At 56.1% G+C, this 68688-nt stretch overlaps 3 protein-coding genes across 4 annotated transcripts; 1 reads left to right on the top strand and 2 right to left on the bottom strand.

The window, feature by feature from the left end:
- Window positions 1–4739: 4739 nt before the first annotated feature.
- Window positions 4740–5518, bottom strand: LOC111149506 (cuticlin-2-like). Its single transcript, XM_022506602.1, has 2 exons — window positions 5392–5518; window positions 4740–5323 (listed from the first exon to the last, which is right to left on the bottom strand). The coding sequence occupies exons 1-2, from the start codon at window positions 5516–5518 to the stop codon at window positions 4740–4742; spliced, it is 711 nt and encodes a 236-aa protein (XP_022362310.1).
- Window positions 5425–18919, top strand: LOC111149609 (fatty acid desaturase 3). Of its 2 annotated transcripts, none has more exons than XM_022506766.1 (12): window positions 5425–5737; window positions 13384–13494; window positions 14016–14213; window positions 14563–14664; window positions 14799–14921; window positions 15193–15253; window positions 15769–15845; window positions 16228–16325; window positions 16729–16825; window positions 16933–17012; window positions 17218–17343; window positions 18629–18919. In XM_022506766.1, exons 1-12 carry the CDS (start codon window positions 5531–5533, stop codon window positions 18678–18680), a joined length of 1332 nt encoding a protein of 443 aa, XP_022362474.1. In that variant the 5' UTR covers window positions 5425–5530; the 3' UTR covers window positions 18681–18919. The 2 variants fall into 2 exon arrangements, with proteins under 2 accessions (XP_022362474.1, XP_022362475.1); XM_022506767.1 differs by having other exon boundaries at window positions 14799–14908; window positions 15168–15253.
- A 4538-nt stretch (window positions 18920–23457) lies between these two features.
- LOC111149586 (fatty acid desaturase 2) lies at window positions 23458–52828 on the bottom strand. The gene is made up of 12 exons (XM_022506706.1): window positions 52474–52828; window positions 44745–44855; window positions 42854–43051; window positions 42640–42741; window positions 39759–39884; window positions 32439–32499; window positions 31955–32031; window positions 26816–26913; window positions 26512–26608; window positions 26166–26245; window positions 25559–25684; window positions 23458–25207 (listed from the first exon to the last, which is right to left on the bottom strand). Exons 1-12 carry the CDS (start codon window positions 52678–52680, stop codon window positions 25156–25158), a joined length of 1335 nt encoding a protein of 444 aa, XP_022362414.1. The 5' UTR covers window positions 52681–52828; the 3' UTR covers window positions 23458–25155.
- Window positions 52829–68688: the final 15860 nt, after the last annotated feature.

The following is a 68688-nucleotide window of genomic DNA, read 5'->3' on the forward strand; positions in this document are numbered from 1 at the left end:
AGCCCCGTGCTCCAGGAGGCCCTGCCCCCACCACCACTGGAAGGATTAGTATATTTTTCTCCCAAAGTAAAACACAGACAGGGCCTCAGGATACCCGTGTCTGTGTTCGGCCGTGGGTGGCCATCTAGATGACGGGGGCCGCGGCCACCAAGCCCGGCACACAGGACCAGGGTAGGGTGGGCAGGACCCAGGCCCCCTTCCTCACCCCTCAAAGCCCACTGGGGATCGGGATCCAACCTGGACACATCCCTCACCACAGCTGATTTCCTCCTTTGAATGGAATGTAACACGATCTCTATTTAATAAAGAAAGGCTTTGTTGGTCGAGGCTGGGCAGCCACGCGCCTTCACTCCTGTGCCCTGGGGTTCGGGCCAAGGCTTGGGCAGCTGAAGGAATGAAACCAAATCCTTCCCCAGCCAGCCCTCGTGCTTGGGATTAGGCCCAAATCCTGCAGGGATTGCTGTGGGGAGCACCCCTCGAGGCCTTTCCGGCGGTCCTCGGGGATGTGGGTTAGCAGGGCTGAGCCTGGCTTCCTCTCCCCTGTGGAGGGGCCCACTGAGGGGGGAGCAGCAGTGCTGAGCCTGCCTCTCACACTGTTTTGGGGGCACCTTGGGCAGATCCCCTTCCGGTCTCCCTGTGTCCATCTAACGGGAGGTTGGAGTTCAGAGTCAAAACCAGGAGGCCTCCTGGCAAGTGCCGGATGGTGGCAGGATTTACTGGCGATGTCTGCCAGCGGCACGGGCAGGGACAGATGTGGTGGCTCTGGCCCGGGCCTGCTCACCAACAGATTCTTAGTAAGGGCCAGGAGTCCCGTGGTGGACCTAGGGTGGTATCTTGTGGTGCCAGATCCCTTCCCCACCTGTAGGGCTGTGGGTCAAAGCCCGTGGGGGTCTCGGGGAGGAGGGGAGCATAGCAACTTCTGAGTCAATGTGTCCTGGGGCTGGTGAGGGGGTCCCTACTGGCCTGAGGCCTCAGGCTGACTGTGGACCGGCCAGGCCTCTGTCAAGGCCACTCAACCCTATCCCTCCCTCCAGCCAGTAGCTTTTTTGCTCTTGGTCTACTGCCTCACAGATTCCCCTTCTCTTCCCCCACTGCCTCTCCTCCTCCTCCCCCTCCCCCTCCCATCCGTGACTAGAATTCCCTCCCTCTCCCGCCTCTCAGATACCCACTGGTCAGGTCTCTGACGGACGTCCACCCTCGTCCCCCGGGTGCTGTGTGGAGCACAGAAATCAGTGAGGGGGGTCAGGGGAGGACGTGTGTGGCCACATTACACAGGGTTACCCCAACATCCTCTCCTACATACCTGCCTCTTTCTGCCCTTCCCTTTGTCAGTCCTGGGTCAGCTGGGGGAGAAAGAGCATGAAGGCCTGGGCCTCGAAGCTTCCCTGCCTCTGGATGAGCCACCCCCAGGGCTGAGGAGACAGCAGGCCGTGTTTCAGGAGCCAGGACAGAACGTCCCACAGCCCAGACTTGTTCGTGCTGCCCCCGGGAAAGGATTGCTTGTCAGGCCTGTGGGGCTATGGTGGGCACACAACAGTGGAGATACTCGGGTGAGGTGTTTGTCAGGGACCCAGGGACACACGATCTGGCTTCAGGACCTCCCAAAGGTGGCTGATACCTGAGCACCGCCATTGGCCCCAGGGCCTTTAAACAAGCCATGCCCTTGAAGCGAACCAATGCACTTAAACCTCAGAGCCATTCTGTTTCCCCATTGTGCAGCTCTATGCCCCGAGGCACTGAGAGGTCACATGGGCTAGGATGGGAATGCAGGATCCCAGCTCCAGAGCCCGCATCTAGGACCCCTTCTACTGAACACCGGGCTTGGGCCTGACATGGGATTAGGCCCTTCCCTGTTTTTCAGAGATGTAGAAACGGAGTCTCAGGCGGAGGCCGAGCTGGATTTTCCTTACGTCTGTTCCCCACATTTTTACCCACTTCTATCTGCCCTCACTGCCATTCTTCAGGCTTCTGGGGGTAGCGGGCTGGGGGGGCTCTCTGGAGGGAAGGGCTCAGGGCTTTGGCTCTCGGAGTTGGGAGAGCAGGGTTAACTGACATCAGCAAGACAGGGGTTGGTCCTCTTAAGTGAATTTTCTAGATGACTAAGTGCTGCGGGCATATGTGGTCACCTCTTAAGGGCTGGCAACAACCACGGCCACGAGCCCAAGCCCTCGAGGGGGCTTTCCACTGTGCCCTGCCATGTCGTGTTTTCCCATCTGCAAAGTGCATCCTGATGGGATGTTGCTGGGACTGGGTACCTGGGCAACAGCTAGGCTCCTGACGGGGCCTCAGTTTGCCCCTCTGTGAGTTGGGAAGATTAGACCACATGCCCTTTGCAGCCCCTCCCCCACCCCTTTTCCATTTATCTTATTGGGGTAAAAAGCACAATTTAGCATCTGAACTTCCTGCCATGGTCTGTATGAGCCACGCTTTCTTTACCCACCCATCCCCTGCTGGACACGCGTGCTGCTTCCACCTGTGGCCTAGCGTGGACGATGCCACGACAGACACGGGAGTGTGGTGATTTCTTCGAGGCCCTGCTCTCAATCCCTTCGGATATTCACCGAGAGGTGGGTTTGCCGGGTGACAGGCCACCGTTCTGTCTTCAGTTTTCTGAGGAAAACTCCAGACCGTCTTCCGTGGAGGGTGTGCCATCTTACGGTCCTGCCAGCAGCGCACTCTGGTTCCTGTTTCACCACATCCTCGCCCACACGTGTCACGTGGGTGTTTCTGGATCACTGCCATCCTAATGGCCGTGGGGTGATCGCTCACCGTGGTTTCGAGGTGCATTTTTCCAATGCCTAATGCCCTCGAGCATCCTTTCATTTGCTTCTTGGCCACTTCCAAGCAGCTGCTTTGTACCAAGGGGCACTTTGGGGAGCCCTGCCACGCGCCGCAGTGATGCCTCTGGGGAGGGACTGTCGTGGCTGGTCAGGCCACCGCTCTTCTGTCATTCTGTGGCCCCGGGCCCCCTCACATGGTGAAGAGCTGTGTCCAGGGCCTAATAACCAAGCCCATCGTGTGGTGAGCTTTAACTCAAAGCCAAGTCATAAAACTCGCAGAAACCAGGCCTGGGCTTTAGGGGTGCTCCTTCTGGTAGGCCCAGAACTTTCTTCTTGCTGCACCTCTGCCTCTTGCCTGAGCCTTGCTGGCCTGCACAAGCATCACTCGGCTCCACGACCTTGGCTAGTGGCTCCATGGGGGGTGGAGACTTGAGTGGGTCCCACGAGAGGCCTGCGTGTCAGCTCACAGTCCCGGGAGAAGCTCTGGGCCAGGGGCCAGATGCGGGTTGGAGGGGCTCAACCCCAAGCAGGCACCCTCCCTGCAAAATGCTCCAGCTGCCCAGACCACCCTCTCCTGCCTTTTGGTTAGCTCTCCCCTCCCCCTGCCTAAGGCTGAAGCCTGGCGGGGACCCAATGGCAGCTCAGGAATGTCAAGTGGAGCCTCTCCCTTTCCAAGTGGTCCCAGTGCCCTGACAGGGAGGGGGCGGGGAGGGGGATAATAGAGTCTCAGGTTCTCCCAGGGCCCCTGATTTTAGGAGAGTTGCAAGGTCCACTGGGTTGAAGCCTGGAGGGGTAAAGCCACCTATGGAAGTCCTCAAGGCCTGCAGAGAAATCGTGTGAGCAGCTGTTGGTTTCACTCCAAGAAAGAGACACACAGTTCAGGCCTTACAGGAACATAACAACAGACGGCAGGAGAACTCAGCCATCGCTCTCTCCTTGCCAGGGTTGAGTGCCTGGAGGCATGGCTCTGTGGCCCCAAGCCCTGTCCTTGCTTTACCTCCTGGGGGGCCCTGTGCAGGCCTTCATCAGCTGGGGCAGGTGGAGGTTCCGACCCACTCCACTCCCCCAGCCACCTTGCACGTGGTTGAGAACCAGGTCAGGGCCCAGGAAGGTGGCAGGGGTGAGCATCTGAACACTGAGGGCTACTAAAGCTGGGGTGGAGGCCACGCCCATTGTGCAGGGGCTGGAGATTGGGGCAGGAGGTTCAGTTCCGGTAAGAGCCTACCCTCTCTATCTTTGTGCTCACCTGTGGACATGGTGGCAGCTGGGTTATCTGCAGTCACCGCCCACCTCAGCCACCAGCCACACACACCTATACTGCCTGCCTCCAACATGCTCAGGGAGGGGGTTCAAGGGCACCTCAGTGATCAGGCAGCCCAGGGCCATGGTGACAGCAAGGCCTTACCGGTTGTCCTGGCAACCGAATAGAAGTCTCTTGGTACCAAGGAGAATCCAGAGGCCACTTCAACCTTTCTTGGCACCCCAGCCCTCCTGCCCCACAAACACTGGCTTTAATGATTTCCTACAAATTGTTAAACCAAGATAAAAGGTTAGCACATCAGAGAAACATACTCAGTGTTCTCCAAGTGCATTCCCAGAACCAGCCCAGCAGCAATCTCCCCTGCGAACCTGTTCCAAGCACAGTTCTCCGCCCCCAAACCAGCCCAGCTGAATCCCACCCTGGGGGTGAGGGCAGCGCTCCTGCCTCAACAGGCTCCCCGGCCATGCTGCTGGGCTCACCTGCAGCCCCGCAGCAGAACCTTGGCCTGACTGCACTCCACATCATTTGTGAGCGCTTCGCTTCTAGGAACAGGTGTCTTTATCTCAAAACACACAAAAAGTAGTTTGGGGAGCACCTTATACTCTCAAAAGGACTTGAATTTATTTAGGTAAAAGTGGGGGAGGGTGCTGTACCAGGCAAGCCACCCAACCGGGCAGCCAGAGGACGACAGCTGCCCGCTACGGATTCCGGTGCCCCTGCTCCCCTTCCACATCCCCACCCTGCAGCCCCATCCGCTGAAAGACCACGGCCCCCCGCAGACGGCCCCGCGCCGGGCGGGTTGGAGCGGCCGGTCGCTCAGCCCCGACGGCGGCCTCGCTGCGCAGAGCTGGGGGGCCGGTCGTTTGAAAGCTGTTTACAGTCACCCCGAGGCGACGTTCCCACCTCCGAGCGCTCGGGACTGAACGTTCCAGGACGCGTGGCTGGAAGCCCCGTGTGCGCAGACTGTGGCTCCAAGCCCCGCCGGCGCAGACCTGGGCCCCGAGGGCACGGCCACACAGGTCAAGGGTGTATAAAGTCCCCGTCCCTCTCCGGTGCACCCCGCCCCGCCCGCCGGGAGCCGGGAGTCCGCCGCGGACGGCGCCCCGGGGCAGCGCCGGGCGTGGTGGCCACGGCCCCAGCGGCCGGGGTGGGCCCGCCTGGACACCGCCCTCGCCGGCCCGGAGCGCGGCGCAGCCAATGGAGGCCGAGGCGCCGCGCGGGGATTGGAGCCGGCTCGGGGCGGGCCGGCGGGGCCGGGCGAGGGGAGGAGGCGAGGCGGGCGCTGTCAGCGCGGTTATAAGGGAGGGAAAAGTTCCCTGCGCCGGGAGCCGGGCAGGCGCACGCTCGTACGGCGGCCGCAGCGGCAGGGCGGGGCCGCGGAGGAGCCGGTGGCGGCGGAGAACGCCCCCGGGGCCGCGACGCGCTCCCCTCGGGGTCTCTGGCAGACGTCGCCAAGGTACCGGGGGCCCGAGGGCATTCGCACGCAGCCATGGGCGGCGTCGGGGAGCCGGGCGAGGGGCCCGCGCCTCCGGGGGCGCCGCTGCCCACCTTCCGCTGGGAGCAGATCCGCCAGCACAACCTGCCGGGCGACAAGTGGCTGGTCATCGAGCGTCGCGTCTACGACATCAGCCGCTGGGCACAGCGGCACCCCGGGGGCAGCCGCCTCATTAGCCACCACGGTGCTGAGGATGCCACGGTAAGGAAGCCCACCGCTGGCTGGGTGGAGCCTGCCGCTCGCTAGGGCCTGGTCGTGGGCACTGGGACCCTCTCCACTTGGCGGGGTCTGGCATCCTTTCTGCTCTTCGCTGACCTTTGATCTCCCGTTCTGGGACCCAGAATTGGGATGGACAAGCGAGGGCCCGATGTGGAATAAGGAGGCCACGTCCCCGCATGTAGGACCTGCACACCGGGCCATGGAACAGGGCTGGGCTGGGTGCAGCGGGTATGTGCAGGAGTGAGGGGCTCTCAGAGGTGGGTGTGTCGTGGCCAAGGAGCCCTCCCTGGGCCCTGAGCTTCTCCTCTCGGATCTGGGTCCCCCAGGCCAGGTTCCTTTTGCTGAGTGCCAGATGTAGGGGGGGGCCCCCCCCCCCCCCCCCCCCGCCACCGGACTGCAAGGATGTGCCATCAGAGGCTGGGCACTGGGCAGCAAAGCCTGAGCAGGGCCCAGAGGTCTGTGGCTTTCCTGAGAGCCGCTGTAAACTGCTCTGAGGGGCAGTGACTCACCTCTCCTGGGCTGGCAGCTGCACGTGGGAGAACTTTGCCAGCCAGGCTGGGTGGGCCTCCTCGGGAAGCACGGTCATCCCAGGAATAGGCTGGTCCTGGGGGACCCTGACTTCCCCTTCCCAGCCCATGTCTAGACATGTCTTGCCAAGGAGGGATGTGGCCCAGTCCACTCGGACTGCCTGGCCAGAGTCCAGTGGTAGAACAGCCTGTTGTGGGGAGCCCTCTTTCTCATCAGCCCCTTCCTGGAGTCCAGCAGGCCCCATCCCGAGACGAGGAGTCGAGGCCATGATGCTCTGCCTTGACCATCTAAAATTCTAGGCTGGCCACTCAGGGTACCAGGAATCTTCCAGATATCAGGAGATGAATCCCTAACTGGCAGAACTCTTAAGCAGCAGAAGAAACTGTTCTGTTCCAGGAGGTCAGTGTCCCTGTATACCAGGGCTGCTGGTTTGGACAATCCCCATGGACTCTGTAAGGGAGAAGGTCTCTCTTCCCTATGTCCACCCCAAGAACCTGAGGGTTTAGAGTCAGAAGCCTCCTGGAAGTTGAGAACCTGACAGAAAGCCTTGTCCGTGGGCCAGGTGGTGGCCATGGCATTGAAGGTGACTGGGGGGTGACAAGTGTGTGACCACGCACGGGCCTATATGCGTGTCAGCACTGTACGTGTTTGTGTGCGTGGTCGTACGCGTGTGTGTTTCTGCCGGGGGAGGGGTTGGGATGTTGGCCCCCCCTCAAGTCCACCCCAACCTTGGAGCTGAGGGTCTGGATGGAGGCAGCTGAAAGGAAGGGTGACACAGAGCATTTCTCAATTACTTGTTCCTGCTTGGTGCCCAGGCCGGTGCTGGGGGCCTCCCTCATGGGAACCCCATCAGACAGTTAGCACTCGACCCCGAAACCTCCCTCTGACAGTTTTCGCGTTGGTTTAATCACCAGTAAGTTCCGTTTCCCATTTCCAAAAAGCAATCTCCCATCGGAGACTCAGATTGACCTTGAACCAGGTGTTACTCCTCTGAGTCTCAGTTTCTTCATCTGTAAAGTGGGGAGAGCTGGGCCAGCCAGTGAGCCAGCTGCAGGCAGGACTGTGCCTTCTCAACTTTGTGGCCCTAGGGCTGCCACGTAGTCGCTCCTGGTCGGTATGTGTGGCTGGTAAATGCGAGCACGCCTTGCAGAGCACAGGGCAGGGGACTAGCCGTGGCATAGCCGCCCCTGGGCCACTCGGCCTTGTCTGGCTCTGTCCACGCCTGCGACAGGAAGGAGTGGCATTGAGGCCATCTTAGCTTTCTCGGAGCTCCAAACACCAGGCCGGAGTTGCCAGAAATAACCTGGGCTGTTCGGGCCAAAGAGGTTCTGAGGTGCCTGGTGGGGGGGACCCCAACCTTGGTCTCTGCGGGGCCTACAGCACAGATAACAGATGTGAGCAGCCCAGTGCTGTGTGTGGTCAAGTCCAGGCCCTGGGCACCCCATTCCAGGCCCTGGAGCACAGGTAGGGGTGGGATAGCTGTCCTGCTAGGGCTGTGTTCCCCCGGCCACCTCTCAGTAGCCCCAGCCGCCCCATCAGCTGTTCTCATGTCCAGGCAACAGAAGCCTTCCTGCCAGGAAATTCCCAGAGTTCCTGTGCCATGAAGTCAGCCTGTGGCCATCCTGGGATACAAAGCTGGGTACCCTGGGGAGAGTGATCTGGGCCCCCAGCCAGGTTTGCCTAAGAGTCAGAGGCAGCTTGAGACTAGTGGAACCAGCCATGGAGGGGCAAGACCCGGCTGCTGCTGGTCAGAAGTATACCAGGGCTGGGCACCGAGTACCTACTGTGTGCTGGGCTCCAAGTTCAGCATCTGCTTTATAGATACTCTTTTAACCCTCAGGATTCCCATGTGAGGCAGGTACTCTTAGTGATTTTTCCCACTTTACAGATGGGAAAACTGAGGTTCAAAAAAGGAAAGTGACTTGACATTCAGTGGCAGTGTCTGAGATGTGAATCCGTAGCCCATCCTCTTAACTACATGCTGCCCTGTGACTTAACTGGTTTTTTCCCATTCATTCATTCTTCACTTACTGACTCATTAAACCCACCCGCAGATCCTCAGTGAGCATATCGCAGCCACCAAACTGTGCTCCAACCTCTAAAAATACAGCCACGAACGAAACATCGCAAGGATAAAGTTCCTTGGCAGAGGGTCGAGCTAGAGCAGAGGCTCAGAGGTGGGAAGGTGCTCAAGGAGATCAGCAAGGAAGTCAGCGGGGCTGGAGTGGAGCAGAGGAGAGAGGGGCAGGCAGTGAGGTCCAGAGGTGGTGGGAGCTGGCTCCTACTGGGCGTCTGTGTCCCTGAAAGCAGAACTTTGCTGTATTCTAAGGGGATCTTGGAGGCCAGAGTGGGGAAGCCAGGGCAATCTGAGATACAGTTAAAAGGATCCCTAATGGGGAGGGGAAGGCAGAGCCCTCCAGGAGAAGGGCAGCAGGCTAAGGGAAGAGATAGTGGGGACCTACCTTCTCCCAGCTGAGGTCACTCAGAAGAGGTGGCCAGTCACCTGGGCTCAGAAGGGCAGGCATGGCCAGGGCAGAAGGCAGGAGCTGCTGGGGGCCCAGGAGCACCAGAGTGGGGTGGGTGGTGTGGTATAGGAGTTAGCTTTAGGGGTGTTCGGACAACAACCCATCCAAGGCACGTATGCATGTTGACCCATTTCACGGATGAGGAGACAGGCTGGATGTGGGTGACGTGCAGGGACCTTTTTGCAACCCTCAAAGAGCAGGGCCTGGGTCCTTGGGCTTGGAGAGTGGGGCTTGTGTCTGGGTTGGAGCTGGGGGAAGGTGGGCAGAGGGGAGGCTCTGGGGGGTGGGTTTAGAGGGGGCTGGCCAGGAACGCAGAGGACCTGGCTCCAGAGCCCACACTGCTCCCACCCAGCACGCTGGCCGCCTGCGGGGACTCCGCATGAAGGGTGACCTCCCTGGTCACAGCCTTGGTCATTCTGCAGGGTCCCCACCCACTCAGGCTCCTTCCCAGGGTAGTTGCAGTGCCTGGCTCCTGCCCTGGGGGCGTGCTGGGCAGGAACACAATGCCAACGGAGCGATGCTCGATGCTCGTGGCCCCACCCGCCTGGTGGCCCTCCGCGTTTCTTCCCGAGGGCACGCAAGCATCGTGCTTTCCCATGAAGCGGCTAGGGAGAGCCAGAGCTCCCGGAGGGAGCTGAGGGGCGGTGGCTGAGAAAGGACCACATGTCAGAGGGCCTGGCCCCTTTGGGGCTCTGGGCACTTGTGAAGCCAAGGGTGCTGGGCGGAGCCCTAACGTGGGTGCTGGCCAGTCACTGGGGGCACCAGGAGTGGCTCTCTGGGAGGGTTGGTCCTTGTGCCTGGCTGGCCTGCACGGGTGGGGGTTGCACGGGCCATGTTCAGAGCTGTGTGCCCTTTGGCCTCTGTCTCTATGTGTCCTCGTCTATAAAACAGGGACCCTGGTATTACTTCCCCACTGGCCCCGATGAGGCAGGTGGGGGGGCATGGGAAGGAGCACGCAGCCTGGGCATGAGGGCCTCCTTTATGTTCCCACCAGGGAGAGGAGGGATGGAAGGATTCCTGGGGTATCCCGTCAGGCTTACCCCCCTACCCACCATTGTCATAATTCAACAGAGGCTTAAGTAGGCTGCATGGTCAGACTCAGACCTCCAGCAGCCCTGCTCCATTCCTTCCTGATCTGGAACATTCCCAACCCTTTGGGGAGTGACCAGAAATGCTTGCCTATCCCCACTATGTGTCCATGTTCTCCAGCTTCAGGCTGGCCAGGATTTGAATGTTGGGGTGCACATCACTCCCCTGCCTCACTCCCACAGGCCTGCCCTGGGAGGCCACTAAATCCCAGTGGGCTCAGGAGAAGGGCACATCGGGCCAGTGGGAGGCTTGGCCGGAGCTGGAAGCCAGGCCCTTCTCAGTGCACTTCTACCTGCCCAGATCCGTCCTCCCGGCAACCCCATGAGATGGGCACTGGTGGTTTCTGCTGTACTGTTGAGGAAATACAAAATGGGGAGGGGGGCATGTGATCTTGTTTGTGGCTTCACAGCTCATGACGGCTGGTCCCCAGCAGCCTGGCACGGAACCCCCCACTCCTGCCCGTTGGCCGACTGCTACCGGGGGCTCACGAGGAGCTGTGGGGGCAGGGCAGGAGCTCGGAGAGCATGGATATCACAGATCTACTTGGGCTGGAATCCCCACTGGGCCATGATGGACTCTGGCCTGGGCGGGGGTCCCTACCACTCTGAGCCTCTGTTCCAGTAAAATGGTTCTTATCCCTGCCTTGTGGACTCTTGTCCACTTACTCACACCTGCTATCCAACGCCTGCTCTGCCAGTGGGGGGAGGATCCTAGGATGTTTCCCCAGGGCACAGGGGTGGAGGAGGGTGCCCTGAAACTCAGGCAATACAGCCCAAGAAGCGCCAGGAGCCCCCTCCTGTGCCCCACAGTCCAGCCTCCAAGCAGCCAGGTCCTTGGCTCTGTGGGATGGTGGCCAGCTTCGTGGTGAGAGCCACTCTCCACCTCACTGCCCCGCACAGGAGACCCCTGCCTCCCCCCACCCCCACCCAGGAGTGGCCACCCTGGGGCTACTGTTGAGTGGCCCCAAGCACAGTTTTGCATTCTGATCCAATCAGAATCCAATCTCCATCAGATGGAGCTGTGTGACCTTTGTAAGTGGCTTGACCTCTCTGAGTCTTCTGCCCAGCCCCTGGGTCCTTAAGCAGTGGCCCAGAGAGGGTCTGCTCACATGGCCCCCCGCATGTGTTCCAGCAAAAGCTGTCTGCTGGTGCATCAGGCTTTGGCCCAAGGCCAGCGACCCACCTTGTTGGGACTGAGCACAAGAGCAGCTCGGGGCACCTGGGCGGCTCAGTCTGTTGGGTGTCCGACTCTTGGTTTCAGCTCAGGCTGTGATCTGATATTTGTGGGATCGAGCCCTGCATTGCGCTCCACACTGTGTGGCGTCGGCTTCAGATTCTTTCTCCTCACCCCATCTCAAATAAATAAATAAAATCTTAGGGAAAAAAAAAAAAAAAGTACAGGCTCAGTGGTGCCCACCTGCTTCCCACGGACCAGCCACCACTCTGCCCATTCTGTCCCCCGTCAGCTGGACCCTTGTCTGTGGGCTGTGGGATTTTCTCACCGGCTCTTGGGGCCTAACCAGCCCCTGTCATGCCAGGGAATAGATCAGGCTGGAAGTCCCTCTGGTGGCCCTTGCCCCCAGCGCATCCCCAAGCCTGGCCTGGGTGAATCAGGACCCAGGGACGGCATCAGGAGGGAGCTCCTATGGCTCCTCAGGAGGTCTAGGGGTCTGGTGGGCACCAGGGTGACCCCAGAACACAAGATGGGGGAGAAGAAGGGGCTGGAAGAGGAGTGAAGAAATCCTGGGGCCGCAACCATGTGCAGCCGGGGGAGTTTCAGAGGAAGCAAGAGGGACTCAGAGTCCGCGCTCATCCGCCTAGGAAAGGAAGGGAATTCCACCACCTGCTCCAACAGGGATGAAGCTGGAGGACCTGATGCTGAGTGACAGGTCAGCCACAAGAGGACAGATAAATATGTTTGATCCCTCTTATCAGAGGTCCCTCGAGTAGTCGAATTCATAGGCCGCAGAGTGGTGGCTGCCGGGGTCTGGGGGGCGGGGGGAGTCCGCGTTTCATGGGGGCGGAGATGAGAAGGTGGTGGAAGTAGACGCTGGCGATGGTGGCTCAGCTGGGTGAGTGCGCCTCATGCCACTGAAACACGCACTTAAAAAGGGTTGAAAGAGTAAATTAAGAAAACAAGTTAATGCTCTGAGTCCAGAGCCTGAAAGGCGCTGGAGTCTTGCCCTCTTTTGCCTGGTCCCCGCAGGAGGGTAGACTTGCTCAAGGTCACAGTGAGTGGGGTCAGCTGAGCCCCAGAGCTGTCTACTCCCTGCAGCTCCCCAGGAGGCCCCGGGGCCAGGCAGCTTCCTGTGGGGCCAGTCTCCCCTCTACCTCCTCCCTCCGAAGTCAAGATCATCCCGGAGAGCGGGGAGGTCTACGCTATACAGCTCTCTCCCTGCTTAGGAGCTCAGGGAAGGGCCCCAAGTCATATTCCCCAGGACCTAGGTTATTCCAGAAGCTGGACCCACCCCCATCCCCCAGAGGTCTCTAAGTTTCCCCAGGCCAGCAAGCAAGCATTCAACAGGAAAAGGGACCCTGGGGTGGATCCTGCAGGTGTGGCTTCTAAGTGGGGGCTGGAGGGGCCTGAAGTGTTTCCTCCCCGCAGGACTGTGCGCGGGATGTCCAGTAGCAAGTAGAGGGGCCCAGCCTTCCGTTTGAACGTCCCCCAGAAGCTGGAAGGCTTGTTAGCAAGAGAACAATGGGAGGCCCCGTTCTCAGCCTTCTTCAGAGCTGTTTCCTTTGGCAGCCAGCAGGCCCCTGTCCCAGGCGCCGCGGGGACAGCCCCTCACCCCCGTTGGGGCAAGCAGGTGGCGAGGGCTAGTTCCTTCAGAGATAGCCTCTGCGAGTTCAAGGGTGAAAATCTCATGAAGAGCTGGGAGCAAGGACAAGCCCGTTGTTGCACCAGGACTCGATCGGCAAGACTAAGGGAGCCCAGTTGTACAGTCTGGTTTGCTCACGTTTCAGAGGCCCCTGGGCCGGCTTCCCCACTGGTCCCAGTCCCAACGCTTTGTTGCTCTGGCCTCTGACCCTTGTTGGATTGCCTCCTGCCCCATCCCCATCCCCAGCGGTTTCAGAGAGCCATGGGAATATGTGATATTTATTTGATTTGCTTTAAAAAAAAATATTTTTTCCTTCTGCTTTTAAAATCAAATGAGCTTAACCATTTGAGTGTCTTCCTTGCAAACCTAAGAACTCAGTCTGTGTGGCCCTTGCCTGATTTTTGGTGAGCCCCCCCCCTCCCCGCCACTGCTCCCCGTGCTGGGGAAAGCAGCTACGGCCTGGCTTCCAGCGGGACACCCAGGTTCTGGGGAGGACTCGGCCAGGCCAGTGGGCAAGGCTGACCCATTTGGCCCTGTTTATGTGACCGCCAGCTGCCTCTCCATCCGCAGAGCCCTGCCTTTCCATCCTAGGTCCTCCCACCCTATGCCGCCCCCTGGGGGCCACTGCAGCCGGCTGGCTGTCCCCCTGACTGTTGGCTCTCCTTCAGGATGCCTTCCGCGCCTTCCACCAGGACCTCAATTTTGTGCGCAAGTTCCTGCAGCCCCTGTTGATTGGAGAGCTGGCCCCAGAGGAGCCCAGCCAGGATGGACCCCAGGACGTGAGCGGGGCCCTGGTGGAGGCCAAGCCGCCAACAGGGAGCTAAGGGGGTGGGGGCATTGCCAGTAGCAGCTCCGTCCACATTCCTCCCAGGGGCCCTGGGGGGGCCAAGGCTGGGTTGGTCATCCCTCCCTGGGCAGGTAGCTGGAGGTGGAGGTGGAGGGACGCCTGTAGGAGCCCGGGGTTGTGGGGCTGGCTGGGCTGTAGCATCTGCTGTGTTTCCTGCTCTGGGCCCAGTATCCCCATCTACACTGAGGGTTTGGACGCACTGGGCTTTAACGGTCTTCCCTGCTCTGGCTTTCTCTGCTTCTCATGTGCCCCACACCTTTTGTGGGGCCAGCCTTTGCCACCAGCTGCCTCCCCAGCTCAGACCCCGGGCTGGTGCTATCTCCCCTCCGTCCCTTCGGCTGCACCCCATGGGCCTGGCCCTGGGACTGGCTATGGCATGGGTCGCTGTGGGGGGACTCCCAGAGATCACTGGGGCCTCGCTTCTGTAGCCCACCAGCCCTCCCACCGTGGCAGGCCCAGCTGGTGGAGGACTTCCGCGCCCTACGCCAGGCGGCCGAGGACATGGAGCTGTTTGAGGCCAAGCCCGCCTTCTTCGCTCTCCTGCTGGGCCACATCCTGGCCATGGAGGTGCTCGCTTGGCTTGTCGTCTACCTCTTCGGCCCGGGCTGGGTGCCCAGCACCCTTGCCGCCCTTGTCCTGGCCACCTCCCAGGTGACTCCAGCGCTGTCTTGCCGCCGCCCAAGCTATCTAGTAGATACAGGGCCTGGCACCCGAGGGCACTCTGGATGTATTTGCTGAGTGAATACATGAATGAATGAGCCGCAGAGTCCCCAAGAGGCATGTATCTCTAGGTCAACCTGCGTGTTAAACGAGCTCGGTGAGAGACTTCCAAGTCCCCAGGCCTCCTGACACTCAGCTGTCCTCATCTGTCAAAAAGAGGAAGATGGCCCACAGGGTCTTAAAATGCAGCAATAACTGTGGGGGTGCCCTGGGAGCTGGGAGGGAACCCTGGGGTGTCCAATCTTGGGTCACTGGCTCCTGACCCTGCCTCGGTCCCCAGGCTCAGTGCTGGTGTCTGCAGCATGACCTGGGCCATACCTCGGTCTTCAGGAAGTCCCAGTGGAACCACGTGGCCCAGCAGTTTGTGATGGGGCAGCTGAAGGTGAGGGTGGGGGCAGGCGGTGGGGAGCCAGGGGCAGAGCTGGGGGTGTCTCCCCTGGTCTGCCCGAGTGTGTAGGCGGGGGGTGGTGCGCCCGGCCTCGCCCCGGCCCTGAGTGCTCCCCTCATCCCCTACAGGGCTTCTCGGCCCACTGGTGGAACTTCCGCCACTTCCAGCACCATGCCAAGCCCAACATCTTCCACAAAGACCCAGATGTGACCGTGGCGCCCGTCTTCCTCCTGGGGGAGTCGTCCGTTGAGGTGCATGGGGAGAATATGGACTCACCCTGCTGGCCCTGCAGCTTGGTGGTGGTGGGTGGAGGCAGAGGGACTATGGCCACTGAGTCCCTTGTTGTGTGGCCCAGGCCTGGCCCCTGACCAAGCCCCCCCCCCCAATCCAGGCTGAGCCACTGCTCAAGGGGCCCCCCCTTCCCCACTTGCCAGCCTGCCAGGGATGGGGGGATGGGCCCAATGGCTGGAACCTAGGGCTGCCTTGGCCCCAGCCAGCCCCCAGCCTGTGCTGTCTCCGCAGTACGGCAAGAAGAAGCGCCGATACCTGCCCTACCATCGCCAGCACCTGTACTTCTTCCTGAGTGAGTGGGCGTGCATTGGCCCTGAGATGGGGGCACATCAGGGCCGGGCCTGCCGACCCTTTCGACAGCTTCCGCCATCTCCCAGGGCAGGGGCCCACTTGTTAAAGCCACCCTCCTACGGCCCCTACTGGCCTCTCCTGCCCCAGTCCTCCCTCTCCCTTCAACTCCCCCATCCCCTCAACCCCCCCACCCCACCTGCAGCCAGGGCTGCCTCTCCCCCGCCAGCAGCAGCCTCGGCCTGGGTGTTCAGAGTTCCTTCCTGCACTCGCAGCACAGGGCTCCGGAGCCCTAGAGCACGGGGCAGTCGGTGGGGAGGCCCGCTTGAGGCTGGGAACCTGGCCCTGGCCTGCAGAAGACTCGTGGGTGACCTGGGGTTGGGTACCCACCTGGAGGGGACCGGCACTCGGTAGCATAGGCGTTCCCGGGGTAACAGCACCTCGCTCCCCTACTCCCTCGGCCTCTCCTGCTTGGCAGCCCAGCCCTGTTCCTCCTGACCCCCCTGTTCCCCCTTGCAGTCGGCCCACCGCTGCTCACCCTGGTGAACTTCGAGGTGGAAAATCTGGCCTACATGCTGGTGTGCATGCAGTGGACGGTGAGCGGGGGCGGTGGGGGGGCAGAGGGGGCTCGGCGCGGGTCTCCCAGGGAAGCCGGTGGTGGTGATGGAGGCGGGGCACGAGGTGTGCACATGCAAGTGTGCACAGGACGTGCTGGGGGTCTGTCCGGGTCAGGGTGCCCTACCTGGAAGCGGGGACCCCCTGGGCCGACTCTGCCAGGTCTGTGTCTCCCAGGGAGGAGTCCCCCCATGACACCTTCTCCTCCAGAGTTAGCCCCACAAGGCTGGCAGGGCCAGGACCCTGGCCCTCTACTTTGCTGGGAAAACCTTGCTGAGGCACAGCCAGCAGTAGGGGTGGGTGACCCCAGCTCCCACTCCCGGCTGCCTCAGGGCCTCTGTGCTCCTCTCCCCTCTTCTGCAGGACTTGCTGTGGGCCGCCAGCTTCTACTCCCGCTTCTTCCTGTGCTACGCCCCCTTCTACGGCCTCCCTGGGGCCCTGCTCCTCTTCGTTGCTGTCAGGTATGGCCAGACTTGGGAGGGCCGGGAGTTGGAGAGGCCACACGCAGGCGGCAGGGGACGCTGGCCACAGCCCTCCGCACTCAGAGCCTCCCTGTCCCCATCTGCAGTATGGGGACAGTATGGGGCTGCCTGCCTGGGGTGGCTGAGGAGCACGAGTGGCAGGGTCCCGGGGCGGCGGGTCTGGGGCAGTGGCCCGGCTTACAAGCGGCCCCATGGATGACCATCCTTGTGAGCTGGGCTGCTCCGGGCTCCGCCGAGCCATGGCCCCTGCTTTGCTCAACTTCCTCAGACACCGGTGGGGGAGGGGTTACAGCAGTCCCGGTGCACAGATGAGGATGCTGAGGCCTAGGCCTGATCTAAGCGGTGAGCTAGACATGGGCAGTGCCTGAGCCTCCCCTCTCAGGGTCCTGGAGAGCCACTGGTTCGTGTGGATCACACAGATGAACCACATCCCCAAGGAGATTGGCCACGAGAAGCACCGGGACTGGGCCAGCTCTCAGGTAGGCTGCAGGGGTGTGACCTGGCCGGGGCCCCCTAGCCTCTGGTGGGGATCCCAGGGCAGGGCCCTGTGCCCACCTCTCACTTGTGCCCCACCTGTTTCTGGCAGCTGGCGGCTACCTGCAACGTGGAGCCCTCGCTCTTCATTGACTGGTTCAGCGGCCACCTCAACTTCCAGATCGAGCACCAGTGAGTGGGGCCCTGGAGGCCCCACGGGGGTGGGAGTGAGTCCTGAGCCCGGGGGGCTGGCCAGGGGCCCCTGTGTCCAGTCTTTCCCTGGGGAGACCAAGACATAAGCCCTGGACTCCCTGGGGGCCTGGGAGGGGATGGGTGGGGTGGGGGGCTCTCTCTGGCACCCCCCACTTGACGTGCCAACCCACGCTCTCCCCACCAGCCTCTTCCCCACTATGCCGAGGCACAACTACCGCAGGGTGGCCCCGCTGGTCAAGGCACTGTGTGCCAAGCACGGCCTCAACTACGAGGTGAAGCCCTTCCTGACCGCCCTGGTGGACATCATTGGGTAAGGGCCCCCCATGCACGGCAGCTCCCCTGGGGCGCCTTCCTGGACACCTGGCTCTCAGAGCCCACACGGGTCCCTCTTCAAGAGCTGGCACTCGAGGCTTTTCCGATCAGCCTCTCTGTCCTCAGCCTGTGCCCTCCCTCCCTTCCCGGGGCTCTCTCACACCGCCGGGTTTAGGGGGCACCTGTCATGGGCCCAGGCCCTGTCCTGCATCCCTATCTCTGAGCAGAACAGGCTGAGATTCCCAGCCTTCCTGGAGCTGACGTCCTAGTAGGGGACACAGGAAGCAGTTAAAATAAGTAAAGTACAGAGGATGTGGGAAGAGAAGATATGCTTTGGCAAAACAAAACCATAAAACCTAAGAATGGGGATGGGTGAGGGGACGGGAGTGCCAGGTAGGACTTGCGGGTTTCTGATAGGGTGACAGGGAGGGTGGTATTGAGAAGCAGCCATGTGAGCAGGGACCGGGAGGAGGGGGGAGGGCTAGGGCTGGCCGTGGGGACACGTGTGACGGGGGAGACTATCTGGGGCAAGGGAACAGCCGTGCCAAGGCCGTGAGGCAAGAGTGAGCCGACGTGAGTGGAGGAGGGACACACGGGACTGGGGTTCTGGAGAGATGCCCTGACCGGGGCTCGATTCGAAGCAGAAAGAGCAGAGTTTCCTGTAGCTGTCCAGGCGAGGGATGGGGTAGTTGGCCCCGCAGGTCGCCTTGGCCGTGGGGAACCGTGGTCAGATTCCGCAGCCAGAGCTCTGCCACCTCTGTGCTCCGCCACACGCTGTTCCCTGGACTCCGAGGCCCTTGCTTCCATACTGGGGTTGGACCTCCTGCGGCTTCTCCTGCACGACCCTTCCCGGCTCCCCGGCTCTGAGCGCCTGCCCCGGGCACAGAGATTCCCTGCGAGTTGTTGCTGCTTCTGGCTGCTCTGGCGGCATCAGGCTCTGGGTGGGGAGGGCGGGCGGCAGGCTCCTTGCCTTACAAATGGGTCCCAGGATCGCAGGGCCCAGCAGAAGGTGACAAAAGAGAGAGTGGGGGGAACGAGGGATGGGCCCGTGCTGACTGCGGTCTGGACCTGGCCTTGGTGCCCCGTCTGCTCCCAGGCAACATCTAGATGCTGCTCCAGGGAATGAGTGGAGCTTCCTCTCCCGGTTACCTGGCTGCCCCACCCCCACCCCAGCGGCCTGTCCCAGAGGAATGGGGACAAGTCCATTCGCTCACCCTCACTGTCCTGGGGGCTGGGGGTAGTATCTTGCAGTCAACAGCACCCCCCCCATCGCTGTCTCCTAGGTCACTGAAGAAGTCTGGCGACGTCTGGCTGGAAGCCTACCTCCACCAGTGAGGGCAGCACCCCGGGCCCCGGCGGCCACCAAGCTGGCCCAGGCAGCCTTGACACGTCCGCCCCCCTCCCCACCTGGCCTAGGGGGCCCTGCCCACCCTTCTGGATCTGCTGTCCTCACCTTAGCCCCCTCACCTGTGTGCTTGGCAGCCCTAAGGCCATGGCTCTTGGCCAAACAGGACCAGGGCTAGGGGGATGGTACATAAAGCCACACAGCATGGCATGTTTTCCTAGAGCAAAAATTTAGGGAAAACTGTTATTTTTATATAAAAACAAACCCAGATACATGATGGAGTATTGACTCTATAAGGCTCTTGGGGCTGGAGTTTGCCCCAGACTTCCTAAGAGGCGTCGGGCCCTTGGACCATCGGGGTGCTGGGAGATGGCAATCTGGGGGTGCCGGTGAATGGTGGCTTTCAGAGGTCCCCTCTGCCAGGGGTTGGGGAGCTAGCTACCCCAGGCTCAGCTCTCTCTGTGGGCCTGGGCCCTCCCTTCCTGTTCTTTGCCCACTCACCAGCAACCTCTGGCAGTCACGTTGGGCTCCCCTCACTTGACTCCTCTGCACAGGGGGTCTGCACAGGGGGTCTGCACAGTGGGACCGGGGCCTGTCCAGCAGACCAGGGCTCAGGGCGGAAGGCCATGTTCAAGGCACCCCCTGAGCACAGGAAGGGGGAGCCAGCATGGCCCAGACGTGCACTGGCCTCCTCCCGCAGCCTCCTTGTTGAAGGGTCTCCTAGGACCACCCACTGGCCCCACACTTGGCATCCGGCTGGTGGGGAGCAGCCTGACTGCACTCAGTGGCCCCCAAGGGGGAACATAGGCTTTCTCGCACGCCTGCCTGGGACCAGGTGCCTGCTTGGCATCAGCAGGTTAAAGAAAATGAAATGCGAAGCTAGGATTTCTCTGAGGGCCTTTCTGGAGGGGGAGCTGGAGTCCCCCGACCCCACCCCCATCTGCCGCAGGATCGCCCCTCCATTTGTCAGAGCTGCCATTGTCCTGGGCTGGGTTCTCTTCAGGAGGTCAAGGGGCACACATCCTGGAGGTCTTAGCCAGTCCTTTCCCAGGGACACCTGCCCCCCCCCCCACCATGCGACTCCTGCCCCCACTTCTCTGATCAGGAAAACCCTGGTGGGGTGGAGGGATCCTGCCTTTGCTGGGAGTCATGGCTATATGACTTTGCGGGAAGTTATTCAACCTCTCTGAGTGGTAGTATGACCTAGGGTGATGGAAGGTAAAAGGGGATGCCGTGTGGAAGGTTCTTTGCATAGGGCTTGGCAACAGGGTTCAGAACTTTTAAAAAAATGCACGCGTGCAGTCCAGCACCCCGGGGCCCCACCTGCTCTCACCTGGGACAAGCTGGCGGCTGTCTCTGACCCAGTTTGTTTCTTGAGAGGTACTTCCTGCCTTGAAAGCAAACTCTGTATGTCTAGAGCAGACCTCACATTCAGGGTCCCTGCCCGGGCTGTTCCCTCTGCTGGGAGACCCCCTTCCTGTGGCCACCTGTGGAAACGCTGCTGACTCTGGGTGCCATGTGAGCCCTGGGTTGGCATTCCTTCCACCTCCTGAGCAGCCAGGGCGGTTCCTGCAGTTGCCCTGATTGCTCGTGCACTTAGGGGACATGTCAACACCCCGTACTTGGGGACAGCACCTCCCTGCCTTAGGGAATGCTGAGCCTGGGACGCCACCTAGGGGTGTCCGGAGTACCTGCACCGTTGTGGGGCAGGCCCTGCTCCGCGCTGCCCCTAGTGGTGGACTCGGGGAGCGCACGCTCCCTCTCCAAATCAGGGGTGGCCTAGTGACTTGCTCAGAGGACGGCTGTGGAAGCCGCCTGGCCTCAAGTAGCCAACCGATCTGGATCTCCCCTTACTGCCTAAAATCCACTGGTGGGACGTCTTGGCCCTTGTCCCACTCTGTCCCACATGCGCACAGGTCATCACCTCTGTCCCGCATGTGCATAGGTCATCACCCCTCTCCTGAGCTGAGCTCCCCTTCTCCATCAGGAGTTCTCTTCCAGAGTCCCGAAACAAAAAAATCTAGGTAGTGTGGGCCAGCTTTGTAAAAGGAGGGAAGGAAGGGCCTTGGGGGAGCCTCCAAGAAACCCGGGATCCCTTCCTGGTGGTCTTGAGCGCAGAGGAAAAGCAGAAAGGCTGCGGGCAGCCGGGACTTGCTGATTTGTTCCTTCCGTCAACCAGCACGGATGGAGTCTCCCGTGGGCATCCCGAGCAGGTGGTGGGAAAGCAGATTCACAAGAGCCAGCCCTGCCTGTAATGTTGAGTGGCTGGTCTGGGTTATGAAGGAACTCGTATGTGATCGGCCAGGTCACAGAACTTTCACAGGGCTTACACACACACACACACACACACACACACACAGCCCCAGCAGGTCTGGGAGTGCCTGGCTGCCTCTTCCGCTTGGCCCTTTCCAAGCTCTCAGGACCTGTCCCTAATTCTCCTGGACACTTGATCTTGAACCGGGTCATTTGGCTTGGGCTAGTATGAAAAGAAACGTCAAATGCAGCGAAGAGAAACCTGGAGTTCTAGACCTGGGCCATGCCTTCCCCTCGGGCCTCAGTTTCTTCCTTAGAAGTTGTAGGCACTCCCTGGGACCCACAGCTTATTGTTTCCAGGCCAGGCATCAGACCAGGGTCTCTTCGAGAAGCTGCATCCCATCCAAAGGGGCACATCTCTCCAGGGACAGAGCAGCTGGGACAGCGAAGGAGTCCTGATTGGCGTAAGGCACTGTCTCTGGAGCAGTGGTTGGCAACTTCCAAGGGCAGCGGGAGTCCAGGGCTGCCAGCCACCTCCACCCTGCCCCTCATCAAAGGCCTCCTCGCTTCTCCCAAAGGACCAAGAGGGTTCCTGAGTGTCCGACCGGATGCCTCAGCAACTTGCCAGGTCCGCTGGGGGGCTCCAGGTCCACACACAGCCCAGGCCACTCTGTTAACCCTTCCTCCAGGCCCCAGGGCCCTGCACATGCTTGGGCCACCCACCATGCTGAGCGGACTCTCAGCTCCCCAAGGCCTCCCTCCACCGTCTCCGCCCCTCTGGCCAGCTGCTGGGCCTCTTGGGAGTGGTCTGACATTTGACATGATGGTGTCAGGGGACATCTTCTTCTGGGAAACAGCCCTTCCCTTGAGGGAATGAAGGAGATGGGCTGGCGGAGTGTTGGGTGAAGAGCAGGGATCTGGCTGCCACCACCGCATGGCCTCCAGCCAGCCCTTTCCCTTCTGGTCCCAGCCTCCCCCGAGAATGGAAGCTTCGGGTCTTGTGATCACTCAGGACCTTACAAGTCAGGGACTCATGACTTTGGGGGGAGGTGCGGGGGTGGGGAAACCCATGATTCCGTGTTGGGCAAGACCCTCCATGGAGTATGTGGACAGAAGGGATTCAGCAGAGAGCAGGTACAGGTGTTCCCAGCTTCTCGCCGCTGGCGTAATAATATTTGAGTGCAAAGACGGCATGGTGGGAAAAAGCCATAGCAAAGATCCCAGTGCCCCCTGACCTGAGCCCATATTTAGCTGGTGCCTTCAGAACCACAGTGTCCATCTAGACCATCGGTCCTTCCTGCCACCCTCCCCATCCCTGGGAGCCTGTACTGTCCCATCCTGGGGGACAGAGTACCATGCCCAGCCCAGGCAGGAGGCGGAACACAGGCACAGGTAAGAAGGATGGAAGGTGTGTACCTCATGGTCTCTCAGCCTCAAAGTCCTCTCTACTGGAAGGGCCGGGCCGAGGGCTCACAGGCGGGGAGGGTGACAGCCTCACTCTAGCCTGGTACCTTTGGTGAATCAATGGCGGGACCCACCCAGAGAGCCAGGCCAGAGGACTCACCCAAGGCCACTCAGTGGGTCTCTGTCTCCTGGCTCAGGGCTTTTTCTGCAACCCTGGATCCCACTGCCGAGTCCCTGGACCCACTGGGGAACCACCTCCACCCTACCCAGGACAGCTGGCTGTCCCTGCACACAATACTGGGGTCACAGGGAAAACACGAAGACCACAAGGGTCTACTCTGGGACCCTCCGCGAACCCGCTGGGAGGAGAGGCAAGGCCGGGTGCTGGCTATGCTGAACCCTTCCCGGACACACCTAGCTTGACCTGCCGGCTGAGCCAACCTGGAGGCAGAGAAGCAGAGCAGCATTTGGGCTGCTGGTACAGCGGGAGGCTCCTGGCACAGCCCTCCGGACTTCCCAGGCTTGATGGTAGGACAGACCCAGGACTCTGTCTGCCGCTGCCTGTGAGCTGGTGGGCTGGGCTGAGAGGGCATGGGCGTCTCCCCAGGGTGTGGGGACCACAAGAGGGAAGCGTAGGTCTCCAGGGCTTTCCAAACTCCCTTCTGAGATTCCCTTTGCTCCCCAGCGCTCTGTCCACTGACCAGAAAATGGGGGAACGGGAGTCTGGCAACAGGCCAGTCAGCTGGTGAGGTTGTGAGCAGACAGCTGCTCCCAGGAGGAACTGGGGACAGAGATGCGGAATGGGGAGGTCAGGAAGGTGGCCTGGGCCAGCTCCTCCTTGCTACCCTCCAGAGACCTTCCAGGAAACCTCCTTTGGCTCCAGTGGCCACATCTGGAGTTGGGTTGGTGTGTACGCACTTCAGTGGAAGGGGAGAAAATTCTATCCTGAGGGGAGGCAGCAGGGGATGGGGATAGGGCCACCGCGGTTGGGGAAGGGACAGCGAAAAGCCTGTCTCTACCAGCATGAGTCTTCTCCCTGGTCCCCTGGCTACAAAGCCCCTTCCTCCATCCTGACAACCCGCCTAGCATTAACGTGCAGAAAGTGAAAATAAAATTACTTTTATTTCCAAAAAATGTAGGGGTGGGGGAGCGACATGGTAAAAATTAACATCAGTTCCCTATGGATCCATTCTGTGTCCCGGGAAGGACAGCTCTTGGGGCCTGTGTTCTCCCCTGGAGGGCTTCTGGGGCCCATGTCGCCATGGCAACCTGCAGGTCCGTCACACAAGATGCATCTCCCCCTGGCGGGGGAGTCAGGGGACTACAGCTCTCTCCCATAGGCGCCCCCCCTCTGAGCTTGTTCTGCTCCCCTCCCCTGAAGCTAAATATTGGTTAGTGGGTTAGATTTCCCAACGCAGCAGCCCTGAGTCCCTCCCTCCCGCTCACTCCCCATCCCCTCGGCTGCCTGGCTTCCGGCCCCAAACTCCTTGTTGCAGTTTTCACTTGATCTTCATCAGGTCTCCCTCCCAAACCCCCAGATCCTTAGAGTCACGTCCTCTGGGACTGCATCCCCCCCGGGCCCCTACTGCCTTCTCGACAGCAGTGGCCCCAGCAGCCCCCACAGTTGGGGTCCCTGTGGCCTCCGTGAGTGAGCCGGGCTCAGCCCACCACAGGGGCCTAAAGAGGCAGCTGGTAGAAGGTTGTGACAAGGCCCAGCCCTGTTGTCGCAGCTCCCCCCAACCCCATCAGAATGTCTCTATAACAAAAGGTTAAAAAACCAGGGGACAGACGAGAGCAGAAGACAGTGTGAGCACGTCCCCACTAGCAGCCCCCGCATGGAGCTGGCCTGTGTGAGGCGCCCTCCGGCAGCTTGAAGGGCTCAAGGCCACTTGGCCAAGCAGCTAGAGACTGGTGGGCACTGCCTGGCAGGTAACAGAGCACCTTGGAGAAAGGTCCAATCGCCCAGCCCGGACAAACAGCTAAAGGGGATGTTGGGGGGTGAGGGGGCAGGGCTGAGCCAACAGGCCGGCTGATCCTCTGATCTGGCCAAGCCCACCTTCAGGGTGGCCCCCTTGGCCCCCGGGTCCCAGGCTGTGGAGCTGGGGAGACGTGGCAGGTGGTGGGATGGAACAACACAAGCCCCGGGTCAAAGGGTTCCTGCGGGGCAAGGACACTTGCCTGGGCACCAAGGTCTGAGCTGGCTGCACTGCAGGCAAAGGGAGCCGGGATCAGGGTCAGGACCCTGGGCATCTGAAGAGAAGGGGTGGCAGCAGGGAGGCCTGGGTCCCAGTGCAGGCCACGAGGGAGCCGGGGGCACCAGGCGCACACAACCCCTAACACCAGTGACGGGGACGCTGACAGTGGGGCCAGGCCTACAGGCCAGGGAGCCATGGTGCTCAACTAGGACCCCCACCCGCCACAGACCTCAGAAGTATCTGAGGGAGACAAGGAGGTGTGAGGCCTAGAGGCCAGGCAGCAAGACAGGGGTGTTACAGGCCGTATCTGTGGACCTCTGGCCTGGCAGAAGTTTGGGGACAGAAGTTGGGGGCCGGGACAGAGCACCTGTCTTGGCTCCTGGGGGTGGGAGGGAGCAGGTTAACGGCCATCTGATACAGGACAGCCCCATGAGGGAGGGTGTCGGAGACAGAAGCGCAGGGAAAGCAGAGCAAAACAGGAGATCAAAAATGCAATTCCCGAACCAGCATGTACTCCAGCCTTGTGGAACCCCTCAGAACAAAAGCCCCCCTCCCTGTGGCCAGCGCTCCCACCTGTTCCCCCTTCCCCGTGGGCAGCCCCAGGGCTGCTGCTTCATTTGTGGAGGTAGGCGTCCAGCCACAGCTCCCCGGACTTCTTCAGGGACCTGGGAAGAGGAGGGGACCGTCAGGGCCCAGGAGGGGGGCGCTGGGGAGGCCACACTGGGGGGTGGGCGGCGCTTCTTGGCTCTCAGAGGGACTACAGGGTTGTCTGCTCAGGGCTCCCTGGGGGACAGCCTGAGGGAGGACCAAAGGAGGGTCCCATCCAGCCCAGAGTTGAAGCCAGGTCCTTCCTAGTAAGGGAGGGGCCCTGGTGGGGACACTTGGGCCCCAGGGGCTTGCGCCCTCTGGTGGCCATCAGTCTCACCGTGGCCAGTCCCAGCTGCGCACCTCTCCGTCTCTGCCCTGAGCCCCAGGGACCTCCAGGGGCTCCAGCAGCCGCAGACGCCCCCCCTTACCTGATGACGTCCTGCAGGGCCCTCAGCAGTGGCTTCTCCTGGTACTTGATGCCATGCTTGGCGCACAGAGACTTCACCAGTGGCGCGACCTTGTGGAGGTTGTGCCGAGGCATGGTGGGGAAGAGGCTGGGGACAGCAGGGACAGGGTGAGGACGCCCCCGCCTCCCACTCACAGCCCGCACAGACAGCAGCAGTCAGGGTCGGGGAGACCACGTCTGCGGCTCTCCTTGTGTGTGTCCCCCCCCCCACCCGAGGCTGGCGCACAGGGGTTGGGGAAGAGCCATGCCTCAGTTTCCTTGTCAATGAAGGGATCGGTCCCCCTGCCCTGCTAGGCTCGAAGGTTCAAGAGACCAGTGGTGTGAGCTCTCTATGGTTACAAAGCTGGAGCCGCATGGAAGGGGTGGCTGTCCCTCGGGCCGGTGAGCCCCTCCCCCGACCTCAGTGGGTGGGCTGCAGAACCAGGCTCCAGGCCTGACGCTTGGGAGGCCTGGCCAGGGTGGGGAGAGAGGTAGCCCCCATGTACTGCCCACGCCCAGACAGGGCTGGTGACCTCCTCCCTCCTCCAGGGCCACCCACCTTCCCAGCCTGCCCGCCCACCCGTGCTCACTGGTGCTCGATCTGGAAGTTGAGGTGCCCGCTGAACCAGTCATTGAAAAGGGACTGCTCCACGTTGCAGGTGGCTGCCAGCTGCGGAGGGGAGGGGTGAGACCCCAGGAGCAGATGGGAGAATGAGGGTGCCATCTCTTTCCCGGGAGGCCCAACCCCTCCCTGTCGTCCTGCGTGGTCTGGAGACCTTGGCCCACCCAGATTCCCCTCTGGTCCCTCCCCGTGGAAAGTTACAGGCAGGGAAGCCCCCCGTTGCCCTGGACCCACTGAGCAGCCAAGGGCTGGAGGCAGGGAGACGGACCCACAGGCTCCACGGGGCCCCAGTGTCCAGCTCCGGCTGCCCTCACCTGGTTGCTGAACCAGTCACGGTAGGGCTCGTTGTCAATCTCCATGACGATGTGGTTCATCTGTGTGACCCACACAAACCAGTGGCTTTCCAGGAACCTGGAAGACAGCACAGCTCAGCGAGGGAGCCACGGGAGTGGCCACGGAGTCTGGCCAGGCGGGAACAGACCTTCTCCCCCAGCCCCAGCAGCCCGGCATGTGCACCAAGAGGCCAGGTCGGGAGGCCCAGGGCAGGAAGCGGGGAGCTCGGAGCCCTCCCACAGGGGCCCCCCTGTCAAAGCCCCGTCAAGGCCAAGCAGCAGGTACCTGATGAAGTTGAGGAAAATGACAGCCCCCAGGATGCCATAGAAAGGGATGTAGGTGATGAAGAACCGAGCGTAGTAGCTCATGGCCCAGGCCAAGTCCTGCAGAGAGAACGGGATTTGATCTGGGGCCGCTACCCACCCTGGCTCTGCGTCCTGACCACCGATGTGCACACAGCCCCTCACATGCCCCTCGAGGCAAACGTGTCCAAGAACCCCCAGCGGGCCTCGAGGAAGCTGGGCACCAGGTCCACGGAGGATGTGACGCTTGCTCGCACAGGGTTGGCAACCGTCTTTGCTTCTGGGGAAATGCTGAGTGTCTGAGCAGCAGGAGGGAGCTGGGGCTTTGCTTCAGGGAAACAGGGCAGGGACCAGGTGTCAGCCAGGAGCAGCCCTTTCGTGGTCCCAGGGATTCTGAAGGTACATAGACCGCCCCGCCCCCACCAAAACTGCCCTTCGCTGTCTTCTAACACATCAACACCTGGGAATCTCCTTCTTAGCAGGGCAAAGGCCAGCGTCACCTCCCAGCCTCTCCATAAGGGCCCCCCAGCCATCTCTGACATGCTGGTCCCCCTCCCATGCCCAGTTCTCCTCCTGTCCCCTCTCTCTTCCTGCCCCTCTCTGGGGTGGCCATGGGGATCCTGAACTTACAGGTCTTCCCTCACCTGGGTGAGCGCTTCCCTCAGCAGCCCTGCCACCCGCCCCTCCACAGCAACCCCACAGACAGGCGCTCTGAGGAGGGGGTCCCTATCTCCTCTCTGCGTCCCAAGTCTGAGTGCCTCCACTGGGCCATAGCCAGAGTCTCCCATGGGTCTCCTGCTCGCCCTCGGCTACCATGGCAACCAGAGCCTCCTTCTTAGCCCCAAGCAGAACCCGCCCTCTCTTGAGCCACCCTGACCCAGCTTATTTCTGCCTCAGGGCCTTTGTATGGTTTCCTCTCCCCCATCACTTTTCCTTCCTGGAGTCCCAGCAGGGTAGTGATCCGAGCACAGGCCCTGGGTCGGGCTGCCCATGTGAGTACTCAGCTGGGCCTCTGTGCCTAACGTGGACCGTGACACTGCCATCCTCAAAGCCCCCACCCACCTCCTTCCCCACTAGAGGATACTGGAGGAAATCCCACCCCCACATGCCAGCCCATGCACCCCTATGCGGACAGCCTCTGGACCCAGGTGCACCCGGCTTCACTTCCACCTGGGCCTCCTGTCCCCCCCGCCCCCCTTCTGCTTGACAAACTCATCCTCAAGTCTATGTGCAGTCAAGCTCCACGAATCCCGTGCATGCCTCCTCTCTATCCGCGGGCAGAGCTGGGTGCTAGGAGCCAAAGCAGCTCCTTCAGGAGCCTGGTGTCTGGAAGGACAGGCTTATACAGATATCCCTTCGATATCATACGGAAGGGGACAGCAGCAAGGGGAGCACATGAGTGGTCCTGATGTGATGTTCGGATTTAGGAAATGCCCTCGTTGGGAGGTGGTGCCTGAGCTGGGCTGGGCTACGTCAGAGGTCAAGAACCGTGCGACGCATTTGCAGAATGACGGTATGGAAAAAAGTCCAGATAGGCAAGACTGCGGTGCGATGAGCGGAGGCGAACGGGCAGGGGGCTGGGTATACGTGCAGATCCTGTGTCCCATGTGCTCGCCAGGGGGTGGGGGATTCGGCCAGGCCATGTCTGCCTCAGGATGCTGACCTCTACCTCTTGGCCAACGGAAAACCGCTGCGAGCTTTACACGCCGGAAGAACACAGTCACATTCAAATCTTAAAATATAGCTCTGCCAACTGGAGATAGAGGGATTAGGTTATTTCGGTAGCCCAGACCCGAAATGATGGGAGACCGAGAGCAGGGCCCACAGCCCCGAGGAGGTGATAGAGATTCCAGAACGATCTAGGAGGCCAGGGCAGTTGCATTTGGGGACAGCTTAGTCATGAGGAATCCATGCTGGTCCCCTCATGAGTGCTATCGGCTGAGAAGGCGGTCCAGGGGAAGGGAGAGTCCGGAGGGTTGGCATTAGGCCCCGGGGCATGGCCTGGGATCCAGGGAGGGCTCTCTAAGGGGGCGGGAGAAGCAAGTGTGGCAGGTCTGCTCCTACTGTCCATCACATTCCCCTTTGTTTCATTTGTGTGTGCACCTAGTGCGGCAGAAGGAACTGTATATCCACGGGGGAAGATGCTTATTTCTTCTCGTGCAGAGCGACCCATGACCACGGGACCATGGGCTGCAGGGGTAGGTGTGAAGCAGATATAGGGGAACAGAGAGGTGGAGGAGAACCATCAGAGGTGGGATCTGGAAGCTGACAGGGAGGGTTTCAGGAGAGAGAGGTCCGTGGTGTTGGACGCAGAGACCCTCCAGGGAGGGAGGCTGGGAAGTATCTCCAGGATGTGGCCACCACCCAGCACTGCCAGGACGGTAAACACCTCCGTCCTTGAGGCTCTCAGAGTGCATCAACCCCCGTCCTCCCCATACCTGGCATCTGGGCCTGGAACAGCCCTCACCTTTGGGGGCTGTGCCGTGCCTGACACCATACTCAGCAGGATCCCCGGCTAGGTGTCCCCCAGATGCCCGATTGCCAGGAGTGCTCGATCTCCCCTGTGTTGTGACCATCAAACAGGTCTCCGGGTGTTGCCTACTGGCCCAAGAGAGTTGCTCCCGTTGAGGACTATGGCCCCAAGCCAGGGCTGCACTTGGCACCTAAGCTCTCTGTTACCGTAAATCAGAAAAGCCCGGGGGCACCTGGGTGGCTCAGTCATTAAGCCTTCAGCTCAGGTCAGGATCCCAGGGTCTTGGGATCGAGCCCCACATCGGGCTCCCTGCTCAGCAGGGAGCCTGCTTCTCCCTCTCCCATTGTCCCTGCTTATGATCCCTTTCTCGCTGTCTCTCTCTCTCTGTCAAATAAATAAATAAAATCTTAAAACAAACAAACAAACAAACAAAAACGAACGAAAAGCCCAGCCCCGGACCCGCCTCTGCCCCACGCAGTCACGGACTCCTGGGGTGGTGGCACCGGACCTTATCTGCCCTGAATCCCCAGCCCCGCACACTGACTGCAGTCCGCTGTTTCCGAGAAGGAGCCCAAGGCTGGAGGCTCGTCCCTCCCACCCAGCTGGAGACCTGCTCCCCAGCAGGGGCAAAGGCAGGGCTGCCCTGTCTCCCCACCACCGAGTTGGGGCCCTATCAAATTTCCCTGGGTCTGCCATCCGATCCCAGGCAGGCACACAGTCTTCTCTCCTTCCCTGCGCTGTCCTTATTGAGTGCTTTGTCCCTTGGGGAATAAACACAGCTTTAAAAAAAAAAAAAAAAAAAAAAGTATATATTCAGGCAGGAGTCACCTGCCACAAAAGCTGATGGAAATCCGCCCAGCAGCACCACGAAACCCCACCCGGCCGGGCTCGAGCTCCTCTTCAGCTGTGTGGCTCCTTCCAGGGCCCGGGGAGCCCCATGGGAACAGCAGTTACCATAGGTGAGAGATCTGGGTTCAAATTCCCACGGCACAGCTGACACAGAAACTCCGTCCCTGCGGCCCGTGTCATTGTGCTCTTAAGCCAGGGTCAAATGTCATAACGTGGGTGGCCATGCTGGGACACAGGAAGTACAGAAGAAACGCTCACTTCTGGAAAAATATCGTGTCCTAGAAGTGGGTGGTACAGGTTCTACCAATACAGGGCTGGTGGAGACTTCCAGAACACCAGCATAATCACCAGGTGTGGCCCCTTTGCCCACAGTTCCAACGAGAAAGGACAAAGCAAAGTACTTGGAAGCCCTGCAGACGCTCCAGAAATACGAGGGAGATTGGTGTTATTCGAGAGAGGTTGGTGGCTGAAGTGGGGGAACAGTATGGGACATGGCCTAGGTTCTAGCGCCCGACCCTGGTGTCACCCTGGGTAAGTCCCAAGCTCTCAGAGTCTCAATATTTTCATTGATGAAACTGGATTAAAAAAAAAAAAAAAAAAAAAAGACCCGCAATACCTGGTGGTCCCCCTCCAATGGGTGTCCAGGACAGGGAGGCCCTGTCCCTGTCCCCACAAAATCCAGTCTCCCACAAGCAGGCTCCGCCCATGGCTGACTGCTCCATCCAGGTCATTCCGTCCACCTTTTATGCCGAATCCCGCCCGTGCACACATAATGCAGAGGACGGGGACGTGCCCCTCGCACTCGCTCTCTGGACACAGAATCTGGTGACTCCAAGCCTGGTGTTACAGGCTGGATTGTGTCCCCTAAAATGCACATGTTGAAGCCCTAATCCCAAGGCCTCGAGTGACCTTATTTGGAGACAGGGTCATGGCCGATGTAATTCACTAAGCTGCGGCCCTAGTCCACTGTGACCGGCGTTCTTTTTTTTTTTTCTTTTTTTAAAGATTTTATTTAGTTATTTGACAGACAGAGATCACAAGTAGGCAGAGAGGCAGGCAGAGAGAGAGAGAGGAAGGGAAGCAGGCTCCCTGCTGAGCAGAGAGCCCGACGTGGGGCTCGATCCCAGGACCCTGAGACCATGACCTGAGCCGAAGGCAGAGGCTTAACCCACTGAGCCACCCAGGCGCCCCTGTGACCGGCGTTCTTAAGAAAAGAGACCCCGGACGCAGACACAGAGGCTCACGGGGACGGTGACGCCGAGACACAGGCCGAAGACCCAGCTGCCCAGTAGCCGAGGATCCTAGCCTGGCCCTGGTCCTCCCTAACCCCCCTCAGAAGGACCTGTGCCAACAGCACCTTGTCTGGCACTTCTGGCCTCCAGAGTTGTGAGCGCTGTGGTGGGACAGGGCGGCCTTGGTGGGCAGCCTGAGCAAACAAACCACCTGTCAGCCCAGCCACTGCCCAGCTGCTCTCCCTTGAGCACAGGGAGCACGGTGGTCCCGGTCCATGGGCTCTCGGGGCCACACAGGACGCGGGTACGTGGGAGGCAAGGGCTGGAGTGGCGGACAGGCGGGCCCAGCTTTCTGAGAGAGCTCAGCAAAGGCCACGGCCCCTCACTGGCCCCACGGTGTGTGGGTAGCGGGGGAACGTGGAGGGCTGTGGCCTCCCTGGCTCTTGGCTGCCCCAGAGGATGTTCCCTTACTGAGAGTGACGCAGGGCCCGGGGGCACCGTGCCGATCCCCAGGCCCACCTACCCCTGCCCCCCCCACAGCCCGAGCCAGCCGTACCCCCTGACTCACCACCCAGTCGCGGCGTGTGATCATGGTCATGATGATCTGGTACTGGAAGTACACGGGGATGAGCAGCGGCGGCCCGACTGTGGGGAGAGCAGAGGCACTTACAGACGCCCTGATCTGTCCTGCCCGGCCACGCTGGACCAGTCAGTCGGGGGGAGGCCAGTGAGCACTGAATGGGGGCCCAGCTCTGCATCTCACAGGCAGAGGCAGAGAACTGGGCCTGAGCGGAGGCTGGAAGCACCCGCCCCCCTCCCCCAACTAGTGCTCTTCCCCCCACCCCTCTCCGCACGAGGGGCCCTTGAGTGTGGGACCCTGTGCCTCTGGGTCCCATCTATACCACAGGCCAGGAGCAGTTCGTGGGGAGGGGCGACCCTTCGTGCTCGAACAGGCTTAGGGGCGATTCCTGGGTCTGAAGGGGCGGCAGGTGGTTGGTGGGGAGACAGATGGCCATTCTGGGGTGTGGTTCGAGGGGACCCCCAGCACTCACTCAGGAAGAAGTACTCGTGCTGGTGATTGTAAGGCAGGTATTTGAGTTTCTTCTTGCCGTACTGAGGAAAGAGAAGAGAGGGTGAGCACCCAGGCCCCCTCAGGCCCCAGCCGCCGGCCCCCCTGCCCACCCCAACATGCTCTGCAGTTTCCGCTCCTGTCCTGTCAGTCTGCACCCTGGGCCCCCAGGCTGGGCCGTTCGGCCCTCTGGCTCCCAGCTCCCGGCCTCCTCCACCAGCCCACAAGGCTGGGGGCTCAGGGTCAAATCACCGCTCAAAGCCACACGAGAAATGCGCCCAGCTGGGATCTGAGCCCAAGAAAGCTGACTCAGAGCCCCCATGACAGGCGCTAATAAATGTTTGTGCGGCGAAGGCGCAAATGAACAGCTCACACAGGGCCCCACCAGGCCCCATCGAGGGAGCTCCTTGGCTCCAGTCTCCAGCCCTTTGAGAGTGAGAGAAGCCCCCGGGGCACGCTGGGGAGCCCCCCAGGGTCGGCAGTAGCCGGGAAAACGCAGATAGGGGCCCGGGGAATTGCTATCAGTCACCGGGCTGGGAGCATCTTTCCCCGCAGTGCCTCCGGCAATTTTCCAAAACTAATCACTTCTCTCAGGCAGGAAACTCTCAGTCGAGGAGGCCGACAGGCTGGGGACCCACCCTGGTTACCCTGATGCCCAGACGGTCAGAGCGAGGAGGGCCGCGCTGGGGCCTGGGGGTCCTCACTGCCCAAAGCAGCTCAGGCCATGCTGAGCACAGGCTTTTAGGGGATCCCCTGCCCCATGGGGTCCCTGGAGCCCTTGAGTGCTAGGATCCAGTCCTCTGCAGACCAGCCCACCTCGCTACTTGGGGACTGAGACCGTAAGATGTTGCTCAAAGAGTGGCCCCTGTTCTTGCTTTCGATGCCAAGTTCTGCCAAGATCACCTACAAGATCATGGAGCCCCCGCACCCCCACCCCATTTGGCACCCAAATCACTGGTGGTTTAGAGGAGCCGATGAGAACACAGGCATAAGCGCCGGGGGCTGGCCCCTGGGACACGGCCCCTCCCTCGCCCTTCCCCAGATCCAGCCCTTTGCGGGGGCTCATTCCTACATATTGTACTCAGGGAGATGGAAGCATGGATGGAGAGACCCCGGATGTTGGCTAAGACAATGCCCTTGTCTGCAGGTGAGAGCAAAGAGGGAAACGACTGTTAAAATCGCAGGGGGAACCCACGACACCTGAAAGGAGGAGCCCTGGCTGGGAGGGACCTCTTGGCACTTGTGGCCATGGTGACAGCTCGTCAGGCTGAAGTGCCACTAGAACTGACCCCTTTTGTCCCGTGAGGCCTCCTGTGCCTTGGCAGGGGTCTCGCTCATCCCCAGAAAGTGTGGCCATTGGCACAAGGATGGTCACTAAGGCCGGGCCTGAGGCTGGCCTTGGAAGATTTCTCAGAGGAGGGAGTGGAGGGGCACCTCTCCACCCCCAGCGGCCCGTCAGGTGGGGAACACTGTGATCTGGGGTTCCAGGGAGCACGTGGTCTACAGACCAGGCCCCTGGATCCTGCCCTAACCTCCTCTCAGAAGCCAGGAAACAGACCCGCAGGCCCAGCCTCTGTCTGCAGGCTTCTTGGCCCCAAACAGGAGCCCTTCCTGCCCCAGCTCTGCCCACGGGTCACCCCAGGAGGTGGCCCGAGGCCCCAAGGACCCTCTCGGGTTGGTTAGACTCTTGGGAAGAGAACACTAAGGGCGGCCCAGGCAGGTGGGCAGACCAGAGAGTCCCCGTAGAAGGACTCGGAGGTGCCTAGGCTGCTGGGGTGGCAGGGGGTACCAGGGAATTCATCTGAAGTTGTGTTTCCATAGTAGGCACGCCGTTCCCACTGATTTATGGTGACCCCTGGAGAGCGACAGATCACATACGCTGATGCTTGCCTGGCTGCCCCTGGCTTGTGTGCACACCCGTGTGGCCCCCTCCGTGTTGCAGACGGTCCTGTAGGAGCTGCCGGGTCCCCGGGCCTCTCTGTTAGACCCTGGCGGTTCCCAGGCTCCAGGAGGCAGGGCCTCGGGCCTCAGACACAGTTCAGTACTTGGGCAAAAGGCTTCACACACACGCCCCCCTCCTCTGTCCCACCATGAGCTGTGGGTCCTAAGGGGTCTGATGGGCACTTCCCAGGACCACTGGGGGACCGGCCGATGAGGTGGGCGTCACGGTCCTTCAGGGACAGAACAGTGAGCTGCGGTCACAGAGACACACATAGCTGTGTGTGGTGACACACTGGACCGTCACTGCACGTCTGTTTCCTTCTCAGTGACTTCAGGTGTGGCAGCAGACTGCAAGGCCACCTGTCGGGGTCTGGCTGGCCCACAGCACCAGTTTGTGGCTAACTTGCTGGCTCGGCTCTCTGCCAACATCTAGCCACGTAAGTCATGGCACGGGGAGGGGTGGAAGAGGGGTGTAGAACGTACTGAGCTGGGGGTAGGGCTCCCGGCATCTCAAGTCATTGGAAAGCTGGAGTGACCCAACAAGCCCTTTCCCTAGGGTCCAGCAGGTGGTGGCCCTGGGCAGGTTCCTGCAGGACCCAGAAGCCCCGGCTTGGAGCAAGATAGCCTGGGTTTGGGTGGTGGTGCTGCCTTTTCCCACTGGAACCTCCAGCAAGTTAGCTCACATCTCTCGGCCTTAGGCCTTCTATCTCTGAAATGGGCGTGTTGGTAGCCCCTTGTTCATGGTTAAGCAAAGGTGACATGATGTCCCAAGTGCCAGGCCTGGCACAGTGCTGGGTGTGCAGACTCAGTCAGAGTCTGCCTTCCTCCCCGCACCTCCTCTGTCTCCCGAGAAAGCTCGGGTAGCAGGGCTGTCCTAGGCGAGACTCAGGGAAGACAGAGCGTGCTTTCACTCGGACAAGGTGGCTTTTCGTGGTCGAGACTGACGGCTCCCTTTGACGCATTCTCAAGCAGAGGCTCACAGGGGATACAAACCGGGGCCAAGGGAGGGGCACCCTGCCAGCCCTGGTGGCCTGGTTTCCCAGAGGTCCCCACCCCTCTGCCCAGGCTGGGCTGGCCCTCCTGGGCCCTGCCTCTCCACAGACCCCGGGCCGGGCTGGGATCGCAGCTAGAGTGCACGCCAAGGGCATGCGCAGGGGACTTTCCAGCTTTGGAACAAAATGTCTGAGGAGTGACAAGGGCCTTCCTTGTCCCTTCAGGGTTGGGGGAGGGGAGCTGTCGCCAAGCCCAGTCCCTGCCTCTGGGAACCTGCAAACTCACAGGGAGAAATGAGCTATGTGGCCAGGCTGGGCATGCACAGAATGACAAGGCCCCCGGCCCATGGCCCTGAGAGGAGGACCCCGGTTGTTCCAAGGGAGGACTGGTCCCCTTGGCCAGCTCACAAAGGTCTGCCTGAAGCAGGCAGCTGGGACGGTCAGCTGCAGACAGGCAGTGGGGCAGAGAGAGCGTCCCACATGGGTGGAAAGGCAGGATCTGGGGTGGGAAGGCACAGACACTTAGGTTCCGAAAGCCGGCCTCAGTGCCACGAGGATAATGGCATCCCCATTCCCCTCTGGGCTGTGACAGGTAGATAAAAGGAGGGGCGAAGCCTGCCGCTGACTTCACCTCTGTTTAAGACTGTTCTGGAAGCTCCAGAAATAAGAGGATGGAGCTATGAGAAAGAGCACCTTTTTGTTATTTTCAAGGATGTAACTGTCTACCCAGGAAACTCCAAAAAATCAGCTGAAAGACAACTAGAGTCCCAGAGAGGCCTGAGTGGACACCAGCTGGACAGAAGCGAACTATCCAGAATCAACAGCTTCCCGAAACACTGGAGAAACACCGATCCGCATAACCAAAGCAGGATGGACCCAGGACTGAACTGGAAAAGAAACACCCAAGAGATGCATAAAGAAAAGTATAAAACTCTTCTAAGAGAAGGAAAAAGAGGCTTGAGGAACAGACCTTACTGACCAAGCGTGAGGACGGCGACTCTTGCTAGGAGGGCTGCCGGCCGGGGTGGAGGGAGGGCTGCCCGAGGCTCGCAGACGGCGCCCCTGTGTGAGGCTGACCGCCCAGCCTAGGCACGGGGCTCAGGGGGTGGCCCCAGCACAGGTGGGGCCGTGCACCCTGACAGGGGTGCTGGGTAACTTGGCTGACTCCAGAAACGTGAAAGGCGGACACCAACCTACCCACTGCCCTTCTGGCCAAAGTTAGTTCAAAAGCGAAGCCGCAAAACACTGAAAATAATACATAGGAACAACTTTCTTGGGGCCCCTGTCTGGCTCCGTCGGTAGAGCGTGGAACTCTTGATCTCGAGGTTGTGAGTTCGAGCCCCACAGTGGGTGGAGAAACTACTTAAAAATAAAGTCTAAAAAAAAAAAAAAAAAAACACTTTCTAAGCTTGAAAGAAATTAGAAGAATCGGCAGGTGGCAAAAAAAAAAAAAAAAAGTGAATACCTGTTGTTACATAAAACAAACAAAATCCTCCCAGAAGTCATAAATGAGACCAAAAGGCAGAGAACTCACAAGGAAAGGGGCTTCAGTGCTGAGATCGCTCTACTTAATTTCTCCCTAGCCCTTTGGAGCTGGTTTGTTTACCTGGGCTTGGAGATAAGAGGCCCGACCTCCTTGCTCTGGAGGCCAGAGGCTTGCTCAAAAGGCCCAAAATCTGGTGATGTGGGGCCGGGTGGGTGGCCCTGCTGTGGTGTGTGGCAAGTGGACCTGGCAAAGGACAAGGCCATCGGACCCACTGCTGCCCGGGCGGGAGCACGCCCTTGGGGACACTGCTCGACCAGGAACCCAGCAAATAATCTGGCCTCTTCCCCCACACGTGTGTAAGAGGAGAGGCTGTCCATGGGGTACTGTGGTCCCAGCTGTGGTCTTTCAAATACTACTAGCAACAGGATAACCAGATTTCCGAAATCTCGCACCCAGCACCGGCCTCAACGCTGACATTCAAGAGGTGTTTGGCGGGGAGGTGTTGGAAGAAGGCTTCGCGGCCCGTAGCGCAGAGCGGAGAGCCTTCCTGCCGGCAAAGCTCGTGAGACTAGGTTTCTGTTGCTAGGGACGCAGACAACATCTGGCAGAGGACAGCCACCAGCTCTCCAACTTGGAGCCTCACACAGAAAGGGAAGCCTTGTCTTCGCTCATCAGAAGGCCCCCAGTCTAATTAGCTGCATTATCTGGACACCACTAACTCAGGCTAGCGAGCCGCTTGCTTGAAGGAGGCAAGCAGCACGTACTTTGGAAGAGAATATAATCCCTGCCTGGTCCGCGAGGCTGCCGGCTTCCCAAGCACGGCGTGTTGGCTAATTTCCTCCACGATTGACGATGTCGCAGAAAACCCACGTTTTGACTCGGATATTCTCTTGGATGGAACTGAGATGGGAAAGGCAAGGTGCAAGCCGGAACTGGAAGAACAGGCCCTGCCCTCGCCTCGTTCCAAGCCTCGGGTGCCAACAGTGTCGGGAATACAGCACAGGTGGGAACCCGAGGCCCTGCTCCTGCCTCAATGGGCCCCGCTTGACAGCGGCTTACTGAGCCCCTTCTGAGCCCCTCCTCTGTGCCCGGCACTAGGATGATTAAGAGCTGCACAAAAGCAGCAGGATCTTCTAAACTTGGGCTTACTTCATCATCAGCCTTCCAAAAAGCAAAGTACAGGTAGATGTTTTGGTAAACTAAACCCTAACATAGGGGCTGTCCTATAGGGGCTCTACTTTCAAAAAAAAAAAAAAGAAATGTGTTTAAATGAGGGCATTCTTTAAATGCATTGGAGGGTGCTTTGATTAAAAAGAAACAGAATTAGCAACAGGTTTCCTATCTTACAAAATAACATGGGTTAGATCATGGTTTAGAAATACACCGAGCACCAGACAGACCCAGGCAAAGACCAACGCAGTTGGACTCCTGAAAGAGGTCCGTGTCTGGTAAGGTGGCGAGTTACAGAACAGAATGTCTAAGTTTTAATTTTTTTTTTAAAGACTTTATTTATTTATTTGACAGAGGGCAAGAGATCACAAGTAGGCAGAGAGGCAGGCAGAGAGACAGGCTCCTTGCTGAGCAGAGGGCCTGACACAGGGCTTGATCCCAGGACGCTGAGATCATGACCTGAGCCAAAGGCAGAGGCTTTAACCCACTGAGCGATCCAGGTGCCTTTAATTTTGGTTTTTAAAATGCATATGTGCTGGGGTGCCTGGGTGGCTCATGTGGTTAAGCGTCTGTCTTCGGCTCAGGTCGTGATCCCAGGGTCCTAGGATCGAGCCCCGAGTCTGGCTTCCTGCTTGGCAGGGGGTCTGTCTCTCCCTCTCCCTCTGACCCTCCCCTTAATTGCACACGCACACGCACTCTCCCTCTCAAATAAATAAAATCTTTAAAAAATAAATAAAAACAAAATGAATGTGTACATAAAAGCAATCTGGGAGGATTTACGTCCTGCAGGCTATCCTCAGGGGAATGGTATTTGGGGCAAAGGGGGAGGATGGAGGTAATAGCAGATTCACTTTGTAATTTTGTATACTTCTCTGATATTTAAATGTGTGTCACAGGTAAGCTCTCTATTTATAATAAAAATTGGGGGCGCCTGGGTGGCTCAGTGGGTTAAAGCCTCTGCCTTCGGATCAGGTCATGATCTCACGGTCCTGGGATCAAGCCTCGCATCAGGCTCTCTGCTCAGCGGGGAGCCTGTTTCTCCCCATCTCCCTGCCTACTTGTGATCTCTCTCTCTCTCTCTCTCTGTCAAATAAATAAAAAAAACCTTTAAAAAATTTATAAAAAGAAATTGAGCTAACATAAAAATAAGACCATGTCCTACAGGGGAAGTAAACGACCTCACTGTCAGATCGGGGCCTCGCCCTAGGCTGGCCACTGAACTATAGGATCCTGAAACATCCCCCACCCCGTTCCACAGAGACTCCCTTTGTCACGTCTGGGGAAAGCAGGTTGGACCAGCCCAAGCTAGGTCCCTCTTGCCATCAAGGACTGTGACTCTTTCAGCAAGGTTTCCTTGAGCTGGTTTTGGGGACCATGTTCAAGGCTTGGACCTGTGCCTTCCTGCTGAACAGGGACGAGAGCTCCCTGGCCCCCAGGAAGAAACCAGCCAGGAAGTGTTCTTCCCCAGCCCATGGGAGGGAGAAAGGCACCTAAGGCTCATTATTTATGCATAAGGCCATTCCATCGAAATTCCAGCTTGAATCATCCAGAAATTCCAGCTTGAATCATCCAGGGCGCCCGGGAAGGGTTTCCAGGTAAACACGAGGTGCAGATGTGTTCGGATGACTCTGCAGCCCACAGGATTCCTTCCCGGGTTCCTGCCCAGGGAGCACACTTTCCCCATCTCCACATCAACACTGACCCTTTGGCCTACCTCAATGGGCTGCGACTCGCCCAGGACGAGCAAGTGCAGCATATTCACATCGGGGTCCTTGTGGAAAATGTTGGGCTTGGCGTGGTGCTGGAAGTGACGATGGTTCCACCAGTTGGCGGAGGCACCCTGGGGGGGGGGTGGGGGGGGACACACAGGATGAGTGGCACAGTTCCCTGGGGAACCCGTTCCCAGCACCGCCAAGACTCAGAACCGACTCCACCGTCATACACAAGGCCTCAGCCCCCCATCCCCGCCCGCCCCCCCGCCCCGCCAGCCTCCGAATGCTGCCCTGCCCGCCCTGAGGCAGGGCCCCGTGAAGGGAGCCAAGCCAGGCCATCCCTCTGGGCCTGTTTCCCCCCCACAGCAACGGCGGGTGAGGCCAGCTGGAGCCACAGCGCGTGGCGAGTGCCTCGGCCTGTGTGAGCGCCCCCCCCAACCCCTCTGCCTCTACACAACCCCTGAGGGCCGTGTTCTACGAACAGAAACACTTCTGTTTCAGTAACAGTAAGAAGGGGTCTCTGCTACATGGCCCAGGATTGTGCTCCTAGGTGTGTACCCAAGAGAAATGAAAACATGGCCACACAAAATTGTACACACACGTTCCCATTGTTCAAAGTGACCAACAGGTAGAAACGGTTGGGCCATGCCGCAGCAAGGTAGGAGGTAGGAGAAAGGTAGGAGGCACCCGCCACACTGTAGATGAGCCTTGAAAACTTCATGCTGAGGGAACGGAAGCCAGACACAAAGAACACGGATGTGACTCCATTTAGAGGAAATGTCCAGACTAGAGAATCTAGAGATAGCGAGGTCAGTGGTTGCCTAGGCCTGGGGTTGGGGGCGCGTGGGAGGGATGAGGGCATGGGGAGGCAGCAGCTAAGAGGGGTGACAAAAAAAGCTTCTTTTGGGGGTGACAAAGGTGTTCCCACATCGATTAGGACAACGGTTGCATAAATCTGTGAATATTCTATAAGCAGTTGGCAGGAGACACCCCAACATCCAGATGGGTCTTGCTGCCCTGAGCGGTGAAGACTCAGGGAGGTCCCCCCCGGAAGGCCACAGGAAGGCTTAATACGCCATCGCTGGCAGGAACAGGGAAGAGCTCCCAGGTTCTAACATGAAAATGTAAAACCACGATCCTAGGAGACAAGAAGCCTTCCTGGGTATCTATTTCAAGGTCATAAAGTTCTGTCTCACCAACGCAAGCTCTTGGCACACGTGGGAGGCATGTCTGTCCCCCAAGTTGCCCTGTGGCCATAGAAGGAAATGGGACCCTTCCGACTTCACTCTACTGGTGAACTACATCTTGATCAATCAACGCTTGGGCCAAGGGTCTGGCCATCCACAGGGAGAACTATCTGCTAAAACAAACATCTTACTTGGAAGATACTTTTGGCCCAAACACGGTCTTTGGACTCAGAGACGCATGGAAGGGCAACGCTGTGGCCTCCGCCTATAAGCACGTGTGTCTCACAACCCATCAGAGCGGAAAAACAGCAACAAAACAAAAATGTCAGTAAGCAAGGACTCAGAGGACTGAGGAACAGACGACACATTCACCTTTCCAGCCAGAAGGAGCCCGACTCCTGGGAAAGGTCACATGGAAAGTCTCCAGCACAAAGAAATTGAGGGGCAAGGCATGTTAGGAGTACGGCGATGTTTAAAATACACCGACCCAGGGATGTTCGTGGAACGAATGAAAGAAGGAAAGAGAGGTGAGCTGTGAACGCCCCGGCGGGTGAGTCAGCAAGGGGAGGCTGTCTGGCTCTTTCCGGACAGATCTAGTCCTCTGCTGGCTTTTTCTCCCTTCCTTCACTAGGCAGAGCCCTACTTCGTCTTCCTACCCAGAAGCCCTGCTGGGCCTGGGATAAGGAGCAGCCCTGGGGATGAACCAGGGGTCCTGAGGGAAGCCCTTGCCTGTCCAGGCAGAGTAGGGGCGCCGGGCACACTGAGATGGGGCCGGGAAAGACTAGAGAACCTGGAGGATGGGGCCAGACAGAGTTAAGAGTGAGGGGTGTTCTCTTGACAGAGGGAAGAGGCTGGGCGAGGGCTTAGGGGCCAGGCAAGCTGCAGGCAACTGGTTATTAGCTCAGCTGGAGTTTGCCCCGCTCCAGATCCACAGCCGGCCGGCCACGGGCTCCCTGTGATCTGGGTCATGGGGCAGGTTGGGGGGGACCCGCTTAACCCAGACAGGTAGCTCTTCCCAAGCCGGGGTGAGGCAGGATGGGATTCTTTAGGACACAGCCTTTCTTAGGACAGCAGCTGGGAGCTGCTGGGAGAGGGCTGAGTTGGGGAACGAGATGTTTCAGAATGAGCTGGCAAGGACTTATTTCCAAAATCAAGGAGATGGGCCAATCGGGTGAGCACAAGGTCACTGGCAAGGCCAACCTGTCTTCTTACGGACTTGCCTCGCTGTAACGTGTTGTGGGGTGACCTCCTCATCGGCGGGGGCCGGGGAGGGGGTGTGAGATGAACTACTTCCCCATGAGCTTACAACTGGTCCTGTGGCTCAGCGGATCGTTGTCTCTTATCTAGAGACTTCCCTGACAGCATCTCCTTTTCAGGCTAATAGGGATTTTTTAGATAAGTTTTTAGATAAAGAGCAAACACTATAAATAACATAATCAATGGAGTCAACCCACAAGAGCGGCACAGGCCTGTCCTCATAACCAGTACCCTGCTTCTCCGCCTAATAGGATCGGAGCCAGGCCGGGAAGGGCGGGGGTGGGGAGGGCTCGCCGAGTCCCAGGCTGGCTCCCGGGCATGCCGCGGTACTCTGCGGCCACAGATGCTGACCCGAGAGGACACCTGGCCCTGGGCAGAGTGAGCTGAGGCCGTGCCAGCCGCTAACTGATGGGCAGACGCCAGGGGTGCTGGCATTTACCTTTATGTGGCCGATGATGAACTTGTGGACGACGTGGTTCCAGGCGGACTTCTTGTAAACAGACAGGTGGCCGTAATCGTGTTGCAGCCATCCAGCTTGGGCCTGTGGAGAGAGGTGCTTTCAGGAGACCAGCTTTCCCACGTCCCTGGCCTCTGCGAGTGGGTGGGGGCAGTGGGAGGACCTCACCGGTCCCTCACCGGACACCACACCTCACCTGAGAGGTAGCAAGGATAAAGGCCGTGATGACGGTTGGAATCCAGCCATTGCCAAAGTAAAAGATGATGAACCAGGAAATGCTCTCCATGACGATGATGTGGGCCAGCAGGACGAGGAAGAACAGGTGATTGCTCTTGAACAGGTTCATGTCCTCGGCCGCCTTCCTCAGGGCCTGGAAGTCCTCGGTGATCTGGGACTGGGGAACAAGAGCACAGGGGAGGTTCAGCCACCCGGCTGCGCTGGAGGGGACCAACATCTTCTTGCCGGGGGAAATGGTGGCCAAGAGGGCCCCCCCCGCCACAGGCCTATGACCCGAGGAAGCCTGGCCACGGTGCACCACGCCCGAGCCGTCCACCTGGGCCTCCCCAGCCCCGCACATCACATGTTCGGTCCCAGCCAGGTCGGTGGCAGAGAAAGGCTCCAACTCGAAAGCTGGTATTTTGCACACCATGTTCACAGAGGCGTTACTCCTACACAGCACGAGCAGACCACATACGCATCAGTGGACATCTGGCCAGCCTGGACGTGGTCTCTCCACACGACCGAGTCCGATTCGGCCTCTGAGAGGCAGGAGAGCCCGATGGCCGCTGCCGCAGGGATGGACCTCGCAGACCTCGTGCTCCGTGACATGAAGCCAGACATAACAGGACAAATACTGTACGATTCCCCACTGCGGAGCCACCGGGAGCAGGCAAGTGCCAGACAGAAAGTGGAGCAACGGTTTCCGGGGCTGCAGGGCACAGGGCGGATGTCTAATGGGGAGTTAATGTTTCACGGGGACAGTTATAATTTGGGGTGATGAGTAAGTCCTGGAAGTGGATGGTGGTAAAAGTTTGCAGAACAATGTGCTGTGTCCCAAAGCCACTGAACTGTGCATCTAAAACGGGCTAAAATGGTAAAATTTGTGCTCTGGGTATGTATGTATTAACACACACACATACACACAAGCTCGCACTTTTGCACCACCCGACTCTGCTCCTACTTGCTCTGGCACTCTGTGGAGTCTCAGGGGTCGTGGTGGGGGGGACCCACCATAGGACAACATCCCTGCCCCTACAGAGCTCAGGGAGGCAGGACAGCTCGGTAGGTCCTGGGGATGGGGGACCGGGGAGGCCCTGGGGAGTCGGGGGCGACTCCAGAGACACGAGCAAGGCTGGGAGAAAAGAAGCGGCTGGGAGGCAGGGGTCGGGCAGGTGGGGGGAAGAGGTGCTTTGAAAGGGGTGGGGTGCCGTATGGGTGGAGGGAGCCAGGTTTGGGAGGCTGGGTGGTAAGTGGCAAAGGATCAGAAGAGTGGCTGACACCCATTTAAGTAGGGAAAGTGGGGAAAGCAGGTAGGGCCAGAGAAGCAAGGTCGGGAAGGAGGGAGCCCACAGGACCCAGAAGAGAGGAGAGAAGCTGCCTGCCTGCAGGGGAGCTGGGGAGGACGGAGGACGGAGCCACGGGTGGAAGGAGCAGGATGGACTCCCAGGTCAGCTCCAGGAGGGGTGAAGACAACCTCCCCCCGCAGCCCTGGGGAGAAAGGGGAGGGCCAGGGGCAGGGAGAGCCGGGGGAGGGGAGGCTGGCCTCTGGCACACAGAATGGGCTCTATTTCCCAGGGAAGGAGAGAGAAAACAGCAGGAGGACTGGACCAGAACTGAAGACCCTGGGCCCAGCCTAACTACTGAGACCCAGGAGGTGAGGAGGCTGGGAACGAATTACCCCAAGCGAGGGGCCAGCCCAGGCTGGCTGGGGGCAAGGGAAGGGGCTCACCGAGGAGTCTCCGAGTCCTGCCTGACCCCAGGTATTGGGCGGGGGCTCCCGTGGCCCACACCTGGCATTCTCTGTCTTTAGGCAGGCACCCCCTCTCCCTGCAAGCTCTCTCCTCCTTGCTTGGTCTGGGCATACTCACGTTCTTGCCATGGTCCTGGCTGGGCTCCTCCGGGGCCAGCTCTCCAATCAGCAGAGGCTTCATGAACTTGCGCACAAAGTCAAGGTCACGGTGGAAGGCGAGGAAGGCTTCCTGGGGAGGGGGAGAGCAGGCAGTGAGTGGGAGACCTCAGACCCGGGGAGGGCAGGGCTAACCAGCAGCAGCTCTTCGTGTCCCCACTTGGACCCTGATCAAGGCCTTCCAGGACCTGGCCCCAGATGCTCTCTCTGGCCTCATTTCGGCAGATCCCTCAGTGCCCAGTCTCCACCTTGAGCACACCGAAGGGGTGTGTGCAGACATTCAGGACGCCTCCAAGGGAGTCAGAAAAACGCCCCCCTGCAGGGAGATGCACGGGCTGGGCCCCAACTGTTGCTTTAAAAATTAAAAAAAAAAATAGGGGTACCTGGGTGGCTCAGTCTGTTAAACGTCTGCCTTTGGCTCAGGTCATTATCCTGGGGTCCTGAGATCAAGCCCCACGTCAGGGCTCCCCACGCAGCAGGGAGTCTGCTTCTCCCTCTGCCCCCCGCCCCCGCTCATGCTCAATCTCATTCTCTTGCTCTCTCTCTCAAATAAATAAAATCTTTAAAACATTTTTTTTAATGTGGTAAAATAGTATTATTATTATAACTCCAATGATAAAGTTATAACATGCATGATTTGGGCAAGTTTAGAGAATGTACACAAGAACAAAGAGGAAAAGAGATACCACTTAGAGAGCAAGTAACGCTGGCTAATATTTTAGCTGGTTTCCTTCTGGGTTTTTTTCTATTTGCGTTACTAAAATCATTATATTATATTCTATATTAAATCTATATTATTACATAAGTCATCTCCTTAACAAACATGGCATTTTCATTGGGGATGAGCTGGCATCATGGGTTACCGTATGATGTCCTAATGGCAAACACTTACCCTGCAGTGAACCAAATGTTGACACACTGAGAGATAGAGAACAAAGTCAAATGAAACCATGAGAAACCAAGAGAAACATCAACATCGTGGGGGAAAAAGTGTGTGTGTGTGTGTGTGTGTGTGTGCGCGCGCGCACGTGCGTGTGTGTGTGCGTGTGTCTGTGTGTTGGGAGGAGGTATTTAGGTTTTAAAAAACTGAAAAAGATAAAACAAAACGATTATAAGAAATGCAATGCTTGGGGCACCTGGGTGGCTCAGTGGGTTAAGCCTCTGCCTTTGGCTCAGGTCATGATCTCAGGGTCCTGGAATCGAGTCCTACATTGGGCTATTGGGCTCCCTGCTCAGTGGAGAGCCTGCTTCCCCCTCTCTCTCTGCCTCCCTCTCTGCCTACTTGTGATCTCTGTCTGTCAAATAAATAAATAAAATCTTAAGGAAAAAAAAAAGAAATGTAATGCTTGATTTGAAAGGCTCCTATTTGGAGGGGAAAAAAATAAAGACCCAGCTGTTCCACAAGACATTTTTGGGGTTGAATCGGAAAATTTGAATATGGATCAGGTATCTGGTCATAGGAAGGACTTACTGTTCATTTTCTTCATCACAACAAAGGTATTGTGATGATGTTAGAGAATGTCCCCATTCTTAGGAGCAGGTAGTGAAGACCTTAGGGACGAGATGGCATAACTGAGACAACTTATTTTCACAGGATTTGGCAAAAGAAAATCACGTACAAAAAAAATATATATACAAAGAAGGGGGATGCAAATATGGCAAGATGTTGAGATTAGTGCATCTTGGATGAAGAAATGCAGGTGTTTCCTTACTCTTTCAACAGTTCTGCATGTTTGAAAATCTTCAAATTTTTTTAAAATGAGGGATGAACCAGGGAAGTACCCACAACTCGTAAGCATGTTTAAACTCCCCACTAAAGTATCTCCTGACCGTGATCGCCAGGCCTCTCCCAATTCCTTACTGCATGCCCGGTATCGAGTCTTTTTACCTGTCTTTATTCTACTTGTGTCTAGAACAGACCAACAAACAATTTGTACAGTTTTAAAAACATGTCCGTGCCCCCCTACCTGAACAGAAAGGGAGGGAGGCAAAGGATCAGATCAAGTATATTTTCAGAGAAGAGACGTGAGGCCCTTCCGGGGCCCCAGGCAGGCAATGGCTGGCGCAAACCAGCTCTGCCCTCTGGGCCAGCTGTCACCACCCCGGCCTCAGCGACCTCTGCGAAGTGAGGCCCTTCCCAGCCCCACTGAGCCCAGAGGCCCCGGGGAAAGGCCCTCCAGCAGTATCCAAGGCAGGGCCTGGTGTCAGCAGTGCGCTGGTGAGCCGGACTGCCCTCCAGAGGCAGAGCCTACAGAAGCTCCTTCATTGGTCCTCCCCTGATCAGACCACCGCTTTCCAGAAACGACGGGAAGCCTTTGGTAAGGCAGTTTCCTGAGAGCCAACTGCTGTGTCTGATAACTAAACCACCACTCTCTACTCCTCACTGGGAGGTAAAATTCAAGTCTGCTAGCGACTCATTTCTCAGCCAGCACCCACTGCCCACCCCACCCCCCACCACCCCACCCCCAGGTCCAGGTCATGCCCTCAAGCCCCCGCCTGGGCTGGGGAGCTAGGTGGAGCCGATGGACAGACAGACAGACTCCCGTCCCAGCCCACGCCATTTCTGGAAGGCTCTCAGGTGGCCTCTCACCCACCCCTCCACCCCCGTGACAGGGAGTAAGTCAGGAGCCTCGTTTACGTTCCAGAAGGCCCAGGACCTGCGGTGTGGATGAAGACTCCGGAGTGCAAGCAGGGAAGGGTCTCTGCTCTAAGTGCAGAGCCGGGATCAAATCCCAAGTTCACCTGACTCCAGGGCTGTGGCACCACACGCCTCCTCCTGCTGAGGAAGCCAAGCACTGAGACCTGTCCTTGGTAGGTCTGATGGCGCTCTGAGCAGGCCAGGTGAAGAGCACCTGTGCACCCACCAAGCTTGTGCTCATGCCAGGGCCTTTGCACGGCACTTCCTCCCTCCTGGGAGCCCTGCTCCCATAGTGCCCCGTGGCTGGCTTTTCCCAACCACCCTCCAGCCCCACGCTCTCTCTTGGACATTGCCCGGTTTTGCCTTCTTCCTAACAGTTACCAATTCACAAGCTGTATGACTTACTTCCGTATGTCATTCTCCCCACTCTAGACTTTGATGAGCTCCACAAGGAAAGGGCCACGGCCGTCTCACTCACTGCAACTCCCGGGCCTACGAGGAAGCCTAAGGAGGGCTCACAGGTGAACGTGAGGGTCCAGTTTGCTCCCTCTAGCCTCAGGAAACACCCATTCTGCAATCATGTTCATACCCTTGTTGCGCTCTTTTGTGCAACCTGGCTTACACTCCTGAGACCACAGAACTCTTCAACCTCTCCAGCCCCCACTGTGGTGGTGGCAGAGTTGCCACATCCCGAGACACGTAGGGCTTGCCACCGAGCCACGGGCTTTGGGTGCATAAGCCACTAATCCTTACCGAACTCCAAGGCAGGTCCTATTCTAGAGACAGAAAGAGACGGAGGGAGGCGAAGCTACCAGTCCACCATCTCACTGCAGGTGTGCCTACTTCTAGAGTTTTCCAATGCAGATACACACGTCTCAATCAAAACGAGCTTCCTCCCCGCTGAGAGTTGAGCACTTTTGGCATCCCCCCCTTCAAAGTGTCACGAAAGAACCTCCCACTACTACAGAAGGTTCCCAGGAACTGCTGGGTTGGAGAAGTGTCTGGCTGGATCAGGAGGTCACCATGCAAAGTAAGATGGGGGCCAATCCAAATGTTGACTTTGGAGCAAGAATTGCACCAGCATCTGTCCTCACTTGAGAGGAAGAGAGGCCAAAGGCTTTCTGGAAGCCCTGGGCCAAGGGTGAAGAGAAAGGAGCAGCACCAGCTTGAGAGAGAGCAGACTGGAACCGTCCTCAGGCTGGCAGGTGCATGTGCTGCGGGTGCAGAGGGCAGGCTGTGGGAGGAACGGCCGAAGATTCCAGAATGGAAGATACCATGTGCCGCACTTCCTGCTTCCGCACCCCCCAGCGCCAACGCCAGCCAACTTCTGCCTGAAGGAGCCTTCCCCAGCCCCAGCCCCACTGGCGTAGAGCGGAGACCAGCTGAGACCACGGGACCCGGGGAACATGGAAGGAGCACCCCGAGGGCTCTCCGGGCTGCAGGGAACAGTTCTGGGAACCGGGACTCTGCAGAACAAGGGGTTAAAGAGGGAGAAGCTGAAGAAGTTCCCTGAGTTCTCAGCTACAGACAGAGTCCCTGACGTCCTCTCTACGGCTGAGCTGCTGGACTGTGCTCCATCCCGGGGAAAGAAGCAACAGAGGCTGCGGGCAGAGCGTTGCAGCTGACGTCTGGCACATGCGAGGCCCCGGGGACAGGAAGGGCCTGACTGCACAGAACGGAAGCACCTGCGTGGGTTCCACAGAGACTGAAGGGACCCTCACAAGTGATAAGTAGTGGGAGGAGGGTGAGCGGGTGCTCTCTTGAGGCTGTAGCCCGGGAGACTGGGACTGCCCTGCCCTAATCCCGCTCAGAAGGTATAGCTGTCCTCCAGGCACAAACAGAGGCAAAGTCAATGCCTTTTCCTTTGGCGAAAATGGGGTCACTCAACTTGTCTTCACACTCTTGTCTCTGATTTCCTGAACTCCCTAGCCTGTGTGCCGGGAACATGCACATACACGCACAGGAGGCTAAGGCACCCCCCATTAAGATCCCTCACACCCGTGTCCTAAAGTTGGAGACAGCCCCCTGGAGCCTGGTGGTAACGTCCCATTTCACAGACCTGTGAAAGCAAAGTTCACAGGCAACACCTTGCCTATGAATTCGTAAAGCTGGGATAAAAACCTGAGTCCTCTGCCTCCAAACACCACAATCCCCTCCCCCGACCCTGTCTAAAGAAGGTCAGAGATTCGTTCTGTTTTCAATCGGTCGCCTTTTGCTAAGAACAACATGGGAGCAGGTCCACAGACGGACAGAACCCTGACCTCTTCTCGCCTTCCCTGGGTTCCAAGAGGCGACTGACGCAGACGGGGCAGGAAAAGCTGGATAACAGACCTAGATGGAGAGGGTCCAGCGTCAAGCCCCAGCGTGAGAGGAAGGAGAGAAGCAAACCCACCAGATGGAGTCATGGTCTGAATTGTTCAATTTAACGCCCAGGGCCAGGCTCAGAGACGTGGAGACACTAAATAAATGTGTCATGAATCGTAGCTGAAGATTAAAAGCCCCAAGTGGGGAAAGTTCTGCATCTGCCTTGAAAAGCAGACATCCTTGGGACTCAGAGGGTTCCCTCTGCCAATGGGGATAGCAGAGGAGTGCCAGAGGGCAGGAGAGGTGGAAAAGGAAGGGAGGGAGGGAGGGAGACAGGGGAAAGGGAAGGTGAGCCTGGAGGGCTTGGTCATGGTAGATCCTGAGCTTAGGGCTGAGCGCAGCCACTGGAGCAAGTTTTTCAAACTTGAGCAAGGTTTTTAAACCTAAGAGCAAAGAGAGATACCTGAAGGTCTGATTGAGGGCGGGCTGCACTAATGGGCATGAATGTGTTTTGTGAGTTGCAAAAATTAAGCCCTGTATTCTTACAGGCAAGGCCAAGTTCTTACTTCTGCAGAAGCACCAAATGACAACTGCCCTTGGCTAGGTCACCCTTTTGGGAAGAGGCAGTCTTGACTTTCGAGGCCTTTCTCTCAGAATCAGGAAAACCCCTTACTGGGGTCCTGAATTGTCCCGAGAATGGCTTCCTTGACTTCTGGCCACTTAGGAGGCTGTTACTGCACTGAGATCGGCTCAAAACAGTGCACTGTGGGCTCCCGGGGATCCGAACTCTTATCTGCTGACCCATCCCTCCCCGACTTGGATGGCCTGAATACTCTGTCCCCAAGCTTTAAGGAAGAAGTCCATGCTCAGAGGGGCAAAGCCACGTGCCCCACGGCCTGTGACAAGGGTCTCCTGATTCCTCGCCTATCCCTGCCTCTTGGAGCCCTCTTCCCATACAACCTTGTGCTACCCATGGCCTTTCCCTGCCCTGGTCCCAGATAGCAAAGAGAGGAGAATCTAGTTGCCCACTCCATGTTAGAGCACCGTATCCCCAGTTAGCCCATGCGAGGCCCTAAAAGCCTCATCTTAGAAAGTGGTGAGCTTTGGGGATAAGGGCTGTGTAATGCGTCGCCAGAAGACATAAAATCGGCATAAATCTCGACTTTTTTCCACCCAATTCCTTGTTGCTCACTTTACATAATCCTCACCTTCTTTCCTCACTTGCCAGACGGACGAGGGACAAGAAGCAATGTTTCTAGTGCTTACTCGCGGCTTAGGAAGCACTCTGCCACACAGTACATATGTTCTCCACATCAGAGAATGTATTTCACAGTGGGAGGACCTCGACCAGGAGGCAGGTCTCTTATTTAAGAATAGCCCTTACCCAGCTTCCATAAACTGCCGCGTGACATAACACAGATGGTCTGAAAACCGTATGCCTGATAAGTTGTGGTGGGCGGTCAAGCCCCCAAGGCTGAGGCAGTGTTCCCAAGCAAGCAGGTAAAACCAGATGAGCCCAGAAGCTGTAGGCACCATCTCATGATGACCGCTTTCTCAAGCTTGCACACGGCTGGACCCCGCTCACCAAAGCCAGCCAAGATTGTAACTGCCTGCTCTGGCCTGCCTGGGTAGGCCTGTCCCAAGAAGACTTGGAAGAGGTAGGGAGATCCAAAGTTCCACGGTAGGAGAGGGGCCCATACAGCTAGGACAGCGAAAGCCCCCTACTGATCAGCACACTAGGCGTCCTGTGCCTGTCTCTCCCATGGCCTCTCCCCTACTCACCCCTCCCCAGGGGCCTCCAACTTGCTGCCTCCAAGAGGCCCCTTTCTTCCCTTCTGGACTCCCTTGGGTTCCCTCTCTCCAGTTCCCATCCTCTGGGCTCCAGAAGCATCTTCAAGAGATGCCAGGATTGAGGACTTGGGGATCAGGAGGGGCCGAAGGGGCCTTCTGGTGTGGGTACCATGGACCGCTCCGCACCCAGTACCTTCAGGAGCGCAGATAAGGGAAGGGCATTCCTGGCAGGATTTAGAAACAGAGGACCATTGAGTAGTTCCAAGGTCCGAGAGTAACCCCGGCCAGGCGGGACCTGTTGCCAAGCCAGCCTAGTGCTGCTAAAAACACGCCGCTGCCCCCCCCGCCCTCGCCCGGGCTTTGCAAACCCTCCTTCCAATTCCCCACCCCGGAGCCCAAGAACCGACCCTTGAGCATGAGAACAGCAGCTCCCGGGCGGTCTGTGCGCGGCAGCCATTGCAGACCTTCTCAGGGCCGCAGCGACAGCCTCTATCTTCCCCGCCCCCTACTCTGGCTGGAGAGTGAGGGACGCGCGCAGAGTCCCACACCTGGCCCGTCTCCCGCTCCGGTCCCCGGCGCCCAGGAGCGGCCATCTTCCACGCTGGGGCTGCCAGACTCCTGGAGCCCAAGCGCTCCCTTTGGGGAGTACCCGGCTCCGTGTGAACCCGGCGGAAGGATGGGAGGTGTGTTTCCTCAGCACGCGCGGCAGACAGTGCTCGCCAACGCTTGGATCTCTGCCGCGCTCCTGCCTCCGGGGCTCCAAAATCAGATGGCTTCCGCTGTCCTAAAGGATGAGGATTTGGGGCGGGGGAGGAGCGCAGGAGACACGCTTTCCTTGCCTCCTGGACGCCCTACGCTCTATTCGGCGTTGGAGGTCTGGTTTGGAGCCCCGGGATCCGTGGCTTCTGACTCCGGCCTGCGGCACAGAAAGGTGGCAGCAGACCCCCCACGCCCTTACCGTAGCATCTTCCCCCGCGTAGTGCCCGATGACCCGCTGGCCCCCTGGGTGCCGGCTGGACCATTTGGTGATGTTGTAGACCTTGCGGTCGATGACGAGCCACTTGTCCATGCGCAGGTTGTGCTTCTGAATCTCCTCCCAGCTGAAGGTGGGCATGGGCGCCTCGCGCTCTGTGGCCCCCTCGCCGTGGTTCCCCCCTTTCCCCATGCTGCCTGCTGACCGGGATGCCGCGTGCACTGTGGCCTCCACGCCCGCAGCTCGAGAGTGCGGCCCGGGCCCTCCTTGCTTTCGGCCTTTGTATTCTCCTACTCCTCCCGCGGCGTCCCCTCCCAGGAGCTAGGCAGTCTGACCCGGACCTTCCTTCCGACTCTCCCCGGCTTCCCAGTGCCCCCAAGCGGTCCCTTCCCTCCGCCCCGCCCTCCTCCCACCAGCCCGCGGTGGACTTTTCCCTCCTGGAAAAACTCCCAGGTCCCTCAGGACCTGGATGCGTCTTCTGCCTACACCTCCGGCGTCCCCCGCCCACGGCTCCGCCTCCTCCCGCGTTCCCCGCCGCCCGGGATTCCACAGTGATCAGCAGAGCGCCTGCACCAATCCCGGCGCGTCGCCCCGCCTGCCATTGGCCCAGGAGGATCTTTCGAAGGCCAGCGGGCTGGAGCGGTGGTCCCCGGCTCCCCCGGCTTCCCCGCCCGCGCGCCCGCGGAGTCTAGCCCAGCCGAGAGGCCGCTACGTGTCCCCCCTCCTCCCTTCCCCGCCCTACCCGCCTCCCCCCCCCCCCACAGGCCCCGCTCGAGCCCCGGGGCGCAGTAGGGGATCCCAGAGGAGGGGGGCGGAGGCTGGGCGCCGCGCGCTCCGGGGCATGCTCCGGGGCATGCTCCGGGGCATGCACCTGACACGGGCTTGTTCATGGGCCGCCCGGGTGACGCCCTTCCCCGGCCCGCCGGAATCGGGACGCGGGAGTCTCCGCATTGTCCGGGCTCTGCCCATTGGCGCCGTCCTGCAGCCTCCCTGGACAAACGAGAAGGCCTAGGACTCGTCCAGGGCTCTGAACCCTGTAATCAGGCGCTCTCCGAAGAAAGAATTGCAGGACCTCGGCTCTGCTTCTTTGTGCTAGGCGCCATGGTGGTGGGGGAGAGGGGAGGGGGCGCGGCGACGGGCGGGACACGGTCCTTGCCCTGTACACAGGCTAGTTGGGCGACCGGACAGGGAAGCCATACAGGACCGACCCCACACGACGCAGTGGACAGTAGTACCCGACAGACTCCAGGAAATAAAGATGGAGGCATCGAATGGCTAGGTTGGAGAAGCAGGTCCCCAGACTCTAGCTGGACGGAGCTGGCTGGAGGGTCGGTGCCCGGATCCCTGATCCTGAAGGTGGACTGAGGCTAAGTGGAATTTAAGGATGAACAGAGGGAGGTGGGGGGGTGAGGACAGCCTTGGGAATCAGGAGTTCATAAGCGGCCCTCCTATTTCAGTGGGATGATTTCTAGGTCCCCGGGTGCCAGCACAACCCCCCTCATTAGCTTCTCAGCCCAACCCTGTGAGGTGAACGTGTAGCAGGGCTAACTCCATCTTGAATTGATTTTGCCCTGAACACTTGTCCATCCCTTGTTACTCCACAGTCCACCTGTCTGAGGGCTGTAAGCCCTGTTGCAGGAACGAGCTGACCTTTAGGTTTTTTTTTGTTTGTTTGTTTGTTTTTATTTATTTATTTGACAGACAGAGATCACAAGCAGGCCGAGAGGCAGGCAGAGAGAGAGAGAAAGGAGGAAGCAGGCTCCCTGCTGAGCAGAGAGCCCGATGCGGGGCTCGATCCCAGAACTCTGGGATCATGACCTGAGCCAAAGGCAGAGGCTTTAACCACTGAGCCACCCAGGCGCCCCTGACCTTTAGGTTTTAACCGGAACACCGAATTAAGAAAGAACGCATTGCACGAAGTACATTAATCAACATGTTCTCACATGTTACTCCCTAAGCCCATGATAAGTTTAGGGTAATCAATTCTGCTTAGAGTTCCTTCGGGAACTTAAAGAACCTGGCCCAGGTTTATTGAAGACACCTGATTGATTGTTCAAATCTTGGTGGTACCTTAGCCACTTTCTTTTTCCTGTTTCTCTCCCCCTCTAAAGACCCCTCATGGCACCGAGATGGGAAGATGGTTTTTCAGGACATCAGTCTACCCTCTTCTCGGTTAGCTGGCTTTCTCGGATACAGTTGCCTTTGCTGCCCTAACATCTTGTCTTTCACTGGCTTCTTGTGGGGCGAGCAGAGCAGGCCTGTGTTCGAGGGCAAACAGGACCCACGTTGTTCTGTTGAACTATAACCTGGAGAGACCGAGGTTGAAGAAAGACGAACAAGGCAGGTGCTTGTGGCTAGCCACTCGCACAGCCGGGAACCTTCCAGACATCACCCTGCCTCTCTCCTAATGAGGTCAGTGGAAAGGAGCCATTGTAGGAAACTCTGCTGGGCAGGAACCCGAAGCAGGGCTGGTAGGAAGATCACTCTAGCCATCTGGCAGGACGGGAGCGGGGGGTGGGACAGTGGAGGCCACATGGGGTCCCCTTCGTGCCATTGTCACGGTGGTCAGCCTCCTCTGTGTCAGGCTGGTAGCAGTCCTAAGTGTACTTCGTCCACGTCATGAACTCCAACAGGAAGAGAACGAGGCCGCTCTGGCTTTAAAGAGAAGCAGTAGACATCTGAGCCAGAAAGCTGGGCTCACGGGGTAAGAGAGGATGCAACAAGGCCCCCGGGGTTGAGCACTGACTTTTATGTCTGTTAAAGGTGAACAGTACTGAAACAGTAAGCAAGACGGTGATTTTTTTTCCCAAAAGTGGGATTGTCACAAATATATAGATAACGTTAGTGAAAAAAGTGTAAAAGGTCAGGGAACTCGGGAGTGATAATCCAAACGGGAGAATTGGGGACTCTCTCATGGAAGAGACTTGCGGGCTAGGAGCAGGCCATGAGAAGGTGCCAAGGTCTAAAATGCAGTGAGTCCAGCAGAGGCTGGGCACAAAGTGGGGACCAGCCAGAGTGTGGGGTGCCCAGCAGATCCTATCATAACGCCTCCCAGAGTAGGGGCAGAAAGGCATTTGCCGAAGACATGAATGAGTGTGTGAATGATTGAGTGGATGGATGGATGGATGGATGGATGGAGGAAGAACAGAGGGGAATGGAGTCAGCCACAATTCTCAGAAGACCTGCCACGAGCTGGGTTCAAATTGGGAAAAGGCTTGCATGCTTTGCCAAGGACGGAGAACTTTATCGTGGGGGAGGCGGGGAGATTCACTAAGCAGAAATGTTGGCTATGCCCAGATCCAGAAGAGACCTCGGGAGGCAAGCTCAGGCTGGGATAGGGTGTGGGAGGCCGGGGTGGGGGGACCCTGTGGCAGTCCAGAAGAGACTGGAGGAGCACCTGAAGCCAGAGGGAGCCCATGGGAAGCGGACGCCGCCTCGCCCTCATCTGCCCTTCTCTTGCTCTATTATTTATTGCTGTCACTACTTGGAGGGGCCGATGAGACTGTTCCCCTAGAGAAAACCCCCCGGTACCTGGCTGATCCCGGAGCCACTTAGGAAAAGGGGTGATCTCAGAGAGGGTTGAGGTTCCCATGGTTTTCCCCTGCCCCAAAGAATCCCTCCTCCCCAGGACAGCTGGTTCCTGGGGATTCTGCCAGAACCTCACTGTGATAGTTCTTTATCAGGAACAAAAGAGAAGAGCCAGGGTGGCTGGGTGCCCAGGTCCTCCCCGCCAGCCAAGTGGGTGAAAGGCTGGGCAGAGTGAGGGGGTGGTGCCTTAGGAGAAAGGGCCTGAGGGCAAAGCCCATGCAGCCAGTTGCCGCCAGTCCCCACAGAATGACTGGGAGGGGGCGGGGGGGGGCTGCTTTTGGTCTGTGCTCACAGGGGCTCTCTGCTGGTGGTAGGGCGGGGTCATGGGAGTGAAGAGACTGGTTAATCAGAGGGAGAGTAAATGTGGAAAATGACTGCAGTGTGGAGGGGCAGACACGTTGGGGTGGGGGGTGGTGAGGAGAGGGAACAGGGTTCCGACACAGAGCCCCGCAAAGGCAGAGGGCCAGTGGCCGAAGCATACGCTCCTTCTGACCCCTTCCAGCTCTTCCTTTCCCTGGTTGATAAAGACAGCCAAGGTACCACTCATTTTTTTTTTTTTAAGATTTTAAAAAAAGATTTTATTTATTTATTTATTTGACAGAGAGAGAGCACAAGTAAGCAGAATGGCAGGCGGAGGGAGAGGGAGAAGCAGACTCCCTACTGAGCAAGTAGCACAATGGTGAGACTCAATCCCAGAACCCTGGGATCACGACCTGAGCCAAAGGCAAACACTTAACCTACTGGGCCACCCAGGCGCCCAAGCCGTGGTTCTTATTTTTCATAGTCCACGCGTTTTCAGGTTTTGTGAAATGAATACTCAACCCTCTCTGGGTCTCCTTCCTGTCTCCCATTCATTTCTGTGATCATTATAATCTTCAGTTTTCAGAGTGGTGGTAACGATCTCTCACGTCGGCCTGTCACGTTAGGGTGTCTGAAGGACTCTCATACGGTGGACAACGGCACTTGGCATGATCCCCAGAACATAGCCATTCAAAGGAGTTCTGAGCTTTCTTCTTCTGGATCTCATTCCTCACAGCAAGGCCGAAAGTGGGTATTTTTATTCCATCTTTGCAGATGTGGACACGGACACTGGCCCCCTCAGCCAGCAGATAGCAGACTGAGTCTAGATCCTGCTCCCATCAAACCTTCTAGAACCCTCTCTGAAAGGTCTCCAGCAAGTCCAATCACATTTTCTCAGACCTCACAGAGACTTCTGGCAAGCTGACATCCTTTCCTCTTGCCATGCCAGCCACTCTGGGTTCTTTGGCAACACACACCCAATTCTACCATTGGACCACACCCTTTTTTGTCTCCATTTTCTCATCTTCCTTCTCCTCCTCCCCTCTAAATGTTCTTGGCCCTTGGCTCACCGAATATTTTCTCCTTCAGGGGCCCCATTTGGGATGTGACCACATCGGGGAGACTCCTGTTCTCGAATCTACATCCACTGACTTCCTACACAGGCAAATCTGAATGTCCCACTAGCACCACAGACTCAACATAAACTCCCCAAGTCAAGAATTAATGTCTCAGCAGATGTGTCCTTTGGACCTAGTCAGGTCTCACCTTCACTGTTTTTGATGCAAAAATGAATTTGTCAGCTTCCCTTCTGAACGTCAGCCCTTCCTTTTAATTTCTATTAATTCCTCTTCTATTAATAGAAATTTATATAAGCAGAATTTTATATTAATAGAAATTTTAAGTTCTACTAATTCTTATTAATTTCTCTTAATTTCTATCAATTAATTTTAATTTCCATTAATTAATCATTTCTATTAATGACACCACTTTGCTTCCTGTCACTTGGGCTCAGAATCTCAGAATGTCTTTTACTTCTCTTCTCTTGCTTCCCACCTTTGCAAAGAAAAGTCATTGTGTTCAACAGATTCTACCTCCGACAGTGCTTCCCATCTGTCCCTTTTATTCTGTTGCCACTGCGGCTGTCCAGGTGGAGACACTCAGCCACCTCTCATGCCATGGAATATCATTTTGCTGGGTGAGACTCCCGCCCACGGGTTCTTATTGCCGTGTGACTTAAGCTGGGTAGGGTGAGGAAGGAACGCATGAAAGTATTAATAATTTTCCCCAAGGTGTTGGTCTTGTCTGCAGCTGCAACCCAGATGGCTAAAAAAGCAGAGGCGAGGACACTAGAGGGATATTGCCTTATTTTTGTGCAAAGTCATTGTAGGAATGTCCCATGTATTTCTTTTTTTTTTTTTTTTAAAGATTTTATTTATTTATTTGACAGAGAGAAATCACAAGTAGGCAGAGAGGCAGGCAGAGAGAGAGGAGGAAGCAGGCTCCCTGTTGAGCAGAAAGCCCGATGTGGGGCTCGAACCCAGGACCTGGGATCATGACCTGAGCCGAAGGCAGCGGCTCAACCCACTGAGCCACCCAGGCGCCCCTGTCCCATGTATTTCTGATCACGAAACCAGCTGATGACGAAGAAGATGGATGCTGTTCGTGCAAAAGGACACTCCTCACTGGTCTGCAGATTGAAAGAAGGAATAAGGAAGGATAAATTGGGGGGAGTCAGACTTGTTCAGTAAGTCCTGGAATATCAAAATAAGAGATACCTTCTTGAGACCGCAGAAGAACGAACCCAACGATACGTATAAAAAGAAGGCTTACTTTACGGAGCGGAAAGCAGGGGGAGAATGAACAGGCAATGCCCACTGTGGAATACATACTTGGGGAACCTGGGCTGGGTGGGGTGAATCTAATCTCTGATTCTCACAGGAGACAAGATCATCCTGTGCACTTTTACAATATGTCTCTCATCAGTCGCCTGATGGACCACAAGCCAGACCCCAGAGAATACAGGTATTAGAAGGTCTGGATTCAGGGCACCCGGCTGGCTCAGTCAGTGGAGCATGCTACTTTTGATCTTGAGATTATGAGTTCAAGCCCCACACGGGGATAGAGATGACTTCATTGAAAAAAATAATAATAAATAAATAAAATTTTTTTTTTAAAGGAAGCCTGGATTCTAGTCCAAGCTCTGGCCCCTACTGGCTGTGTGACCTTCCTTGACCAAGTCACTCTTTCTCTGAGCCTCAGTCTCCCCATCTGTCAAATAGAGGTAATACCTACCTCACAACATTATAAAAATAAAAATCAGATAAATACAATAAAAACTAAAAACACTTGACAGTTTATGAAGTAATATACCCAATATAAGGGACTTATTCTTAAAAAAAAAAAAAAGATTATATTTATTTATTTGACAGAGAGCACACAGAGGGAGAGGGAGAAACACATTTTCCGTGGAGCAGGGATCCCGATGCAGGACTCGATCCCGGGACCCGGGGATCACAACCTGAACCGCAGGCAGATGCTTAACTGAGCCACCAGGTGCCCCAGGGATTTTCTTATTGCTGTTGTTACTCAATCAGAAGCGGCGGTCAATACCTGTTTTTCTGGTATTTACTATGCGCTAAGCCCTGTGTTAAATCTCTTGAACCCATTACCTGTTTTAATCCTCATAACAATCCTGCAAGCACCCCAAAGACACAAAGGCTCAGAGGGCTTAAGGAACTTGCCCAAGATCCCACAGCTTCTAAGCAGAGAGGGGATTTGTCTGATTCCATGGCTCTTGCTCTTTGCACCAAATTACACTGCCTTGATGAGAGGAGCATCCAAAACAATCATCCAAAACAATGAAACCTAAAACCATTGATTCATTTGTGGAACAGCTACTCATTGAGAGCCCAGTCCTGCCAGGCTCAGAGCGAGCCAGCCAGCGGTGTCAGGGCTGAGTGGTCCCCTGCCAGGTGGAAGAACAGCCCTCGAGACCTTAGGTTCTGCTTTCAAGTTCGTAAGTTCAAGTACATTTGCTCGTTCCATCATATCATGGTCTTTAGAGCTGGAAGGGCCTCATTATACCAACAAAATGGGTAAGGCCCCGCTGCTTCAAACCCCTCAGATTGGTTTTCAAAGTCCACAGTCTCTCATGGTTCACCTCCCCTTCCAATTTCCCCCAAGCCCCTTCTCCTCTCTAACTCCCCTCGTCCTCCGTGCTATTTGTTACGCTCCACAAATAAGTGAAACCAGATGATAATTGACTCTCTCTGCTTGACTTATTTCACTCAGCATCATCTCTTCCAGTCCCGTCCATGGGAGGTTGGGGGAGCCAGGTGGTGGGTCTTGGAGAGGGCACGGATTGCATGGAGCACTGGGTGTGGTGCAAAAACAAGGAATACTGTTATGCTGAAAAAAAAAAAATTATAATAAATAAATAAATAAATAAATAAATAAAAAGGGAAAAAAAATGGCTAAGACCCAGAAAGGACAAGGGGCTTGACCAAGGGCACGGAGCAGATTAGTAGCCAACCGAGGACTAGAAATTCAGGTTTTCTGACTCAGCCATCAGTGCCTTTCGTGTATGATCTCATTAACAGCAACAACCAAGACAAAAAACATGGCGGGACCCGATTCACCACCACAGATCGTACACATGCATTTGAACGTGATGCTTACAGAGTCCAGGAGCTCTGAAGTGTCAGAGCCGGGACTCTGAAGGTTCCTCCTGCCCTCACCCTTTGCTGCATCTGGGCTCTGTCCCCTCACCTTGCAACGACCCAGGGTTGGAGGCATCACACCCCTTGGCGTGAGGACTTGGGGGGGCCTTAGCTGACTCCCCAGTCCCCAGCCCCAGCCTCTGGCTCACTGCACACACCTGCACACACTTGGTTGGTGCACTAACATCGGATGATTTAAAGGAGGAAACGCACAGACAAATGGGTGTGATCATACCATCCCCATTATATGGTTGAGGAAATCAAAGCCCAGTGAAGTTAAGAAACTGGCATAATTGGGATTTGACTTTCAGGTCTAATTCCAAAGTATAAACTCTCCAAACCAGCATTGCTTCAGGCAACTCAAATTCAAGCCTATACCCTCTCCTCCTCTAAGAGATCCCACACCTGCCAGCTGCGCGCCACCTCCGAGTGTATCTGCAGCGTGTTTCCTCTGCCCTCCAGCAGGAACCATCCGAGACTAGCCAGCTGGGTCTCTCTGCCAGAGTTCCACAGATGGTACGCTGGATCCTCTGAGATCCAGCGCCCGCCTCCCTCTCCTGGGCTCAGCCTTCCCCCACCTAGCCTGCCTGCAGCTCCTGCTGGACCTCAGGATCCGGCTTTTGAGTCACTGTCACTGTGGCCAAGTGGGAAGATCCCTGCTCTGTGCTCCCACAACCAACATCGTCCGTCATACATCTGAGACCTGTTGACTCCGGGGGAGGGGAGCGGGGGCCCTGATCTGTCCACATGTCACCCCTTGGCCGTCTTGAGAAGCTGCCAGCTTCAGAGGCGTGGTACAGACTGGTTAGCTCTCACGAGCCAAGTGCCTGCTCCCGTACCAGTTTCTGGAAAGGCACGCACGCCATCAGCTAAATGGGGGATCTCTTCCCTCCTCACCCCGTGTCCCACCACACAAGGAGCTCCTCTGCACAGCGCTATTTCCAGACTTCCTCTCCCTCCTGGCACAGAACCTCCTGACTCTCCCGACACATTCAGCCAGAGCAATCCTAAAATATTCTTCGGGTCCTAGCACTCGCCTGTTTAAAACCTTTTCCATGGTACTTAGAATGGCCCAAATGTCTCGCTCCATGATTGCTTTCTGGTTTTGAAAAGTCAAGTTCTTTCCCATGTCATGGCCTTGGCCCAAACTTCTGGCTTTGCCTAAAAATGTTCCTCCTGGGGCACCTGGGTGGCTCAGTGGGTTAAGCCTCTGCCTTTGACTCAGGTCACGATCCCAGGGTCCTGGGGTTGAGTCCCACATCGGGCTCTCTGCTCAGCCAGGAGCCTGCTTCCCCGCCTCCTTGCCTGCGTCTCTGCCTGCTTGTGATCTCTCTGTCAAATAAATAAATTAAATATTTAGGGGAAAAAAATGTTTCTCCTCTCCCCCTGCCTTCATCGGAGTCAAAGGTCATAGCTCAGAGAAGTTTGCTGTGACCACTCCCTCCTGCCCTATTCTCCAGCACTCAGTTTTCCTTCCTTCAGAGCCCTTGTCACACTGTGTTGACTGGTTTAGCGTCTTCCTTCCCGCTGGACTGGAAACTTCCTGAGCGCAGGGCCCGGGGCCATTTGCCTGCTGCTGTACGCTCAACTCCTAGCAGAGACTCGGGCCCAAGGGGGCTTCAGGAATTCCTTGCTGAGTGTGGCTTCAGGCGCATGGAATGAAAACCTCACTGGACCAAATGGCAGCTCCAGCCTCGTTTTCCACACACCGTGTGCCTCTAAGCCTGCCCCCTGTCCCATTTCTGGGCCTCCATGAAACAAAAAGGGTGAGAACTCTATTACCAAACCCACTCCAGCTCGGATATCCTACGAGCAGATCACCCATTGTGTCTAAGACTCAGCTTAACCTTCCTGGACACGCCAGCTCCTTTCCTGAATTCTTTTCTGACCTGTGTTCTCCTACTTCCTGACTCAAGGTCCCCATTGTACCCTTTACCCCCCAGCCCTGCTCCAATATTCTTTTACTCATCCATTGAGATTTCCCTGAGTCCCATCCCTGCCACCTCCATTCTGTCGCCGGCTATGGTGGATTTCCTACTGGTCTCTCCCTCAGCCTCCGTCTGTCTGGTCCAGCCTGAAGATGGCACCAGATGGGTCTCAGGACGCTGCAGCTCTGGTCTCAGCCCTTCAGTGACTCTCTCAAAGCCATGACCCTGCCCTCCAAGCCCTCTAAGGGTTGGTGCCAACCTAGCCTTTTTGCCTCTTAATCCCACAGACACATAACTTCTTCTGGCCTCTCTCTTCATCTATAAAACACAAAGGTTGGATAAGGTCCTGCTCGAAGTCCTTTTCAGATCAAAAATGCCCTCATTCCTCTAGAGCCAGTGGCCTTTTGGGGTTTTCCAGCCCCCGGGGCTGCCCACCATTGCCCACATCTGTCCAGATGCCTCGGAATCACTAAAGGTCTGACAAGTGGAGGGAGGGGAGGGGGCAGGGCTGTGATCTGTCCCAGTTTCGTGACACTCGACAAGTCGTTTCACTCCCCGAGCCTGTTCAGCTGCACAAACAGAAAAGTCCTTATTTTCCTGCCTCCCTTATGGCTTTCCTGACAAGATGAAATAAAGAAATGACTCTTGTCAAAAAAGTATTTTAAATAATTTAATTCTTAAACATAAAATAAATATGTTTTATGTTTATTTTATGATATGTTTATGTTTATGATATGTTTATAATATATTTTATTTAAATAAAAATAAACACGTTCCTCTTTGGTTAAAAAAAAAAAAGACTCTGACAACAAACCTCTCTCCCTCCTTCCCTCCTTCCGTCCCTCAGATAACAATCCTACCAGCTGGGCACTTCCCTAGGCCTTGGGTACGCTGCGGTAAACCAGATGGATTTGGTCCTTCCCGCAGGGGGATCTTACGTGTGCAGCAGCAATGTCCCATGGCACTTTTTGGAATAACGGAACTTTAGTCGCTGCTGATCACATGGAGGCTACTGAGCTCTTGAAACCAGCCCAGGGTGAGCAAAGATCTAAATTCTTTAAAAAAAACCTTTTTTTAACATATTATGTATTATTTGCCCCAGGGGTACAGATCTGTGAGTCGTCAGGCCTACACATTTCAGAGCACTCACCACAGCACGTACCCTCCCCAATGTCCATAACCCCACCACCCTCTCCACACCCAGGGCAACCTTCTGTTTTGTAAGATTAAGTTTTGTAAGATTTTGTAAGATTAAGTCTCTTATGGTTTGTCTCCTTCCCAATCCCATCTTGTTTCATTTTTTCCTTCCCTACCACCCAAACCCCCCACTTTGCCTCTCATATTCCTCATATCAGGGAGATCATATTATAATTCTCTTTGATTGACTTATTTCGCTCAGCATAATACCCTCTAGTTCCATCTACGTCATTGCAAATGGCGAGATTTCATTTCTTTTGATGGCTGCATAGTATTCCATTGTATATATGTACCACCTCTTCTTTATCCATTCATCTGTTGATGGACATCTAGGTTCTTTCCATAGTTTGGCTATTGTGGACGTTTGCTGCTATAAACAATTGGGTGCACGTGGCCCTTCGGGTCACTACATTTGTATCTTTAGGGTAAATACCCAGTACTGTGATTGCTGGGTCATAGGGAAGCTCTATTTTCAACTTTTTGAGGAACCTCCATGCTGTTTTCCAGAGTAGTTGCACCAGCTTGCATTCCCACCAACAGTGTAGAAGGGTTCCCCTTTCTCCACATCCTCGCCAACATCTGTTGTTTCCTGACTTGTTAATTTTAGCCATTCTGACTGGTGTGAGGTGGTATCTCATTGTGGTTTTGATTTGTATTTCCCTGAAGCCAAGTGATGTGGAGCACTTTTTCATGTGTTTGTTGTCTATCTGGATGTCTTCTTTGCTGAAATGTCTGTTCATGTCCTCTGCCCATTTCTTGATTAGATTATTTGTTCTTTGGGTATTGAGTTTGATAATCTCTTTATAGATTTTGGATACTAGCCCTTTATCTGATATGTCATTTGCAAATATCTTCTCCAATTCTGTCAGTTGTCTTTTGGTTTTGTTGACTATTTCTTTGCTGTCCAAAAACTTTTGATCTTGTTGAAGTCCCAGTAGTTCATTTTTACCATTGCTTCCCTTGCCTTTGGCAATGTTCCCAGGGAGAAGTTGCTGCAGCTGAGGTCAAAGAGGTTACTGCCTGAGTTCTCCTCAACGATTTTAATGGATTCCTTTCTTACATTGAGCTCCTTCATCCATTTTGAGTCTATTTTCGTGTGTGGTGTAAGGAAATGGTCCAGTTTCATTTTTCAGCACGTGGCTGTCCAATTTTCCTAACAACATTTGTTGAAGAGACTGTCTTTATTCCATTGGACGTTCTTTCCTGCTTTGTCGAAGATTAGTTGACCACAGAGTTGAGGGTCTATTTCTGGGTTTCACTATTCTTTTCCATTGATCTATGTGTCTGTTTTTGTGCCAGTACCATACTGTCTTGATGATGACAGCTTTGTAATAGAGCTGGAAGTCTGGAATTCTGATGTCTCCAACTTTAGCTTTCTTTTTCAACATTCCTCTGGCTATTCGAGGTCTTTTCTGGTTCCATATAAATTTTAGGATTATTTGTTCCATTTCTTTGAAAAAATGGATGGTACTTTGATAGGGATTGCATTAAACATGTAGATTGCTTTAGGTAGCATAGACATTTTCACAAAATTTGTTCTTCCAATCCATGAGCATGGAACATTTTTCCATTTCTTTGTGTCTTCCCCAATTTCTTTCATGAGTACTTTATAGTTTTCTGAGTATAGATTCTTTGCCTCTTTGGTTAGGTTTATTCCTAGGTATCTTATGGTTTTGGGTGCAACTGTAAAGGGATTGACTCCTTAATTTCTCTTTCTTCTGTCTTGTTTTTGGTGTAAAGAAATGCCAGTGATTTCTGTGCATTGATTTTATATCCTGACACTTTACTGAATTCCTGTACAAGTTCTAGCAGATTTGGAGTGGAGTCTTTTGGGTTTTCCACATATAGTATCATATCATCTGCAAAGAGTGATAGCTTCACTTCTTCTTGGCTGATTTGGATGCCTTTAATTTCCTTTTGTTGTCTGATTGCTGAGGCTAGGACTTCTAGTACTATGTTGAATAGCAGTGGTGATAATGGACATCCCTGCCGTGTTCCTGACCTTAGTGGAAAAGCTCTCAGTTTTTCTCCATTGAGAATGATATTTGCAGTGGGTTTTTCATTGATGGCTTTGATGATAGTGAGGTATGTACCCTATATTAAAGAGTTTTGGTCAAGAAAGGATGCTGTACTTTTTCAAATGCTTTTTCAGCACCTATTGAGAGTATCAGATAGTTCTTGTTCTTTCTTTTATTAATGTATTGTATAACATTGATTTGTGGATGTTGAACCAGCCTTGCAGCCCAGGAATAAATCCCACTTGGTCATGGTGAATAATGCTTTTAATGTACTGTTGGATCCTATTGGTTAGTGTTTTGGTGAGAATTTTCACATCTGTGTTCATCAAGAATATTGGTCTGTAATTCTCTTTTTTGATGGGGCCTTTGGTGTTGCAATCAAGGTAATGCTGGCCTCATAAAATGAGTTTGGAAGTTTTCCTTCCATTTCTATTTTTTGGAACAGTTTCAGGAGACTAGGTATTAACTCTTCTTTAAATGATTGGTAGAATTCCCCTGGGAAGCCGTCTGGCCCTGGGACCTTGTTTGTTGGGAGATTTTTGATGACTGCTTCAATCTCCCTACTGGTTATGGGTCTATTCAGGTTTTCTATTTCTTCCTGATTCAGTTGTGGTAGTTTATAGATCTCTAAGAATACATCCATTTCTTCCAGATTGTCAAATTACTGGTGTATTGTTGCTCATAATATGTTCTTATGATTGTTTGTATTTCTTTGGTGTTGGTTGTGATCTCTCCTCTTTCATTCATGATTTTCTTTATTTGGGTCCTTTCTCTTTTCTCTTTGATAAGTCTGGCCAGGGGTTTATCAATCTTATTAAGTCTTTCAGAGAACCAGCTCCTAGTTTTGTTGATTTGTTCTACTGGTTTCTATTTCATTGATTTTTGCTCTGATCTTTATTATTTCTCTTCTCCTGCTGGGTTTAAGCTTTCTTTGCTGTTCTTTCTCCAACTCCTTTAGGTGTAGAGTTAGGTTGTGTATTTGAGACCTTTCTTGTTTCTTGAGAAAGGCTTGTACCACTATATATTTTCCTCTCAGGACTGCCTTTGCTGTGTCCCACATATTTTGAACAATTGTGTCTTCATTATCATTTGTTTCCATGAATTTTTTCAATTTTTCTTTAATTTCCTGGTTGACTCATTCATTCTTTAGTAGGATGCTCTTTAGTCTCCATGTATGTGGGTTCTTTCCAACTTTCCTCATGATTGAGTTCTAGCTTCAGAGCATTGAGGTCTGAAAATATGCAGGGAATGATCCCAATCTTTTGATACCAGTTGAGACCTGATTTATGACCCAGGATGTGATCTATTCTGAAGAATGTTCCATGTGCACTAGAGAAGAATGTGTATTCTGTTGCTTTTGGGATAAAATGTTCTGAATATATCTGTGGTGTCCATCTGGTCCAGTGTGTCATTTAAGGCCTATATGTCCTTGTTGATCTTTTGCTTGGATGATCTGTCCATTTCAGTGAGGGGGGTGTTAAAGTCCCCTACTATTATTGTATTATTGTCGATGTGTTTCTTTGATTTTGTTATTAATTGGTTTATGTAGTTGACTGCTCCCATGTTGGGGCATAGATATTTAAAATTGCTAGATCTACTTCTTGGACAGACCCTTTGAGTATGATATAGTGTCCTTCTCACCTTTTATTATACTCTTTGGCTTAAAATCTAATTTATCTGATATAAGGATTGCCACCCCAGCTTTCTTTTAATGTCCAGTATCATGGTAAATTATTTTCCACCCCCTCACTTTAAATCTGGAGGTGTCTTTGGGTCTAAAATGCTTGTAGACAGCATATTGGTAGGTTTTGTTTTTTTATCCATTCTGATACCCTGGGTCTTTTAATTGGGGCATTTAGCCCCTTTACATTCAGGGTAAATATTGAAAGATATGAATTTGGTGCCATTGTATTGCCTGTAAGGTGACTGTTACTGTATATTGTCTCTATTCCTTTCTGGTCTACTACTTTTAGTCTCTCTCTTTGCTTAGAGGACCCCTTTCAATATTTTCTGTAGGGCTGGCTGGTTTGCTGTTTACAAATTTTTTTAGTTTTTGTTTGTCCTGGAAGCTTTTTATTTCTCCTTCTGTTTTCAATGATAGCCTAGCTGGATATAGTATTCTTGGCTGCATATTTTTCTTGTTTAGTGCTCTGAATATATCATGCCAGTTCTTTTTGGCCTGCTAGGTCTCTGTGGATAACTCTGTTGCCAATCTAGTGTTTTTACCATTGTATGTTATAGACTTCTTGTCCTGAGCAGCTTTCAGGATTTTCTCTTTGTCACTAAAATTTGGAAGTTTTATTATTAGATGATGGGGTGTGGACCTATTTTTATTGATTTTGAGGGGGGGTTCTCTGTGCCTTCTGGATTTTGATGCTTGTTTCCTTTGCCATATTAGAGAAATTCTCTACTATAATTCTCTCCAATATACCTTCCGCCTCCCTCTCTCTTCTTCTTCTGGAATCCCAATTATTCTAATATTGTTTCATCTTATGGTATCACTTATCTTTCAAATTCTCCCCTCATGGCCCAGTAGTTGTTTGTCTCTCTTTTGTTCAGCTTCTTTATTTTCCATCATTTGATCTTCTATATCACTAATTCTCTCTTTTGTCTCATTTATCCTAGCAGTAAGAGCCTCCATTTTTTATTGCACCTCATTAATAGCTTTTTTAAATTTCAGCTTGGTTAGATTTTAGTTCTTTTATTTCTCCAGAAGGGGTTTTTATTTCTCTAGGGAGGGTTTCTCGAATACCTTCCATGCCTTTTTCAAGCCCAGCTAGCACCTTAAGAATCATCATTCTGAACTCTAGATCTCACATATTACCAATGTCTGTATTGATTAGGTCCCTGACCTTCCGTACTGCCTCCTGTTCTTTTTTTGTGGTGAGTTTTTCCACCTTGTCATTTTATCCAGATGAGAATATATGAACAAGAAAATAAAATACTAAA

Source organism: Enhydra lutris, unplaced genomic scaffold, assembly GCF_002288905.1.
Source record: "Enhydra lutris kenyoni isolate GAN:26980312 unplaced genomic scaffold, ASM228890v2 scaffoldscaffold22, whole genome shotgun sequence".
In the NCBI taxonomy this organism is placed as follows: domain Eukaryota; kingdom Metazoa; phylum Chordata; class Mammalia; order Carnivora; family Mustelidae; genus Enhydra; species Enhydra lutris.

Bases quoted from the DNA above. Each gene is read 5' to 3' on its own strand.
- LOC111149609 (XM_022506767.1), top strand. From the start codon at position 5,531: ATGGGCGGCGTCGGGGAGCCGGGCGAGGGGCCCGCGCCTCCGGGGGCG. The intron at 5,738-13,383 runs GTAAGGAAGCCC...GCTCTCCTTCAG, and splicing joins ACGGTGCTGAGGATGCCACG to GATGCCTTCCGCGCCTTCCA. The intron at 14,214-14,562 runs GTGACTCCAGCG...CTCGGTCCCCAG, and splicing joins TTGTCCTGGCCACCTCCCAG to GCTCAGTGCTGGTGTCTGCA.
- LOC111149506 (XM_022506602.1), bottom strand. From the start codon at position 5,518: ATGCCCTCGGGCCCCCGGTACCTTGGCGACGTCTGCCAGAGACCCCGA. The intron at 5,324-5,391 runs GTACGAGCGTGC...CCGCGCTGACAG, and splicing joins GCCCTGCCGCTGCGGCCGCC to CGCCCGCCTCGCCTCCTCCC.
- LOC111149586 (XM_022506706.1), bottom strand. From the start codon at position 52,680: ATGGGGAAAGGGGGGAACCACGGCGAGGGGGCCACAGAGCGCGAGGCG. The intron at 42,742-42,853 runs GTGAGGTGTGGT...CTCTCTCCACAG, and splicing joins TTATCCTTGCTACCTCTCAG to GCCCAAGCTGGATGGCTGCA. The intron at 25,685-26,165 runs GTGAGCACGGGT...TGCTGTCCCCAG, and splicing joins AACTTCCAGATCGAGCACCA to CCTCTTCCCCACCATGCCTC.